The 71,455-nt window shown below is 45.1% G+C and overlaps 4 protein-coding genes across 4 annotated transcripts; all 4 read left to right on the forward strand.

The window, feature by feature from the left end:
* The first annotated feature begins 9,790 nt into the window (after positions 1 to 9,790).
* On the forward strand, positions 9,791 to 10,960 carry LOC146650338 (trace amine-associated receptor 13c-like). The gene is made up of 2 exons (XM_085384566.1): positions 9,791 to 9,994; positions 10,144 to 10,960. Exons 1-2 carry the CDS (start codon positions 9,831 to 9,833, stop codon positions 10,958 to 10,960), a joined length of 981 nt encoding a protein of 326 aa, XP_085240692.1. The 5' UTR covers positions 9,791 to 9,830.
* A 6,859-nt stretch (positions 10,961 to 17,819) lies between these two features.
* On the forward strand, positions 17,820 to 18,990 carry LOC146650339 (trace amine-associated receptor 13c-like). The gene is made up of 2 exons (XM_085384408.1): positions 17,820 to 17,995; positions 18,174 to 18,990. Exons 1-2 carry the CDS (start codon positions 17,820 to 17,822, stop codon positions 18,988 to 18,990), a joined length of 993 nt encoding a protein of 330 aa, XP_085240534.1.
* Positions 18,991 to 36,732: 17,742 nt separating this feature from the next.
* LOC146650340 (trace amine-associated receptor 13c-like) lies at positions 36,733 to 37,884 on the forward strand. The gene is made up of 2 exons (XM_085384340.1): positions 36,733 to 36,902; positions 37,068 to 37,884. The coding sequence occupies exons 1-2, from the start codon at positions 36,739 to 36,741 to the stop codon at positions 37,882 to 37,884; spliced, it is 981 nt and encodes a 326-aa protein (XP_085240466.1). The 5' UTR covers positions 36,733 to 36,738.
* A 13,468-nt stretch (positions 37,885 to 51,352) lies between these two features.
* On the forward strand, positions 51,353 to 52,484 carry LOC146650341 (trace amine-associated receptor 13c-like). Its single transcript, XM_085384622.1, has 2 exons — positions 51,353 to 51,516; positions 51,674 to 52,484. The coding sequence occupies exons 1-2, from the start codon at positions 51,353 to 51,355 to the stop codon at positions 52,482 to 52,484; spliced, it is 975 nt and encodes a 324-aa protein (XP_085240748.1).
* Positions 52,485 to 71,455: the final 18,971 nt, after the last annotated feature.

The following is a 71,455-nucleotide window of genomic DNA, read 5'->3' on the forward strand; positions in this document are numbered from 1 at the left end:
ATATTCTATTTACATACACGGGCCCGTATAGACATAAACACACCGCATGCCAGAACCACTTATCTCGTTTATGTCTCTAGCGGTGTTCCTAAACTTTTGAGTAATTTAAAAGCCTCTAAGCCCAGGGCTGCGCCCTTTCTGATCAATACACGCTTCGGGAACGCCCTCCCGAAGTTCCTAATTCCTAAGCTCTAATTAATTTATAACTGCTTCCCGTCAGGAGACTAGGACCTCCACCTGCGGCGTGAAATATCCCAGATCACGCTTTTGGCTTTACTTAAAGTTCACAAGTCCCCAACGTTGGATGGTCACAGTCGAGTCCCCGACTCTGTCGATCAATCAATGCAGTAGAAGGCAATCCCCCATGGATTACCTAGCCTGTTACCTGGGCGTCCCAAGTCCCCAACGGAAGGCCACTCCGGGCTAAAACCTAACCACGCGTCCGCGATTAGGGGTCAGTGCCACCTGCTGAACAACTGCATTCTTAGGGGCCGCACCCCCGTTCTAATTACGTTTACTTGTTTTAAAAGCCTCACTGTGGGCACCCTGCCCCCCAGTTTAATTACCTGAGGCCCGAGACCGCGTCTCTGCTTATCAATAAAATCAAATACCCTACACTACCTGCTGATCTGGCTGGCACCCAGTCAACTTTCCTTTAAACTCTTTAAACCGTATTAACTTAAACACATAACCTCTTAACTCAAAATTCACCCCCAAAATAAACAGCAATAAATTTAGTCAGGCCACTATTCCCTGCCTTTAACACTAATTACCCCAAAATCACTATGGACAAACACCAGAAGCCTATACTGAGTGAATATTATTTAATAAATTTAGTTTTAACTTCCAATTTAGCGCCTTTTGGATAAACAACAGGTGGCACTCACCTTCTTATTTGCCTGGCATCTGTCACTCAGATAAAGCTGCTGGCCTTCGTCTTTTTGTCACCTCCAAGAAGCAAACCTCTCACGCCGCACGCTCCTCTCCTCCCCAACCGGGTTTTCGGCACCAAGAATTGTTAAGATTCGTTCGATTTGGGTAAGAGAAGAAAGCAGGCCGAGTCCAGGTAGGTGGCAAAAAACAGTGATCTTTTATTACACACTTTGTGCACTAAGTGTGGGAAGAAACTTGCAACAATCATCTCCGCCGGGCGGCGGCTCTCCCATATCTTTTATATTATCCATGATGACATCACACAGACCTTACTGGAAATGATATCAGTTCACCACAATTCCAAAAGTCTTCCTTATATAGACATCGGATGATAACTTTTAGAGAAAAACAAGTGTGTTATGTGTATTATTGGTGTGTATCTTGTGAGGCTGTGTGTCCTTATAGAGAGGATGTCCTGAGACGACCTCCTTTTCTTAATATGTGTGTATGTGACCGTGCGTGGGTTACATGACTCTCTGTGCGTGTTATTAAAGGCCTGAGTACGTGCAGAGCTGAATGTAGACGGCCAAGGTCCAACAGGACCCACCTATTCGAGTGGAGTGAACACACTGATGTGGTGCAACAGCTTAAGCAGAACAACCATAGACTGATTAAAGTAATGGGAATATGTGTACATTAATATTTTACTCAGATTAACATAGATCTAATTAAAAGGTTATTCTGTCAACAAATTCAACAATGATAAATGATTAATCAATGATAGTTATGATTATATAATGTCACCATAAGAATACAAATTAAAATATCTTTTCTCCACAGCTGTAACTTCAACAGCTGCGCCTGCGCTTCCTCAAGCTTCTTTTTCTGCTTGTTCGCCTCGTCCAGCTCTAGCTGGAGCCGATGCACAACGTGTCTCTCCCATTGAGTAGAGTCAGCGACCGCAAAATCTGGATTCTTTTCTAGGTCGGTTCTCACTCATTCTGGTAGACCTACCAACACCGCTGCGCGGAACCATGCCCTATCCTCACCTCCCTGGCCTGGGTGTATACCTGTCTGTGACATCCACTGCTCTTTAGCTCTTTCTAAAAATTCCCTGGGAGTGTGTTTAGGCTCCCAGGTAATTTTTGGTATGGAACCAGCATTTGGGGTCGGGTACTTCTTACGTACTGCGCTAGATAGCACATTTTCCACATCCGAGTATGGGGTGTCATTGGTGTCACTGGTGGTGTTAGTGATTTGCTCCATGTCACCCTAGACCTCCACCCAACATACATTTGGCTCCTATCGCTCAAAAATCTCCTATGGCCAGTTCCTCTCCCTCCGTCAGGGTTCTCAGTTTCCTTAGCCAAGCCGCTCCTCCCTCTGTGATAGGTGGGAGTTGCTTGACTAATGCTTCCAAATCTCTGATCGTGACAATACACTGGTTGACACTCCGGACCCATCATCAACGGCAGACAGAGCTGCTGGTCGTTTCCTGAGTCCAAGACCACCCCTTTATTTTGTGTCCCTGCAGTGCTCAGCAAAGAGGGAAGGCGTCTCAGCTTTTAGTTCTTTCGGAAAACTGACTGTCTTTTCCCTCTGTCATCAGCCAACATCTTCCCCGACCGTAACCTGAGACCTGGTTTTGCACCTACTGTCTTTGTCTTCCCTTTCCCAGGTTCCAGCGCCAGCACCTCTCTTTCCATCTCTTCCTCCAGCAGTCCCTGCTCCACTGCCTTCAACCTATCTCTGACGTGGCGTCTCGGTCCTCATGAGACTTTCCAATGACTTTCCCTACCCATTGGTCTCCCATAGGCTTACTGTCTATCCATATCTCTGGATTCCTCTCCCTCATGGGAGTGGGCAGACCCTGGAACTGCGGTCCGGGGTCATCATCCTCCGATTCCTCGTCAGTCCACTGGGTCTCCTCTTCCTCCTCTTCCTCCTCTATGTGTTGTTTTGCATCCGAGTCTGAGCTCCTAGGGGCCTCAGTTTGAGCTGTTTTCACACCTCTGTCTGGGCTCACTTGTGACCTCCTAGGGGGTACAGGGGAAAGAGGGGGAAATGAAATCGAGCCCTCAGCAATTATGGGGCCTTGTGATGTCTCTGCTGCTCATGAGAACCCAGCCAGCGGGCCCGAGGTGCCCGTCCAGCCTCAAGCCAAGTTAGCTGGAGGTTCTGAGGAGCACGTCCAGCCTCAAGCCACATTAGCTGGGGGTTCAGGAGAACCCAGCTAGCTTCACGCCTCATCAGCTGGGGGGTCCAGGCCTCTAGTTGGGCATCATGGGCATCGAGGTCGGCCTCCTGAACGAGGTCGTCACCGCCGCTGGCCTCGCGGCCGGCCTCCGGACCTGCTCTGTCGCCGCCACTGCCTTCCGCATGGCCGGCCTCCTGATTTGGCTCGTCTGTGTCACTGCCGCCATTGCTGTCCGCACGGTCAGCCACCTGAACTGTGTCCGCGCCGCTACTGCCTTCAGGCAACCGGCCCAGAACTGGGTCTTTGGATTTTTGAGCCGTTGCCTCCCTGAACTTTTGATTTGTGGACTCGTGATGCATCTAGTTTTGTGTTGAACTGTATTTGTGTGTTTTCGGACTGATTTGGAACCATGCTCCAAACAATGTTTGGAAAAGTTTGGAAAAATGAATGCGGTTTCAGCAGGTCAGATAAATATTGGGGAGCTTGACTATGTAGGGCCCTAAAGGTTAGAACTAAAATTTTAAAATGAAACCTAAAACTTACAGGCAACTGTCCTTATTCTTTACGCCTCTTAGCGCCTCTTCTTTCTCAGGAGACTGAAAAGATTCGGCATGAGCCCCCGCATCCTCAGGACCTTCTATCACTGTGCCATTGAGAGCATCCTCACTGGATGCATCACCACCTGGTATGGCAACAGCACCGCCTACAACTGCAAAGCTCTCCAGCGAGTAGTGCGGTGCTCTGAACGGATAATTGGAGGTGAGCTTCCCTCCCTCCAAGACATCTACAGGAAGCGCTGCCTGAGGAAAGCGGGGAGGATCATCAAGGACTCCAGTCACCCCAGCCATAAACTGTTCAGACTGCTTCCATCAGGAAGGAGGTTCTGCAGCATCCGGTCCCGTACCAGCAGACTGAGAGACAGCTTTTTCCATCAGGCCATCAGACTGCTGAACACTTCATAGACACCTCAGCTTCACTACTGGAACTTCAACATTATGCACTCCACACTGTATATAAATGCCACTTGTTTTGCACATATTCAACTCTGTATATTTTATATATTTTATTATTATTATTTTTTTACTATTTAATTTGTAAAAATGTGTATACACACACACACACACACACACACACACACACACACACACACACGTAGGAAAATATTTAGTATACACATCCAGAAATGCATACACTATTATATATTGTACATATATTTATTAGTTTCAGGTTGGCCATTCTTGTATTTTGCTCGTTTGTGTTGTTGTGTTTGCACATCTCTGTTGCTTGTGGGGCTCGCACACAAGAATTTCACTCGCATGTGCTGTGCCAGTGTGCCTGCACATGTGATGTGACAATAAAAGTGATTTGATTTGATTTGATTTGATTTGATACTTGAGGATGAGAACAAACAAACACTGGTCTTGATGAGTTCAGTCAAACAATGATTTTATTGAACACACGCGTGGGGAGATGTATACAGTAGCATCATTAGCATAGATCCTTGCTAGAAAGCACACTTCAAAATGGTTTTGATATGTTAGGGTTCAGCCCCTTGCGTCAGCAAATAATATAACATGCATTAGTTACAGTGAGTGACAGTTAAACATGTTTCCATTATCAGCAACATTTTTACCATACATGGCGTTTTCAACCATCTTACCCTACAGATGTTTCCTGTTGATTTGCACTTCTTATGCTTATCTTTAGCAGATCCTGTACCAACTGTTGCTATGCAGGCACAAATGCAGTTACAAGCAAAAATATATCTCACCTCTGACCTAAAACTCATCTACTGTTATTTGTGTCTGTAAGCGTGTTTGCATTGACCTTTCTGCGCTCTGAGTCACCTTACACCTTATGACCTTAAAAGGACTGAGCGCCAACTCTTAATGAGCACATTTGCAATGTGTGTATAAAAATAACTACAACTACACATTTAATAAAAGTTTTAATAAAATGCCACTAATAAAAGCAATGTTAGCAATTATGTATTTTCTTTTATTTCCACACAACCAGTGAAGGTAGGCCAAAACTGGAGTAATAATAATAATAATAATTGTTACGGCCCTAGCAGGGCCTCCTGAAACTACTCTTGTATGGGTGTGGTGTTCGCTCTCCGCCTTCTCCTGTCTTGCTCTACCCCTCTGTCTCTCTTGCTCTTCTCTCTCCCCAGGACACAGCTGCTATTCATTGGCCTCATTTACCACCTGGGCCCAGTCAGAAATCACCTCTCTGAGGTCATATAAGCTGGGGATGAACTGGATGAGGGAAGGTGATTTCTCTGGTGTTTCTTTATTGTGTTTTAGGTGTTGAAAGAGGTCCTATTGTGTGATTGTCCTGCCTGTGGTGTGGAGTTGTCGGAGCAGTGGGGAGAGTAGCTGGTTCATGTGAGTAGTGTGGGCTTGTGGGTCTCAACAGCAGCAGCAGTGGGACTTGCTGCTGCTATTGACAGGGTGGGCTTGTGTGCCCCTGGAAGTGCCTCCTCGTGGTGTGGAGTTTTTTGTTAGGTTGTTGTGTTCTTTGTTGTTGCAACCTTTTTATTTTTCTAGTGTTATTGGTAAAACAGCGTTGCCGGCTCTTTATGTTAAGATTATCTATAATAAAAAATATTTGCTAAACACCTGTCTGTTTTCCTTTTATTCCGTTCTAGACCCATTTGTTACTGGTCCTCACACTCACACTCCTAGACCTTCTTCGTGGGGACGTAATAATAATAATAATAATACTAATAATAATACATTTTATTTGTAGGCACCTTTAATACCCTTGAAGTCACTTTACAATAGTACAGAACAGTAGCAACAATACAATATAATAAAACATGGCAAAATGAAATTTCAACATAAGGGAAATATGAAACAAAACAAGCATGAAAGTATGAAAGCTGAGCAAGGTAAAAATGGACTAAGACGGAATCAGGTGTATGCAATTCTGAATAGATGGGTTTTGAGACGTGGGCCCTGTTTCAGGAAGCCGGTTTGGAAAACTCAGAGTGAAAAACGACACTCACGGTTGAGTAACCCCGAACTGTCCAACTCGGAATATTCCGTTTCAGAAAGGCTGATAACAATTAGTTCAGTCAACGCGGAGTTGCTTTAACCCCAAGTGAAGCGCGCGGACGAGGATACATAAAGCCCTGATAAGCGGAGCACAGATTAAGCGAGTCACCATGGAGACGGAGGGAAAGAAGGCGCGGTCAATGTATTTCACAGCGCTTGAGGCCGAAATTCTGATGGCAGCATATGCCGATAACATGCAAATTCCGCGGAAAAAAGTAACACAGCCACAGCTGCAAAAGCATGCATGGCAAAACATAGCCGACAGAGTCAATGCGTGAGTGTTAATTTAAACATTGATCGAGGGATTTCCACCCATTTAACACGTTATTTTATCATATGTTATTTTATTTGTTATTTTATACATTTTATTTTGTGATGTGATGTGAGCGCAGGTGCAACCCAACAGGCCCCAAACGTGCCTGGCAGCAAGTAAAAATGAAATATAAAAATATAGTCCAAACAGGTAAGGTGTAATTGTATTATGAGCCATAGTGCTTGGTCTGTTTGTCCGATGTAAATCAATTGCAGTTAGAGGCTACATTAATTTTCTTTCTGTAAGCACTTATTGAAATTATCTGAGCACATTACAAGTACATATTTGCTTACTCTGTATGCTCAAATGTGGCCCGTTATAGCCAACAGAAAAAAAGCGGAGGCCCGAAAAACAGGTGGGGGTCCTCCACCACCACCACTCACAGAGGCTGAGCAGTTGGCCCTCAGCCAAAACAGTGGGCGCCCTGTGGCCGAAGGCATCTCTGCGGGGACATCCTCTGAGGCAATAACCCCGCAAGACACAAGTGCCTACATAAGGGGTAAATTCAAAATAATACATGATGTGCATACATCCTTTCTTCACAGTCACCTTTGCAGTGCGACACATTCATTTGATAAACTCTTTACCATAATGAATTATTTTGTAGTGAAGTTATTTTCCGACTGATTTTGCCTTCCCTCAGCCTTGGTTGTCTTTGAGAGCATAATGACAATGAAGTGTAAGGTGCTTGGTATGTTTGTTAATTGCCATTTGGTCCCTTGTAAGTTATAAGTGACCTGTATAAACCTCATATTCTATCAGTTGATGGTGATGGTGTACTGCATCTGGTGCAGCCTCCTGTTGAGCCAGACCAACATGCAGTTGTGAGTAATACTCCACAGATTATATGAGTTTACAGTAGAACAGCAATGTTGTCTATTTCTTTACTACAGGAAAATAATGAAGAAACATTGACAGCTGTTACAGAGGAGGAAGCAACAGAGACACTTTATGAGGTTTACATCTTTTAATACTTTGTGTACAGGAAATACAGGCGACCAATAAAGCCAGTTGAACAAAAAATCTGTTTATTCTTCTTTCAACATGTTGAGGTGATGGGTCAAAAGAAATGATTGTGACATATGGTGTCTCTGACTGCTCTTCCATCTTGTATGTCCGTGGGAGGGTCAGGATGTTCATGGTTTGGATCACTGCTGATGTTTGGTTCAGAAGGACAGTGTTCTCCTCTAATTGTGGCAATGTTGTGAAGAATCACACATGCCACAATAATGTCACATGCCCTTTCTGGGGTGACCCTGAGTCTTTGCAGGCACTGGAACCGGGCCTTAAGCATTCCGATAGTCATTTCAATTCTGGCTCTTGTCCTGCAATTAGCCAGATTATATCGCTGCTGTGGGCCCAGTTCAGGGTCAGGGTAAGGGGTAAGCAAATAGGGTAAACATGGATACCCCCTATCACCAAGCAAGTAGCCAGTGAACTCTCCTAAGACAGAAGGGTACACTTCAGTTCAAATGTCCCTGAAGCAATTGGTCTTTATATATTTTAAAGTATTCTCAACTCACCATGTCCAAATTTTGTGCTCAGTGTACATTCACGGAATATTTGTGAGTCATGGACAGAGCCTGGCCGCTTGGCTTCCACATTTGTGATAATGTTGGCAGCATCACATATGATCTTCACAGTGCAGAGAACACAAATTAGCATCCATTACTATAATGAAATAATTTGTTAGTTTGACATGCTACAGGGAACTATGTACCTGTACATTAATGCTGTGGAAAGACTTCCTGTTCACATAGTCTCCTTCATTTACTGAAGGAGCAATGATTGGAATGTGAGTGCCATCTGTACAGCCAATCACGCCTGGGAACCCTGAAAATAAATGTGCAATTTAAGTAGTAGTCCAAGTATCACCACATCATACATTAAGTTTTGGTCATCCTGATACCTGCAATTTTGTGGCATCCCTCTTTGATAAATCTTGTGGGTCTGTGACCGGGGAACACCACAGACGAGTACAGGAGACGTTTCAGTGCAACTGTAACATTCCTGACTGCCCGACAGACGGTAGCCTTGGAAACGTGCTCAGCGTCACCAATATTATACAGAAAGCTCCCGTTTGCAAGAAACCGAAGTGCAATACAAATAATATGCAATGAACTGAGAGCATGTCCGCGATGTGTCACATGCGTAATATATGGCCTGAGGATGTTATCCAAATAAATTATAGATTGTGCTGAGAAACGGTAACGTTCGCACAGAAAATCATCAGGAAATGATAAAATGTCCAAACGCGCTCTGATCACTCTCTCCCGGCGGAGAGCTCTGCGGAGAATTTGGGCTTCACGATCTACTGGCTCTTCAAGGAAGTGGCACGCCATGTCCGACACTTCCTACTGTCAGGTTTCCGACAAAGGGGCGGAGACAGTCAGGGTTAGTTGTAGTAAACCTGCTAGGGGGCAGGTTAGCTTCACGGAGTGTGTCGTCATAGTGACTCACTCAGGCTGCAGCTGAACTCGCTTTGTGAAACCGAAAACCCAGAGTTTTCGTTAACTCAGGGTATACTTACTCAGTTTTTCCACTAAACCGGCTTCCTGAAACAGGGCCGTGATTTAATACTTTAGTATTTCATTATTATTGTTGTTATTTTGTTTTCTTAATATACCTGTATGCTTTCTATATGTTCATGTAAAGTGGAGGAACACGAGCCTAAGAATTTCATCACAGGTAAATGTTGCTACATTGTTTATCTGTATATGACAATAAAACTCAAAACCTGAACCAAGGGAAGGTACTGAAGAACCTTGGCAAACAGTTGAAAAACACTGGATGCTCACCCGGACCATGACACTTCCATATTTAAAGAAATTATTGTCCATTAGCTTTTTCACTTAAAAGTAGACTGCAAAATTACCAGTGTTAAACTACACTAGAAAAGCGTCTATGTGTGTCCACTCTTTTGAGTATTAAATTAACTCATTCACTGCCATTGACGTCTATAGACGTCAATTGCAGTGGGGAGTTACCTGATTTGAAAATGGCTGGCAGTGAATGAGTTAATACTAAGCAGTGTCAAAAATACTAGGTAACTTTAAAAAACAGCTACTGGGTGCTTTTTAAAAACGTTTAAACAGTTTACAGCGATTTAAACTTTAACTCCCTAAAGGTTTAACATAAAACTAGGTTACTATTAAAAAAACACATCAAAATGATTAATTTAACATTTAAAAGAAGTTCACTTGTATTGAATTGGTTTTCTTGTACTTTATATTATTAACATCACATTTTGACTTATTCGCAGAGGGAAAAAATATCAGAGAATGAGTTACGTCAGAAGGCAATTGTGGGAGGAAGGGTGGTGATACAAAAAAGGGGCTCAGTCACAAAGCTGTTTGTGCTGAACAGCCACTGCTGTCTTTCTCTAACAATGGAAGAAACTGAACTCTGCTTTCCACAACTATTCAACTCCTCTTGTGTGCGGCAAAAGCATTCACAAATTGAGGCTGTGTTTATTTACACTCCACTGTCTTCCATCTCTGTGCTTACTACAATTCTGAACCTGCTTGTGATCATCTCCATCGCTCACTTCAAGTACTGACATATTTGAATACTTAACAAATTATAGAAAAATTATGTTTTTTGTGAATTTAATTAGAAAATGTGTTGCTTTGTTCTATATGTTACAGTGGAGTTGCAATTACTGCTGTAGAACAACCTTTGATGCTCCTATTTTAATCCAGGCAGCTGCACACCCCAACCAACCTCCTCCTCCTCTCTCTGGCCGTCTCAGATTTCTTCGTGGGCCTCATCATGGCTTGTCAGATTAGCCTCCTAGATGGCTGCTGGTTTCTTGGTGACCACATGTGTGCTCTGTATAGCAGTTTAGATTACATTGCTACTTCTGCTTCAGTAGGAACTATGGTACTCATATCAGCTGACCGCTATGTAGCCATTTGTGACCCTCTGCATTATCCCACCAAAATCACTATAAAAAGAGTCTCAGTCTCTATTTGTACTTGCTGGGCTTGTTCAATTCTGTATAACAGTCTTATCATGAAGGATAATTTGAAGCAGCCAGGGAGGTATAATTCTTGTTCTGGTGATTGTGTAGTTGTCATTGATTACTTTGTGGGAATTTTTGACTTTGTTTTGACCTTTGTCGGCCCTGTGATTGTCATCATAGTTCTGTATCTAAGAGTATTTGCGGTGGCTGTGTCTCAGGCTCGGGCAATGCGCTCTCATATCACTGCTCTCAGACTCCAGGGGTCAGAGACGGTGCATGCTAAGAAATCTGAGCTGAAAGCTGCCAGGACTCTCGGTGTACTTGTTATTGCCTTTCTGATATGTCTTTTCCCATTTTTCTGTTCCTCAATGGTAGGCCAGAATAGTTTCTTTGATATTAGATCTGTACCTTTTGAGCGCTTGCTGTTCTATTTTAACTCTTGTCTGAACCCATTAATCTACACTTTTTGCTACCCCTGGTTTCTGAAATCTATCAAGCTCATTGTGACATTTAAGATATTTAGGCATGGCTCCAGTGAGGCCAGTATACTATAGGGAAAAGTGATTTTAGTAATGAGCAAGCCATACAGTCTTTGACACTGAAAAACTGATAAATTATTATTTATTTCAAGTGTAATGAAACAAATATCTGCTAGAGGTTGCTTTACATTTCGATTTTCAGGGCTAGTATTCTAATCCTCTGTTACACCATGACAAAATCAGGTGTTCGTTTCTCTAATTTAAATGAATGTGAATCCATCACAAATTCTGAAAACCATCACTAACTAAACTAAACTAAATGAAGATGTGTAATATGCTAGTTTTACATGGGAGCCTAATTTACATCTACAGCCTACAGCTGTAAAAAATGCTTGTCTTATAAGATAATGTATAGATGTGTTAATAAATTAACAACCATTCTTACTGAAACACTGAAATTTACACAGAATAGAATAGAATACATCTTTATTGTCACTGTTACAACAACAATGAAATGCAGTTTGGCATTTCTCTGTTAGCAGCATGTAGATTTTTACATTAAAATAATTTTAGAATAACAAGAAAAAAGAAAAAAGAGCGAGTTAAAGAGGTACCTGCACAGGGAATATATATAATAACGTAAGTATCTACATATTTAATTGTTTAAATTAATATCTCCACAACATAAGAACAGAATAAAAACACAAACATTCCCCACCGGTGGACAATGTCACTCCACTCCTTACAGTGTTTCCCAGAGAATTAGAGTCTATCTCTTCTAGTTTGTTGTTGAGGAAGTTACCAAATCATTGATGATGTTACAGACTGGCCTGAACAGTGGAATAGGAATAAGCTCTTTCTTTATTCTAATGCACAAAATGATCTGATCACAGTCAGAAAGTGCTTTCTGCAGTGTGCTTTACTGAACCTTTAACTAAAATGAGTTTTAATCTTAATCTTAATAGATTGCATGTCATTTTAAATCTTTTTTCAAGCTGACTTAAAACAGGTTTGTGCTTCATATTTAATCGATGTCTAATATTTCATATACAGAAATTTGTTAGTAAACATCCTATATTAAAAATAAATGATTCAATTTTTCTAATGAACAAAGTGAACTGGTTTCAGTCACAAAGAGTTTTACTTAGGTGCTTTTCGCTTTATTTTTAACATATTGCTTGACATTTGAAAACCCTTATTTCAACTAATTTAAACATTAAATACACACAGAGAAACACAGGGAGATTACACACAGGTGGTGGACACAGCTGGGAGCAATTAACGAGACGAGACAAGAGGTAAAATTGAACACATTCACAAGAGACGCAGACCTTCGCAATAAAACAGGAAACAAGACCTCACTACACAAAGACGCAGACTTGACACTGAGAGACAGACTGAATATAACACATGGAACCTAAATGCTAAACATGAGACAAAAATCCTGAAACACACATAAACAGAAACATGGAACTCTAATAATAATCTATCATCATCATAATCATCACCACCACCACCAGTATACAGGAATAATCCATTATTCAAAGCCAAAACATAACAACTCCAAAATGCTGAGTCGAACCGACCCAGAACCGTGACAGCTACTAATACTAACAGATGGGAAGCACTAATTAAACCAGGAGTATAGGCTAAATAAAATAGATGTCAGGCCACGGGTAAGAGAGAGAGACAATTCATAAATATAAAATAATATCTACAAAAATCAGCAATAATGCAGTAAAAAGTCAAAATGTAGTAAGAAGGTTCAAATGTAAAAAGGTTCAAATAGATGAAATAAGGGCACTAGTTAGTGGGATATTAAAGAAATTAAATAAGTATGTTTTCAACCGTGTTATGAAAGATTGAATAGAGTCCGAGGCACGAATAGTAACAGGAAGACTATTCCAGAGGTTCAGTGCAGCTGAGACAACAGCACAATCCCCCTTGGTCTTCAGGTGGGACCTAGGTTGGACCAAAAGTAATTGACCAGATGATCTTAACCCTCTGGGGTCCAGGGTATAATTGGCCGTTTTTCACTACTTTTGATTTTGCCTCTATATTACACCTTTAAAAACCGCTTATCTTGCCTTGTTTGGTATCATTATTTTCAGCATAACCTCAAATATCTGAAATTTGAGTTATTTTTTCATTTTGGCATACTATATTAGCACAATTGATCTAAATCGAGACAAAAAATTCAAAAAAACATGTTTAACGAATCATTTTCATAACTTGAAATGCAAATAGAAATTGTACATTTCTAAAAATTATACACAAGTTTTGCGAACAACAAAGTTATATGGTACTATTTACCTAAAAATACAGCCAAGCCCTCAGGCGTTTTTTATATAACAATTTAAAACTATTTACTGAACAATCAGGTGTGCTGCATCAAATAAGAAGGCACAAAAATTATTTGTGCCAGTCCAAAAAAATAGTTTGTGTCCAATATAATACAGAGGAGAACAGCACAGTCCTAAACCCTGCAGGTCTGACAACAAGAGGTGTGTCAGTCCAGTTTTCCATGTGGGGACAGCGTTTACACTGGAATTTGCCTTTGATGGCTTTTTTGGAGCAATTCAGCAGTATAACTGACTGTGGTGGGGCGTGGTCTGCGGTGCCGTGCAGGGAGGGCGGACGTACCTGCACAGCATCCTTAATCACGCCCGCCTAGTTAAAAACACGGGGACTCAGGGGTTTGTGGGTGTTGTGGTGAGATGTCAATAAAGATGGCCTGTAAATGGCCTGTATTTATATAGCGCTTTACTAGTCCCTAAGGACCCCAAAGCGCTTTACATATCCAGTCATCCACCCATTCACACACACATTCACACACTGGTGATGGCAGCTACATTGTAGCCACAGCCACCCTGGGGCGCACTGACAGAGGTGAGGCTGCTGAACACTGGCGCCACCGGGCCCTCTGACCACCACCAGTAGGCAACGGGTGAAGTGTCTTGCCCAAGGACACAACAACCGAGACTGTCCAAGCCGGGGCTCGAACCGGCAACCTTCCGATTACAAGGCGAACTCCCAACTCTTGAGCCACGATCGCCCACAAAGATGGCTCTGAATGATACTCCGTGGTCCCGCCGTGCCTTATTCTCACCACATTGGCCCCTCTGTCACCTCGCACAGCTGCTCCACCACCGCCTCCGCCACTCCCGTTTGGAGCTGCTCCCCGCGCTGCGCCTCCGCCTCCAGCAGGTACAGCCCCCTCTTGGTGATTAAGGATGCCGTGCAGGGAGGGCAGACGCACCTGCACAGCATCCGCAGACCACGCCCCACCAAATACCCCCATCGCCCGATTGAGGCCGGGGAGCCATCCGGCCAAACCTACTCCCCCACCGCCAGTGGGAGAGGGAATCAGCCCGGACAGCGGGCGCCCCCAGGCCCCGTCCAAGCGACGGGGAGGTGCGAGTTCAGGTGGCCGCCCGTGAATCCAGCGGCGCAGGCCAAGCTGGTTCGGAAGTCGGACGCGTGGCAGGTGCACCCAGCGCGGCCGGCACAGTCATGAGCCCCAGCTCACAGGTGGCTGGGCAGAGGTGTGGCGTGTACTGGCCTCTGGTGGTGATGAGGCCGGTCTGGTGAGCACGGCGATCTCAAGCGTGGCGCACGCCTCGCTCGCCAGTTCCACTCGAGCAGGCTCCCCCGGCACGGGGACCTCCAGCTCCTTGCGCGGCCCCTCCGTCACCGCCATCGCTCCCTGCCGGAGCAGCCCATCGCGCGACTCCTCCGTCACTACTACTCCCTCCGCCGCCCCTCCTGGCTCGAGCAGCCCCTCACGCAGCTCCTCTTCCTCCAGCCGGCGCAGACCCTCGCGCGCCTCATCCGCCGCCTCCGGTTGGAGCGGCTCATCCACCACTCCTGGCAGGAGCAGCCCTTCACCCGGCTGTTCCCCCTCCTCCGGCAGGAGCAGATCCCCGCGCGCCTCGTCTGCCACCTCCGGTTGCTGAGGTGCCTCACGCGGCTCCTTCACTGTCCTCGGGACACCCCTGTGGGGGTGGCGCCCAGAGCACCGCCACCAGCTCCCCAATCCTTTCCAGGTGACACTCGGACTGGTCCTGCAGCTCTTCCTGCTGGCGACGCACCTCCGCCGCCTGCTCCCGCTGGGCGGCCACCATTTCGGCCACCCTCTGGGCCAGCTCCTCCATTCCCTGGCTCCGATACGGACCCGCCGTGCTGCCTCCTGGGTTTCGGACCAATGTGGTGAGAATAAGGCACGGCGGGACCACAGAGTATCATTCAGAGCCATCTTTATTGACATCTCACCACAACACCCACAAACCCCTGAGTCCCCGTGTTTTTAACTAGGCGGGCGTGATTAAGGATGGCGTGCAGGTGCGTCCGCCCTCCCTGCACGGCACCGCAGACCACGCCCCACCACACTGACACACAATACAAAACAATAACTACACAACACACTAACTCTAGCCTCAAAACACGCTAAACATCACTAATGTCTCACATATGAAAACTCTCTCTCTGTCTTTCTTTCGCTTGCCCGCTTTCCGTCGCAGGTGTCGCTCCTAAAACTGCCCCTTCTCCCTAAACAACCAAGTGCCACATGTTGCCATATCAGTTTTTGATTGGCTGACAAGGTAAACTTTAACACCAATAGGGAAGGGGTGTTTGTTTTCTTTTTCTTTTTTCACTCGCAAGCGGAGAGTGCTTGCTAGCGCTGTCTGTAGAAAACGCCTTTTTTACCGTGCTTCCCGCTGTAAACACAACTGTTTTGTTCAGAATAAAACATTGCGTGTATCTTTTTTCTCATAACTCTGATATTACGTGGCCCATCAACACAATTCAAAAACTGGTATATAGTTTGAATTCCGCACTTTTGATCCAGGTTGAAATGGAGACTCTGAGTCGCTGCATTTTGTAGCTGTGTCGTCTTAAATTGGTCTTGTGATTTTGACGCGCCAGCGCGTCCGTTGACCCCAGAGGGTTAAAGCTCGACGAGGAGCATACAAGCTAAGAAGGTTAGCAAGATAGCTAGGCGCAATGTTATTTATAATTTTAAAAGTAAACAACAAGATTTTAAAATCAATACAATATTTGATGGGTAGCCAAAGTCAACAAGAACTGGAGTAATGGAAGCAAATTTTCCAGTTCCAGTTAGGAGACGAGCTGCAGCATTTTGAGCAAGCTAAAGTCTATGGAGATGGACAGATTGGCCAAAGTAAAGGGAATTGCAGTATTCTAATCTGGAAGTCACAAAAGCATGAATACGTTTTTCAAGGTCATTGTGCTGTGTAAAATGTTTGGCTTTAGAGATTGTGCAATTGAAAAAGCCAGATTTGACTACTGAGGACACTTGTTTAACAAGCTTAAATGAACTGTCCAGGAAAACACCTAGATTGCTTACAGTGTCAGAGAAGAAGCTAGCAAGGGGGCCAAATAGAATGGCTAACTAGTCCCGAGGGATATGCCTATCAAACACTACAATCCCAGTTTTGGATGGGGTGAGTAACATCCCATTGTGATAGAAAAAGATCCGAGAGATAGGATTTAAACCCGTTAAGGGCAGAACCCTTAATGCCTACAGCATGACACACAACAAAACACAATTTTCTCTAGTGCTTTAGATAAGAACGGGAGTTTGGAGATTGGTCTATAGTTTGCAGGATCATTCTGGTCAAGGCTGCTTTTCTTTAGAACAGGCTGCACTGTTGCGTGTTTAAAGGCAGTCGGGACACAGCCCACCATTAATGATAGGTTCATCAAAGGTAGAATATAAGGCCAATTACATCAAAACCATCCTTAATAATGGGAGAAATGTCACGTCCAGAATTCGAACTTCTCACCTGTCCAATAATCTCTTGAGGGTGGAGAATGAACTACTTCCTACTTCCTACCTCTTCCTACTTTAGCACGGAGAGGATTCACCACAGAGGGGTGTAAAAATGAAGGCTTAAGAGATAGAATTCTTCTTGTAAAATGATTTAAAAATTGCTCACAGAGAGCTGAGGAAGCCAAATCTGACCTACCAGGACAAGGATTGATCACGGAGTAAAAGACTTAGTGTCCGTGCTATCAGGATCAAAAAAGGCACAGTCTCAGAATTAAATATACATACAGGGCGACGAGGGCCCGCAGAAGTCAGTTCTATTGCATTTTACTCAGCATCGACCATAAACACAAAATGGACAGAGATGCCAACATTATCATTGCTCTTAATACAGATATCCTGAGCATATGAAATGACCAAGTCCAACGAGTGGCCCTTTAAATGTGTCGCTTCACTTACCCACTGTGTAAGAATGCTGCGAATCCAAGTTTCCTTCAGGAACAAAGAATCCAACCACAAGGTGAGAAAAAGATCGTTTAGGGAGTCCCAATCCATGTCCGAGCAGGCAAACAAACCACTGGGCGAGCTGGGTAAGATTGTCGTCCTACTGGACAAATCCAACGGTGGCTAATCAGTCTGAAGGACAACTGGTCCTGAATGGAGAAAGGAGGTTGCAAAATATCCAAAGTGGAATAGGAGTTAGCCGCAGCATGTGCCTTACCTTAAAGCGAACATGGAACCCACTCAGTTTGCCCCGCTTCCTATAGCGCCTCTTAGGCAGGGAAGGTAGAGGCAGAGGATGTGCACCAGTGGAAGGGTAAATAAATGACAAAGTAGCATCTCCTAAGTTCCAGCAAGGGTACGGCTGATAGCAATGGGTCGAAGACTTCGGGGTTTTGAGGTCGAAGAACAGGGTTGGCCGATTGTAGGTAATGCATGCAATCTATCAAGTACATGAACTTCACTGGAAAAAGTTTAAAAACCTCAATACACAATGAAACTATGCAGGATTTGACATAGTTGTAAACATACTGAAAGAAAACTGCCACCAGTGGGAAAGAGGGAGGAGCAATGTGAGCAAAGAAAATAAATCAGGTACAGAACAAAGAGCTTCAGGCAGAAAGCTGGAACCTCCTTTTTCTAATGATGAAAACCTTTGAAGAAACTGAACTCTGCTTTCCACAACTCCTCAACTCCTCCTGCAGGAAGACCATGCGTCCTTATACATTTTCTATCCTTATTTATATTACCCTGTCCTCCATTTCTTTGCTCACTGTGACTCTTAATCTGCTGGTCATCATCTCCATCTCACATTTCAAGTAATAATTTTGTTAGACATATGCAGACAGTAAGATTTTATGGCTAAAAGATGAAAATGATATGATATCCTATCTGAGTGAGTCTGAGCTAAATGCTTTTTCCTTTTATCTGTATAAAATTGCACTTGTTGCTACAAATAATAATAATAATAACTGTGTCGCTGTCTTTTGTCTTCAGGAAGCTGCACACCCCCACCAATCTCCTCCTCCTATCTTTGGCTGTCTCTGATTGCCTGGTGGGTCTCCTGATTTTATTTCAAATTATGATTATAGATGGTTGCTGGTTTCTTGGTGAATTCATGTGTAGTATGTATTTTCTCTTGGACTACATTATTACCTCTGCGTCAATAGGAACCATGGTTCTCATATCAATTGACCGTTATGTGGCTATTTGTTACCCTCTCCATTACTCTACCAAAGTCACCCCAAAAAGAACAAAAGCATGTGTTTATCTGTGTTGGATTTGTTCTTCAGTCTTTCAATGTCTCCTGCTAAAAGACAACCTGGTGCAACCTGGCAGGTATAATTCCTGCTATGGGGAGTGTGTGGTTGTTGTTGGCCATGCTTTTGGAGTTGCAGATCTATTGCTGTCCTTTATTGGTCCTGTCATTGTGATTGTAGTTCTTTATCTAAACGTATTTGTTGTGGCTATGACTCAAGCTCGTGCCCTGCGGTCACATATTGCAGCTCTGACACACGAGGGGTCAGTAAGTACAAATGTTAAGAAATCTGAAATGAAAGCAGTAAGGACCATCAGTGTTCTTATCATTGTGTTTCTAATATGTCTCTGCCCATACTTTGGTGTCACACTCTCAGGTCAAGATGCCATCCTCAGTGCTTCATCTGTTGCATTTGTAATGTGTTTGTTCTATTTAAACTCCTGTCTAAACCCTCTAATCTATGCTTTATTTTACCCCTGGTTCAGAAAATCTGTTAAACAAATTGTTACACTTAAAATATTGAAGTCTGGCTCTTGTGACACCAATATCATGTAAACAGAATGAAAGACTGAGAATGAAAGCCCCATTGTTTTTTTGTTGTTGTTTTATGTTTTCTATTACAAAAAAGTTACTAACAGAGAAGTAACACCCATAAGTAAAGAACAGAAACCCGTGTGGTTTAGAGATGGGGAAGAAAAGACTGTAATAACTCTACTGACGGACTTCATTTCTGAAATATTTTGACTGATACAAATATTATTCATGTCATTGGCAACCAACATTAGTATATGTATTAGACTGCTAGTAGCATGATAGGAACTATATTTTAGTTTCAGAGTTTCTCCTTTATCTTCAGTATGTTACTCAATTTCATACAAAGGAGACATGTCAATGGAAACAGCACTCTTGTCACGCATGTACATAAATAGACAGCGTGTACACATTGCTCCTCCCCATCCTTGTCTGTTGTGTTCTTTCATGTGTCTCCGCAGAGAGCAGGGATGTTCATACTGATGATATTCAGTATGAATATAGCTTTATAGCTGGAAATAAAGACAAAAAAGTAATGTGCCTACATTAAAAAAACTCTAATGTGATAAGATAATCAGTTTATACAAAAGTCTGCAGCAAAAGAAGTGAAGAGGAGGAGGAGGAAAATTATAATTACCAGTTAATAATATAAACCTGACGTTCCTAAACACCCAGATGACTCATGCCTTAATGAAGACAGACATAAAATCTTTCTTTTAACTTTTAACATATGAACACAAAACCAGCAAGATGAAGCAAAGATGAAAACCAGCCTAGAGAAGCTGCAAAGCGATCACCACAATGGTTCTACTCTAAAAAACAGAAGCTTGAAGAAGCCTCAAGCTTGACTGCACATCACTGTCTTTGTTACCTGTTCAGGGTCTGGCTGCTGGGCAGGGGTCTGCATTGACTCACTGCACTGACTGTTTTTTGGCTAGATTTGCATTAGTATACTGTCTCTGTAGATGGTTCAAGGTTCAAGGTCCTTTATTTGTCACATGCATAGTTATACAAGTGAAGTTCTATCAGCAGGATAATGTAGTTGTTTCTGTCCTATACAGAGTTTGCATCATGCACTTGTTTTTTTTTTTTTGTTCATTAAAAGCAAAAGTAAGGTCCATATTGGCACTCATCAGCAGTTATAGACAAGTGCACTATTTTACTCGACACACACACACACTGAAATCAGTGGATTGGAGCACAACTGCGCCGAAATACAACGGCATGTTTGTTTGATTTCTTTTTCTTTTTATTAGGCCAGTGTACAGACAACTAAAGAACCTTTGGAATGTGAGTAATGACATAATTGTCATTTTAATGGAATTACGCACAGTAATGTGTTACATTACTACATTACTAAAAAATGCAATGTGATTACATTAACAATACTTTGTAACATGTTACACCCAACACTGGTTATGGCTAAGATCTTTAGCATTAGTTAATGTAAATTGTGTTATTATTCAGTATAGTCCAAGGAGCTTGCAAAGAAAAGCATCTGGACTTCTTTAAGTTACTTGAAGACGTTTCACCTCTCATCCGAGAAGCTTCTTCAGTTCTAGGGTCAAACAGGAAGTACACAGAGCAGTAGTGGTTTTTGATATAGGCGACACGGGCAGTTGCCCAGGGTGGCATCGTGGTAGGGGGCGGCATCACGGGCATCAGCAAAAAAAAGTTGCTCGTACTCATGCTGCCTCGACATCACACCAGTGCATTTTGGGGATGGCATAGGCACCGATTGGTGTTCTTATAGCCTTTTGCGAGGTGCAACTTCTGCTTGTGGCACAGGGAGGAAAGGATGGGGTGGCAGGGGATTCTCTGGCTGGCCGGAGCGGCATCTGATAGCCAACTCGCAAAATAAAACAAAATAAAAACATAATAAAAACAAACCAATAAACATGAAAACACCAGATATTATGATAAAGAATTTATCACCATTGTTTTTTCGAAATTCTATAGGCAAAAAGTGAGCGCGTGCTCGCTGCTGTGCTGAAGTCAAAGTAAACTTTATCATCTCCGCTATATACAGTACAGTATATAGAGAGACAAGACGACAAGACTCCATTTACAGCAGTGCAAGTAAACAAACAATAAATATATGAAGAGTAAGAAAATAAATATACAGTGGGGCAAAAAAGTATTTAGTCAGCCACCGATTGTGCAAGTTCCCCCACCTAAAATGATGACAGAGGTCAGTAATTTGCACCAGAGGTACACGTCAACTGTGAGAGACAGAATGTGAAAAAAAAATCCATGAATTCACATGGTAGGATTTGTAAAGAATTTATTCGTAAATCAGGGTGGTAAATAAGTATTTGGTCAATAACAAAAATACAACTCAATACTTTGTAACATAACCTTTGTTGGCAATAACAGAGGTCAAACGTTTACTATAGGTCTTTACCAGGTTTGCACACACAGTAGCTGGTATTTTGGCCCATTCCTCCATGCAGATCTTCTCGAGAGCAGTGATGTTTTGGGGCTGTCGCCGAGCAACACGGACTTTCAACTCCCGCCACAGATTTTCTATGGGGTTGAGGTCTGGAGACTGGCTAGGCCACTCCAGGACTTTCAAATGCTTCTTACGGAGCCACTCCTTTGTTGCCCGGGCGGTGTGTTTTGGATCATTGTCATGTTGGAAGACCCAGCCGCGTTTCATCTTCAAAGTTCTCACTGATGGAAGGAGGTTTTGGCTCAAAATCTCACGATACATGGCCCCATTCATTCTGTCCTTAACACGGATCAGTCGTCCTGTCCCCTTGGCAGAAAAACAGCCCCATAGCATGATGTTTCCACCCCCATGCTTCACAGTAGGTATGGTGTTCTTGGGATGCAACTCAGTATTCTTCGTCCTCCAAACACGACGAGTTGAGTTTATACCAAAAAGTTCTACTTTGGTTTCATCTGACCACATGACATTCTCCCAATCCTCTGCTGTATCATCCATGTGCTGTCTGGCAAACTTCAGACGGGCCTGGACATGCACTGGCTTCAGCAGCGGAACACGTCTGGCACTGCGGGATTTGATTCCCTGCCGTTTTAGTGTGTTACTGATGGTGACCTTTGTTACTTTGGTCCCAGCTCTCTGCAGGTCATTCACCAGGTCCCCCCGTGTGGTTCTGGGATCTTTGCTCACCGTTCTCATGATCATTTTGACCCCACGGGATGAGATCTTGCGTGGAGCCCCAGATCGTGGGAGATTATCAGTGGTCTTGTATGTCTTCCATTTTCTGATGATTGCTCCCACAGTTGATTTGTTCACACCAAGCTGCTTGCCTATTGTAGATTCACTCTTCCCAGTCTGGTGCAGGTCTACAATCCTGTTCCTGGTGTCCTTCGAGAGCTCTTTGGTCTTGGCCATGGCGGAGTTTGGAGTCTGTTTGAGGCTGTGGACAGGTGTCTTTTATACAGATGATGAGTTCAAACAGGTGCCATTCATACAGGTAACGAGTGGGGGACAGAAAAGCGTCTTACAGAAGACGTTACAGGTCTGTGAGAGCCAGAGATTTTCCGTGTTTGAGGTGACCAAATACTTATTTGCCACCCTGATTTACGGATAAATTCTTTACAAATCCTACCATGTGAATTCATGGATTTTTTTCTTCACATTCTGTCTCTCACAGTTGAAGTGTACCTCTGGTGCAAATTACTGACCTCTGTCATCATTTTGGGGGGGGGGAACTTGCACAATCTGTGGCTGACTAAATACTTTTTTGCCCCACTGTACATTTTAGGACTAGGGGTAAAGGGATCAATAACAATTTAAAATTTATAATTACAGTTTGATGATTTAAAGTCTCACACAACCTGTCGAAAAGGGAGGAGGGGGGGGCTGCTTCCAAATATAGCACTGTGACAAAGTGGGTGAAAGGACCATTTGTCTATATTCTTAGTTAACATTCTTGTTTTGATTTAACCATATTTCACATGTAATCTGCAATAGGCAAACATCTACTATCCCGGGTTTGTTTATGTTTTGCACTTTTACAGATTATATAATATAACATCTTGGTTCAAATCAATTCCTACAAGTTTGTTAAGTTAACATGTTCTTTATTTCAACTGTTAATTTGTATTGTTTAGAACTTACCTTACCTACCTGTCTTGCAGAAACAAAAGGAGGAAATGTAGTTTTACTTCCTGCTTTATACCTTCTGGGTTCATCTGAGGTCACAGGAAGAGACCAAGTGCAGAAGGGGAAGAACTCTTATAATTTAATAAAGTTGATTTTAGAGGGTTTATAAAGAAATAGATTTATTGTTGTGATATGTATTGATTACACCACAGAGTTTGTTGCCAGTAAAGAGGAGTAGTAGAGGTTTGACTATAATCATGTTCATCTTACCTACCTACTGAATGGAATAGTCCAGAGGAGAAATTGTTTGATTAAGTGGACTATTTAAGCAGAAGAACTCAGGTGTTTCAAGAGAAAGGTTCAGGTCAGTGTAGCTGTGTGCAGTTTGACCTTAATTTCTGTTGATTTAAGTTCAGTTATGTTTATTTGAACTGAGTTAATTATAGAGTTGAGTTTCTTATTTGTTTCTTTGTAAATATTATTTGGGTCACAAAATGGTGAATAAATCACTTGCTACACTGGACAGCATCAGTCTCCTGCACTTCTTTGACCGCTTAAGTCAAGTCCTACCACAAGCACATTTAATTTCTAATGTTGTAAATCCAATTCCATTATGTATTCATGATTTGAATTCTGGGTTGTGTGAAATCCCAGAAATAAACCCTAGACAAAGCATATCTGTGAACTAAGGTGTAGAATCAGAATACTTTATTAATCCCTAAGGAAATTATGTGGGTCACAGTTGCTCCAAGAAGAAATGGTAAAAATAGTAACAGTAACAGACTAAACACCAAACAATACATTATGTTACAGATTTTACACATTTAAGAAATAGCACTAATATATACAGATCACTCAATTATAAATATCAAGGATGAACAGAAAGGATTTTAAATAAATGTCAAGAAAATTGACAAGAATATTACTGAGTAGAAAAGAGTGTGTGCAAAAAGGGTGTAACTATTGCAGTTTTTACAGTGTATTAGATCGAGGAGTTGTACAGGGAGATGACCACGGGCAGGAATGATTTCCTGCGTTGTTCAGTAGCGCTTTTTGGTAATCTCAGTCTCTCACTGAACGTGCTTCTGTGACGCCAGAGAGAGAGAGTTCGCTCAGGGCGCCAAACAGGCTAGGACCGCCACTGGCAAAGATACACAGACCAGAGGAAAAGAGAGAACACGTGGAGAGCACAGACATAACGGGCTGGGGAAAATATGAAATAAAACACAAGGAGGAAAAAGGAGGCATGGGAACTCACAGATACACGGAGGGGGACACAGGGTGTAAAGACACGATGGGAAATCTAAAAAACTAAACTGAACTACCTAGGGACCATGGGATAAATAATGAACAAAATTAAAAAAAAAAAAAAAAAACTAAGAACGCTGGTTCAAAATGACTGGTTCAGGTATACAAAAACATTTTCCTTTAATATTTAGTATATTTCCGTCATTCCATCATATTTTTTTGATGCTCGGTAATCCAGGTAATTAAACTCCAGAAGGCTGACTTTATTTCGAAGCAGCAATTTAACCCTTTAAAGCCGGTTGGAGTGGGCACGCTCTGTTTTGTGTAACTATTTTTAAATCCCGGTAGCACTGCAACCACATAAGCTAGCACAATAATTTTTTTTGCATATGAAACCGGAGTTGTACTTACATCTTATGCCATCAGCTTGTCCTCGGTCACAGTTTCCTTCCACATACAGCTTTGCAAAAACTGAATAAAAAGCACTTGCAGCAACAAAAACATAATATTCTAGAAACACGCTTTGCCGATCCGATCAGCTGTTTGTAACACTTCCTACGTCCATCAGCGTGAACTATCGCATGTCCGCCATGTCCTGCCTGAAACCGGAAGTGACGCCATTTTGCAGAAATGTAGTTTTTTACCATCAGGGCCTTATGAGCCTATAGTGGTGTTTTTAAAAGTTATGTTTGACTTTATGACTTTCTGTGTCGTTTCTGGGATGCTTAGGACTCATATTGCACTGCTGGAAATAGTTTATTTTGATGCATATGCTGGTTTTTTTGCAAATTTACATTATAATATTTATTTTCGTTTTTCCTGCAGTATATAAAAATTGGTGTATCTCAAAAATAAAACTATGAAGACACTCAAAATAAATTTCCTGTGGTGGGAAACTATTTTGTGCAACTATTTTGTAGTTACAGTTTTGAGGGATAAGCCTCTTAAATTTCTCTAACTAGAAATATATGTTAAAAAAACAAAAAGTATTTTAATTTTTTTTGCAATTTATGTAATTACTATGCACCTAATGCAGACATATTATTAAAATTTGGGCTATAATGGTTGTTGATGTATATCAACTTGAAATGCTCCCAAAAATGGCTCCACAGCATGTAAAAATATAATATAAGCTCTGGTGGACTTGGTTCTATGGTAGGTCCTAAAGGGTTAACAAAACTGTTCTACTACCTTTGTCTGCTGGAAGGTAAGGATGTTGTCCTTAACATGTGTATAACACGTGCCTTTGTACCTAGGGCCATGGAGTCAGCTACTAAGTGAATCGGTGAGAAAACCTTATTTTATTATTAATATGTTCCAATCCAAAGAGGAGCAGACCTGAACACATCACGTCTCATACCAAAATCTCAAAATACCATAATACCCATATTTTAACAAATTTTGTCATATTTAGATTTGATTTATGCAGTGCTTGCTGTGTTGGTTGTTTTTTTTTATTATCATTTTTTGAGCTCCTTCTTTAATAAATATAACCATTTTGTTCTTTGATATTGTATTAATTTTTTTACTCAATGTTTTTTTTTTTATCATTTGCTTTTTTTGTGATAAAAAAACTGAAGAGAGTGGTAACATCGTACAAGACAATTGTTTTATCTGCCTTTGTAATGACATCTCTCTGTTATGGTCCTGGGTCATTTTGAACCAGCGTTCTTTTTTGCACATGTCGAGGAGCGTGTCAGGTTACATTTCACTGTGTGTTATACTTGTATAACTATGCATGTGACAAATAAAGAACCTTGAACTTTGAACCATCTACAGAGACAGTATACTAATGCAAATCTAGCCAAAAATCAGTCAGTGCAGTGAGTCAATGCAGACCCCTGCCCAGCAGCCAGACCCTGAACAGGTAACAAAGACAGTGATGTGCAGTCAAGCTTGAGGCTTCTTCAAGCTTCTGTTTTTTAGAGTAGAACCATTGTGGTGATCGCTTTGCAGCTTCTCTAGGCTGGTTTTCATCTTTGCTTCATCTTGCTGGTTTTGTGTTCATATGTTAAAAGTTGGAGGGGTGGAGGGGTTTGTGTGTCCCAGGGATCCCAGGGGCTATGTTGTCTGGGGGCTTTTGCCCCCTGGTAGGGTCTCCCATGGCAAATTGGTCCTGGGTGAGGGACGAGACAAAGAGCGATTTAGAAGATCCTTATGAAAAGAACATCGAGGGAACAGTTTACCCTGCCCGGGATAGGGTTACCGGGGCCCCGCCCTGGAGCCAGGCCCGGGGAGGGTGCCCGAGGGCGAGCGTCTGGTGGCCGGGCCTTAGTCCATGGGGCCCGGCCGGGCACAGCCCGAAGAGGAGACATGGGCCCATCCTCCCGCAGGCCCACCACCCGCAGGAGGCGCCATAGGGGTCGGGTGCATTGTGTGCCGGGTGGCGGCCAGGAGCGGAGACCCTGGCGGACTGACCCCCGGCTGCCAAGACTGGCAATAGGGACATGGAATGTCACCTCTCTGGTGGGGAAGGAGCCTGACTTAGTGAGTGAGGTTGAGAGGTACCGGCTAGATATAGTCGGGCTCACCTCTACGCATGGCTTGGGCTCTGGAACCAGTCTCCTGGAGAGGGGCTGGACTCTGTCTCAGTCTGGAGTTGCCCCTGGTGAGAGGCAGCGGGCTGGGGTGGGTATTCTAATAACCCCTCAGCTTGCTGCCGGTACGTTGGGGTTTTTCCCGGTGGATGAGAGGGTTTGTTCCCTGCGCCTTAGGGTCGGGGAACTGGTCCTGACTGTCATCTGCGCTTGTGCGCTGAGTGGCAGTTCGGAGTACACAGCCTTCTTAGAGTCCCTGGGCTAGGGGGTGCTGGAAGGTGCTCCACCTGGAGACTCTGTTGTCCTGCTGGGAGACTTCAGTGCTTATGTGGGTAATGACAGCGAGGCCTGGAGGGGCATGATTGGGAGGAACGGCCTCCCTGATCTGAACCTGAGCGGTGCTTTGTTATTGGACTTCTGTGCTAATCACAGTTTGGCCATAACGAACACCCTGTTCGAACATAAGAGTGTCCATAAGTGCACGTGGCACCAGGACGCTCTAGGCCGTAGGTCAATGATCGATTTTGTAATCGTATTACCAGACCTGCGACCATATGTTCTGGACACTCAGGTAAAGAGAGGGGCTGAGCTGTCAACTGATCACCACCTGGTGGTGAGTTGGATCAGGTGGCGGGGGAGGATGCTGGACAGACCTGGTGCACCTAAACGCGTAGTGAGGGTGTGCTGGGAACATCTAGCAGAGGCCCCAGTCCGCGAGATCTTCAACGCACACCTCCGGCAGAGCTTCAACAGCATTCCGAGGGAGACTGGGGACATTGAGTCCGAATGGACCATGTTCAGCGTCTCCATTGCCGAAGCTGCTGCATTGAGCTGCGGCCGTAAGGTGGTTGGTGCCTGCCGTGGTGGTAATCCCCGAACTAAATGGTGGACACCAGAGGTGAAGGGAGCCACCAGGCTGAAGAAGGAGTCCTATCGGGCTTGGTTAGCCTGTGGGACTTCGGAGGCAGCCGACAGGTATCGACAGGCCAAGCGGAATGCGGCTCGGGCAGTGGCTGAAGCAAAAACTCGGGTGTGGGAGGAGTTCGGAGAGGCCATGGAAAAAGACTTTCGGACTGCCTCGAAGAGATTCTGGCAAACCGTCAGGCGTCTCAGGAGGGGAAAGCAGTGCTCTACCTGCACTGTGTATAGTGCTGGCGGAGCGCTGCTGACGTTGACTGAGAAAATTGTCAGGCGGTGGAAGGAATACTTCGAGGACCTCCTTAATCCCACTGACACGTCTTCCGAGGAGGAAGCAGAGTCTGGGGATGAGGGGAATGACCCGCCAATTTCCGGGGGCGAGGTCACTGAGGTAGTTAAACAACTCCTTGGTGGCAGAGCCCCTGGTGTTGATGAGGTCCGCCCCGAGTTCCTGAAGGCACTGGACATTGTAGGGCTGTCCTGGTTGACACGCCTCTGCAATGTTGCATGGAGATCAGGGGCAGTACCCGTGGACTGGCAGACCGGGGTGGTGGTCCCCATCTTTAAGAAGGGGGACCGGAGGGTGTGTTCCAACTACAGGGGGATCACACTCCTCAGCCTCCCTGGGAAAGTCTATGCCAGGGTGCTGGAAAGGAGAGTTCGTCCGCTAGTCGAACCTCGGATACAGGAGGAACAATGCGGTTTTCGTCCTGGTCGCGGAACACTGGACCAGCTCTTTATCCTCTCGAGGATACTTGAGGGTGCATGGGAGTTTGCCCAACCAGTCTACATGTGTTTTGTGGACGTGGAGAAGGCATTCGACCGTGTCCCTCGGGGTGTCCTGTGGGAGGTGTTGCGGGAGTATGGGGTGTCTGGCCCATTGCTACGGGCCATTCGATCCCTATACAACCGTTGCAAGAGCTTGGCTCGCATTGCCGGCAATAAGTCGGACTCGTTTCCAGTGGGTGATGGGCTCCGCCAGGGCTGCCCTTTGTCTCCGGTTCTGTTCATAATTTTTATGGACAGGATTTCTAGGCGCAGCCAAGTGGCGGAGGGCTTTCGCTTTGGTGGCCTCAGAATCTCATCTCTGATTTTTGCGGATGATGTGGTTCTGTTGGCTCCATCGGGTGAGGGCCTCCAGCTCGCACTGGAGAGGTTCGCAGCCGAGTGTGAAGCAGCGGGAATGAGGATCAGCACCTCCAAATCTGAGGCCATGGTTCTCAGCCGGAAAAGGGTGGAGTGCCCACTCCGGGTCGGGGATGAGTTCCTGCCCCAAGTGTGTCTGTGTGTCCACCGTGTCTCACCCGTGTGTTCTCCCTGCTGTCCATCGTCATTCTCCTCTGCTCGTTCTCATTCTCGTTCAGGTTCGTGCTCTGTAGTTTAGTTGTGTCCAGTATAGTTTAGTTTATCTTCGTTTGCCATTTTTTCCCTGTGATGTGTATTAAATAAACCACCGTCACACCTTTACAAGTGCCTGCAAATGGATCCTCCTTTATCATCTCCACAGTAGTAGTGTTTGCTTTTTGTACTTTGTTAATGTTTTATAACAATGTCTTGTTGGATTATTGTGAAACACTTGGGTATGCCTTTGGTTTTAAATGTGCCATATAAATAAAATTGTATTGTATAAAAGTAACTTTTATGTTAACAACAAAAAAGCATCTGATGTCCCAGGACCAAAGCTCAGTAAAAAAATTGGACCAGAATTAAATTCAAAATCCTGCTCCTCACATACAAGGTCTTAAATAATCAGGCCCCATCTTATTTTAATGACCTTGTAGTACCATATCACCCTATTAGAGCACTTCGTGTCACGGCTGCCGGGGCGAGCCGTGTGGAGTTGGACACATAGTCCAAAAAGGCCCAGACGGACAAGTTCAGGGGGCCGACCCGGAGGCCGACAGCACCGGAGGGCAAAACAGTTCAGTTCCGGGGGCCGACCGTGTAAAAGGCAGCGGCAGTGGGGCAGGTCCGGGGGCCGGCCACGCAGTAGGCAGTGGCGTGGAAACAGTTCTGGGGGCCGACCGTGCGGACGGCAACAGCGGCGTGGAAACAGTTCTGGGGGCCGACCGTGCGGACCGCAACAGCGGCATGAAAGCAGTTCTGGGGGCCGACCGTGCGGACGGCAACAGCGGCGTGAAAGCAGTTCTGGGGGCCGACCGTGCGGACGGCAACAGCGGCGTGAAAGCAGTTCTCGGGGCCGACCGTGCGGACGGCAACAGCGGCGTGAAAGCAGTTCTCGGGGCCGACCGTGCTCATGACAGCGGTGGCGACAATGCAAGTCCGGAGGCCGGCCACGGTGGCGAAGATGCCCAACATGCGGCCTGGCAGATGACCGACGATGTTGAGGCAGCAGCTGGGGACCAGAAGGCTGCGTGGCCCCCGCAGTACCAGGTGAGAAGGAGGCTGGACCAGGCGAGGCAGAAGCAGAGGCTGGACCAGGCGAGGCAGACGCAGAGGCTGGACCAGGCGACGTTGAAGCTGAAGCTGGACCAGGCAAGGGTGAAGCTGAAGCTGGACCAGGCGAGGGTGAAGCTGAAGCTGGACCAGGTGAAGCTGATGAAGCTGATGAGGAGGCTGGACCAGGCGAAGCTGATGAAGCTGATGAGGGGGCTGCTGCGGGCGAGGATGATGAGACTGCAGCTGGCGAGGATGATGAGACTGCAGCTGGCGAGGATGATTAGTCTTGGGGCTGGACGGGCTCCTCGGGCCCTCCAGCTGACGAGGCAAGAAGCTGGCTAGGTTCTCCTGAACCTCCAGCTGACGAGTCTTGGGGCTGGACGGGCTCCTCGGGCCCACCAGCTGACGAGGCAGGAAGCTGGCTAGGTTCTCCTGAACCTCCAGCTGACGAGTCTTGGGGCTGGACGGGCCCCTCGGGCCCTCCAGCTGACGAGGCAGGAAGCTGGCTAGGTTCTCCTGAACCTCCAGCTGACGAGTCTTGAGGCTGGATGGGCCCCTCGGGCCCTCCAGCTGACGAGGCAGGAAGCTGGCTAGGTTCTCCTGAACCTCCAGCTGACGAGTCTTGAGGCTGGACGGGCTCCTCGGGCCCTCCAGCTGACGAGACAGGAAGCTGGGCGGGCTCCTCGGGCCCTCCAGCTGACGAGGCAGGAAGCTGGACGGGCTCCTCGGGCCCCCCAGCGAAGACAGTCTCAGAACCAGCAGGTGCGGGGACCTCTGGCAGAGACAGAACAGAACCAGCAGGTGCGAAGACCTCTGGCAGAGACGGAACAGAACCAGCAGGCGCGGGGACCTCTGGCAGAGACGGAACAGAACCAGCAGGCGCGGGGACCTCTGGCAGGGGCAGAACAGGACCAGCAGGTGCGGAGACCTCTGGCAGGGACAGAACAGAACCAACAGGCACACGGGCCTCTGGCAGTGACAGAACAGAGCCAGCAGGCACAGTGGCCCCTGGCAAACACATAGCAGACTTAAGCTGCCCTGAGCATTGACTCTGCTCAGGCAGTGACAGCCGGGTGCAGTCCTCAGCTGGGTTCCTAGCCTCCAGGGGTCCAGAGTGGGCTGAGGGCTGAAACTAAATAATCAGGCCCCATCTTATCTTAATGACCTTGTAGTACCATATCACCCTATTAGAGCGCTCCGCTCTCGCTCTGCAGGCCTACTTGTTGTTCCTAGAGTATTTAAAAGTAGAATGGGAGGGAGAGCCTTCAGTTTTCAGGCCCCTCTTCTGTGGAACCAGCTTCCAGTTTGGATTCGGGAGACAGACACTATCTCTACTTTTAAGATTAGGCTTAAAACTTTCCTTTTTTCTAAAGCATATAGTTAGGGCTGGACCAGGTGACCCTGAATCCTCCCTTTGTTATGCTGCAATAGATGTAGGCTGCCGGGGGATTCCCATGATGCATTGAGTTTTTCCTTTCCAGTCACCTTTCTCACTCACTATGTATTAATAGACCTCTCTGCATTGAATCATATCTGTTATTAACCTCTGTCTCTCTTCCACAGCATGTCTTTATCCTGTCTTCCTTCTCTCACCCCAACCGGTCGCAGCAGATGGCCGCCCCTCCCTGAGCCTGGTTCTGCCGGAGGTTTCTTCCTGTTAAAAGGGAGTTTTTCCTTCCCACTGTCGCCAAAGTGCTTGCTCATAGGGGGTCATATGATTGTTGGGTTTTTCTCTGTATCTATGAAGCGCCTTGAGGCGACTTTTGTTGTGATTTGGCGCTATATAAATAAAATTGAATTGAATTGAATTGAACTCAGCCTCTGGGGAGGCCCTGGAGCGCGTCACAGTCTCTGAACTGGCCAGCTTTTTAGGAATGATTACATTATCATTAGGTTTGTCTCTCTGCTTAGAACAAACTGATGAAACACAGTTCCTTTTAGATTGATTTGACTGAGCTTGTTGTACCGGAGTAGCAAGTGACACAGGATGCAGGGCTAGTGGCTGCTGAACAGGAGGCTGAACTGAGGGTGACTGAAACAATGGTTGGGATGACGACGGTGGTGGAATTGGAGACTGAGCTGGAGGCCGGGCGGCTACCTGAGCTTGAGGCCGGGCGGCTACCTGAGCTTCAGGTTGCAGTTCAAAAGAATAAACAGTCCTGGTATTATCAGAGCTGGTGTTAATTGTCTCTGGGATATATGCCACAGTTTTAGCAGACCCTGGGTTAGCTGACATGGGTTTAACAGGTTCAGAAGAAACAGAAGAACAACAGCCCTTTGCTTTCACTGAAGTCTTAAAAATGCCAACCTGGGAGAGATCGGTTACCACGAAGGTAGGTAAGCTTTGCGAATTAGCTCCCACTGACACACCCCGAACAACCCCAGAAGAAAAAGTCTCAAAGTTCAAATTGGAGCTGTTATCCTTTTTACTCACCACAGTCGGCCGCTCTGATATCCTGGGGTCCGACTGTGGCGAGGGGCGTCGACGGCGTGAGTGCCGTCTCCCATTTGAAGGCTGGACCGACGGGCCGGGCAGGACACTCTCCGTCAGGTCAGGGAGTGAAGCATGAATTGCAGGGTGGGTGGTAGCAAGGGGGAGAAGATGAAGCTCGTTCAGAACAAAATTCTGTGTGAGCGGGTGAAGTGAGCTGAGCCTTGGCGGAATTCTCTCCCCTCATAAGAATTCTCTCCCCTCATAAGTTAATTAATTTGTCTACCGAGTAAACAATATCCTCCCGGAGCTTCTCGGGCGGGTTGACTGCTGCTGGGTCCATAGTGGCCGGTTCGTACTGTCACGGCTGCCGGGGCGAGCCGTGTGGAGTTGGAAGAAGGACCCAAGATGCAGGCAGTGGATGAAATGCTGGTGAGGTTTATTAACAAAGGTGTAGTGGCAAACAAGCAGTGGGGCATGACAAATAACTGAAGACACCTAAACTGGGAGAACTAAAAATAACAGACCTGGGAGCATACGACAAAGGGGATGAGAAGCAGAGAGACGCAGACGAGGAACAGGACACTGTGGAACACAGGGTAACGCAGACTGACACGAAGTAACACAGACGAACCGGCAACAGACAGGAGAACACACAAAGCTTAAATACACACACCAGTAATCAGGGGAATGGGCCACAGGAGGGAGACACAGCTGGGAGCAATTAGGCTAACGAGACAGGGGAGAGGTAAAACTGAACACACTGACATGAGACATGAACTTCCAGAATAAAACAGGAAACTAACAGACACAGAGAACCAGACAGGACACTGAACTTGACAGGCAGACTGATGAGCAGACACAATAACACCATGGACAGACAGAGGGAACACAGAGAAGTGGGAGCAGGCAGGCAAAGAACAGAAACCTAACAAATGGCAAAATCACAAAAGAATACACACTCGGAATGAACAAAAGCATAAGGAAACACAAAACACTGAGTCCTCAGACTCAGGACCATGACACTTCGCTCTCACACTGCAGGCCTACTTGTTGTTCCTAGAGTATTTAAAAGTAGAATGGGAGGCAGAGCCTTCAGTTTTCAGGCCCCTCTTCTGTGGAACCAGCTTCCAGCTTGGATTCAGGAGACAGACACTATCTCTACTTTTAAGATTAGGCTTCAAACTTTCCGTTTTGGTAAAGCATATAGTTAGGGCTGGACCAGGTGACCCTGAATCCTCCCTTAGTTGTGCTGCAATAGGTGTAGACTGCTGGGGGATTCCCATGATGCATTGAGTATTTCTTCTTTACTCACTTTGTGTTAGGGCAGGGATAGCTCAGTAGGTAGAGTGGTTGCCCCATGATCGGAAGGTCGGGGGTTCGATTCCCCTTAACAGCTACCCTGAGGTACCCCTGAGCAAGGTACCGTCCCTACACACTGCTCCCCGGGCGCCCAATGGCTGCCCACTGCTTCACTGAGTGAATGGGTTAAATGCAGAGAGCAATTTCCCCACGGGGCTCAATAAAGTACACACTTTCTTCTTCTTTCTTCTTAATAGACCTCTCTGCACTGAATCACACTTATCATTAATCTCTGTCTCTCTTCCACAGCATGTCTTTATCCTGTTTTCCTTCTCTCACCCCAACCGGTCACAGCAGATGGCCCCGCCCCTCCCTGAGCCTGGTTCTGCCAGAGGTTTCTTCCTGTTAAAAGGGAGTTTTTCCTTCCCACTGTCACCAAAGTGCTTGCTCATAGGGGGTCATATGATCATTGGGTTTTTCTCTCTATGTATGATTGTAGGGTCTACCTTAAAATATAAAGCACCTTAAGGTGATTGCTGCTGTGAGTTTGCAATATACAAATAAAATTAAATTGAACTGACTCAAGTGCAGGAACCCAGAGCAGTGACAGCGAAATGTTTTACATTGTTTATTTTTTAAACTCAAAACTTCAAAGTGTGACAGGGACAAAGGCAACAAAACACAGAACATGACGTTGCAGGCCTAGTTTACAGGCTAGGTAGACATGGATTTAAAAGGGGGAATTGGGCCAGAGATGCAGACTGGACCGTGGCAGTTAAGCAGTCACACTGAGGAGAGAGGACAGTGGAGTTAGCTACGTAGTGAATAGAACAGAACAGAATAGAATAGCTTTTATTGTCAGTGTTACAAGAACAATGAAAGCCTATTTGGCATTTCTCCATGTGTGTGAAGTACACAATAGCTTAAGTATTTACACAATAACAAACAAATTTACATTTACTGAAGAAATATATGTACAAGTTATACATACACCTGCAAATCCTGGGTCTTTTGACCCAGCGTTTTAAGTTTGAGTTTATTTTGTTCATTAGGTTATCTAAGTTCATTTGTTTATTAGATTCCCCTTGTGTTTCCAACCCCTGTTAAGTCTCCCTTGTCTTTCATGTGCTTCATGTCTGTGTTTCTTATGTTGTCATATTTGCGTTTCATTATGTTTCCCATTTTATTTTGAAAGAGGTCCTGTGTTCCTGCATTTTGTTTTACTCTTCCCCTGTGGCATTGTTATGTTCATGTTGTGTCTACTGTGCCTTTCTGCCCCATGTTTCAGGTCCCTATGTTCTGTCTCCCCAGTCTGTTAAGTTTACATGTCTTGAGTCCCGTCAGTGTGTTTCCTGTTTTACTTTCACAGTCTGTCCTATGTTAATGTTTCTAGTTTTGCTTCCCTTGTCTCGTCCTGCCTGATTACTCCCAGCTGTGCTCTCCTCCTGTGGCTCATTCCCCCTCGTTATCCCTCAGTGTATTTAAGCCCCATGTTTCTCTTTGTCAGTGTTGCGTCCTCCCTCATAGCTGTGTGATTTTTCCCTGTGGCTCCTTGTGCTTTAGTTTTCGCAGTTTAGTTTAGTTTTGTATTGTTTTTCGTGTCCCACTCCACGCCAGCAATAAAGCTGTGTTTTTTGAGTTTACTTTTCGTCTCTGTGAGTTTGCATTTGGGTCCTACTCTTGCCTGCACACAGCCGTATTGTGACATCCACATAAACACTTACATATACACATACACATACATGCCATCTGAGGAGCAGGTGCATTGAGAGGTGCAGTGTGATCAGTGATATTGCACATTGAGTGTCTGGGGGGAATGATATTGCACATTGGGTGGGGGGAGGGGGGCTGTTGCAACTATACTAAATAAGGTTATAATAAATACAGTTTAAAGAGGTAGGGATGTTGGTTGCATTGAAGTATAAATAGAAATACGATTTATAAATAAGGTGTAATGTCCATGAGTGTTGGCAGTGCAGTTATCCTCCAATCAGGGTGGAGGTAGGGCATGTTTGACAGCCTGTGGGTAAAAACTGCTGTTGAGTCTGTTTGTCTTCAACCTGATGGAGCGTTTACCAGAGGGAAGGGGGGGGGAAGTGAGTGTCCAGGGTGCGAGGGGTCTTTGATGATGATACTGGCTTTCTGCTGAAGTCTGCCAGTATAGATGTCTCTGAGGGGGGTTGGTGAAGTGCAGATTGCCCGCTCCGCTGCCCTCACCACCCACTGCAGTTTCCTCTCATCCTCCACTGCGCACTTAGGAGCCTGATAGAAAATTCCAGCCGCACACCCTGACTAATTATCATGAAGGTCCTCCAAAGTAGCTGTGATCTGACATTCAGTGACATGTGACCATTGGGATTCATGTGGTGTCTAGCACCAGGATATTGATAGCAGATCTATCCTGTTCTATTTGCTGAAGTGTGGTGCTTTTCTGAGGAATGTTCCAGCGTAAGACCTTGGGCTCTTTTTGTGTTTCTCAAGGTTTTCCTGGACAGGTAAGGCTTATGAATCGATTAAAATGCCATTTTTGATCCAGTTTAAAACTAAGCAGTTCCATGTTATGCAATCACGACATCCAAAAATGAATGAGGTCAGATGGGAAAAATAGGAGGACGGACATTAGTGTGATGCACAGGAGAAAAAAGGGGCTCGGTCACGAAGCTGTTTGTGCTCAAGAGCCTCACTTGTCTTGGTTTTCTTGTACTTTATATTATTAACATCACATTTTGACTTATTCGCAGAGGGAAAAAATATCAGCGAATGAGTTGCGTCAGAAGGCAAATGTGGGAGGAAGGGTGGTGATACAAAAAAGGGGCTCAGTCACAAAGCTGTTTGTGCTGAACAGCTGTCTTTCTCTAACAATGGAAGAAACTGAACTCTGCTTTCCACAACTCCTCAACTCCTCTTGTGTGCGGCAAAAGCGCCCACAAATTGAGGCTGTGTGTATTTACACCCTGCTATCATCTATCTCTCTGCTTACTGCAGTACTGAACCTACTTGTCATCATCTCCATCGCCCACTTCAAGTACTGACCTATTTAAATTAGTGACTTTTTTTTAGTGATAAAAAAATCATTTTTGCTTGTGAAGTTTCTTTTTATATGATGCTTTTGTCTTTTCCTCATAGTTCTAATGTTTTAACTGTTATACTAGACATGCTATTACCAATGTAATGCTTTATTTTAATCCAGGCAGCTGCACACCCCAACCAACCTCCTCCTCCTCTCTCTGGCCGTCTCAGATTTCTTCGTGGGCCTCATCATGGCTTTTGAGATTAGCCTCCTAGATGGCTGCTGGTTTCTTGGTGACCACATGTGTGCTCTGTATAGCAGTTTAGATTACATTGCTACTTCTGCTTCAGTAGGAACTATGGTACTCATATCAGCTGACCGCTATGTAGCCATTTGTGACCCTCTGCATTATCCCACCAAAATCACTATAAAAAGAGTCTCAGTCTCTATTTGTACTTGCTGGGCTTGTTCAATTCTGTATAACAGTCTTATCATGAAGGATAATTTGAAGCAGCCAGGGAGGTATAATTCTTGTTCTGGTGATTGTGTAGTTGTCATTGACTACTTCGTGGGAATTGTTGACTTTGTTTTGACCTTTGTTGGCCCTGTGATTGTCATCATAGTTCTGTATCTAAGAGTATTTGCGGTGGCTGTCTCTCAGGCTCGGGCAATGCGCTCTCATATCACTGCTCTTAGACTCCAGGGATCAGAGACGGTGCATGCTAAGAAATCTGAGCTGAAAGCTGCCAGGACTCTCGGTGTACTTGTTATTGCCTTTCTGATATGTCTTTTCCCATTTTTCTGTTCCTCAATGGTAGGCCAGAATAGTTTCTTTGATATTAGATCTGTACCTTTTGAGCTCTTGCTGTTCTATTTTAACTCTTGTCTGAACCCATTAATCTACACTTTTTGCTACCCCTGGTTTCTGAAATCTATCAAGCTCATTGTGACATTTAAGATATTTAGGCATGGCTCCAGTGAGGCCAGTATACTATAGGAAAAATTGATGTTATCACTGACACGGTGAAAAAAGATCAATTGTGATTAATTTACACTAAGTACAATTCCAGAAGTCTGATAAAATGAATTTGTTTACATTGTTTCCATTATTAATGTACTAGTCCTCTGGTCCACAATGACAAAATTCTGTGTTTTGTCCATAATTTAAATGATTGTAAATCCATCAAAATTAAATTGGAATGCACAAACAATTTCTGAGAATTGTACATGGTACTCTAATTTATCTGCAGCCTACAGATGAGACAAAAAATGTTGGTCTTAGTAAATAAATACATATATGAATAGTCATTCTTATTCTACCAGTGAAATTCACACATGCGAATTGTTGACCTTAATATCAGTTTCCATAACATAAGAACATAAAAAACAAACATTCCCTGGAGCTCAACAGCATCCCTCCATCTCTCACTGTGTTTCCTCGGGGAAATTAAGTCACTTTGTAGTATTTTAAGGTTAAAATGTGGCTTCTACATCAGTCTGTGCTCACTATCAATTTTACACACATATGAACTTGAGTGACAGCTTTTTCTTAATCCATAAGGTTAAATATGTTGTTGGTCCAGGTATATAAACTTCACCGCTATGGGAAGGCTTTCCACAAGGTTTAGGAGTGTGTATATGGGAGTTTTTGACTATTATTACACATCAAACCTTGTCTTTATCAGACTTACCTTTTGTATTGATGCCCATGTTGGTGAGACACAGCAACAATCTAAATGACTGTGGCTAATATGATGTGATGATATGATGCTGGCTATGGATAATAAACAGATACTGACCACTTACTAGACATGCAACTGCAGCATCCTCTAAAATGTGTTAACATCTGTTTTAGCTCTGTTGCCTCAAGGACTGTTTTTTTAATCTTTATAATCTCATACCACAAAACCTACATTCAGTCTGGATTTATTGAGCTTCTGTATTGTAATTTTTAGCTTTCAAAGCTATTTATGTGATACTATTAATATCTTATCTTGTAAAGACATGATTATACCCCGTAAGCTTATTAAAGTGTACCCTAACAATAAGCCGTGGGTCATCAAAAGCGTCAAATCCTGTTTACGGAAAAAGAGAAAGGCTTTTAAAGAGGGGGCTGTTACTGACTTTCAGACAGCCACCAAAGCCCTGAAAGTCGAGATCTTGAAAGCAAAACAGAGCTACAAAAACTGTAATATATGTTTGCACTGATTGCCGATCATGCTTCAACTGAGTCGTCCTTGGTCAGAAGGAATGGTACTCCACAGTGATGTAGTTCAAATAACTTTAATAAGGAGGTGGCAGATGACATCAACAGGATGTACAGCGTTGGTAGGGAGGCGATTGCATTACAGTATTCACATGCAGGTAAAGGGAGTGTGAGTGTGTATATGGGTGTGTGTGGTCATCTGTAAACAGAAAGAACAAACATTTGTATTAACCACTATGGATAGCAGTGTACCCCTTATACAGTACTGTGGGTTTCCGGCGTAATGTTATACTATCTGCCATGACCTCATGGCCACTAGATGGCACCCTAAGACCACAAATGAATTTCTGGCTCGTATTTACATTGGCAAACCAGATTTCTGCAGATTACAACGATTCAGAGAATAAACATAGTAAATAGTTACATCCACCTACAACCACGATGCTTGACAGTAAGTCGTATATGAAATGAAATATGGGCTGAACACAAGGCTGCCTGTAGTAGGCCAAAAAAACGCATCTTAGCGATAGCAACGGGACTAGCTTCTCACGTAGCAAATTACACAGATAAAGTCAAACGAGCATCACTCTCATCTTACAATACTCACATGGTAAGCACGCACACAGTATTAACTCACACAGGAATGCAAGTAAATACAGTGGGGCAAAAAAAGTATTTAGTCAGCCACCGATTGTGCAAGTTCCCCCACTTAAAATGATGACAGAGGTCAGTAATTTGCACCAGAGGTACACGTCAACTGTGAGGGACAGAATGTGAAGAAAAAATCCATGAATTCACATGGTAGGATTTGTAAAGAATTTATTCGTAAATCAGGGTGGCAAATAAGTATTTGGTCAATAACAAAAATACAACTCAATACTTTGTACTTTGTTCACAGCCGAGTGTGAAGCAGCGGGAATGAGGATCAGCACCTCCAAATCTGAGGCCATGGTTCTCAGCCGGAAAAGGGTGGAGTGCCCACTCCGGGTCGGGGATGAGTTCCTGCCCCAAGTGGAGGAGTTCAAGTATCTCGGAGTCTTGTTCGCGAGTGATGGGAGAAGGGAGCCGGAGATCGACAGACGGATTGGGGCTGCGGCTGCAGTAATGCGGACGCTGCACCGGTCCGTCGTGGTGATGAGGGAGCTGAGTGTAAAAGCGAAGCTCTCAATTTACCGGTCGATCTACGTCCCTACCCTCACCTATGGCCACGAGCTGTGGGCAGTGACCGAAAGAACGAGATCGCGGATACAAGCGGCGGAAATGAGCTTCCTCCGAAGGGTAGCTGGCCTCTCCCTTAGAGATAGGGTGAGAAGTTCGGCCATCCGGGAGGGGCTCAGAGTAGAGCAGCTGCTGCTCCACATCGAAAGGAGCCAGCTGAGGTGGTTCGGGCATCTGACAAGGATGCCCCCTGGGCGCCTCCTGGGTGAGGTGTTCCAGGCATGTCCGACCGGGAGGAGGCCCCGGGGCAGACCCAGGACACGCTGGAGAGATTATATCTCTCGGCTGGCCTGGGAACGCCTTGGTGTTCCCCCGGATGAGCTGGAGGAGGTGGCTGGGGAGAGGGAGGTCTGGGCTTCTTTGCTTAGGCTGCTGCCCCCGCGACCCGGCTCCGGATAAAGCGGATGAAGATGGATGGATGGAATTGTTAATGTCAGTCAAAGCAAGGTGGAATATCAAAGGATGATGCAACTCTTGCTAAGTTGTCCAATGAAGTTAAGATTATTTAAGTTTTTTGTTTGTTTGTTTGTTTGTTTGTTTGTTTGTTTGTTTGTTTGTTTGTTTGTTTGTTTGTTTGTTTGTTTGTTTGTTTGTTTGGGTGTTTTTGTGTCTGTGACCCAGCATTTGTGTTGGAATTTTTCAAATTTTGTTAATTCTTGACTGTTTTGGTTTTTTGAGAAATGGTTAATTAGTTCCCTTGAGTGTTGCCTTCCTGTTGCCCAAGTTTTTTCTCTGGTTTTCCTAGTGTCTTCTATGTTCTCTAAGTCACATCTTTATGTGTGTTTAGTTTTCTTTATTTGTAAAGTTCATCTGTTTGAGTCCTTTTTTTTGGTGTCCCCTTTGGAATCCTGACCGATTCTCAGGCTGATGGGTGGCCATAACGATATCCTCTGCCCTTGATGTGGATGATGCAACCATGAGTAATAACTCCCCGAAGCGGCATTAAGGAAAAACAGTGGTAATGTCTCGTTTATCCTCCAGGGGAAGCAGTGTGGAGGAGCATTCATTTACACGCTTGCTACACTATATATTTATACCTTTTAAATTTGTTCAGGAATTGTATAATTATGATACAATCAGCATTTCTATTAAATATTGATATAGATACAGTGGGGCAAAAAAGTATTTAGTCAGCCACCGATTGTGCAAGTTCCCCCACCTAAAATGATGACAGAGGTCAGTAATTTGCACCAGAGGTACACTTCAACTGTGAGAGACATAGGATTTGTAAAGAATTTATTCGTAAATCAGGGTGGCAAATAAGTATTTGGTCAATAACAAAAATACAACTCAATACTTTGCAACATAACCTTTGTTGGCAATAACAGAGGTCAAACGTTTACTATAGGTCTTTACCAGGTTTGCACACACAGTAGCTGGTATTTTGGCCCATTCCTCCATGCAGATCTTCTCGAGAGCAGTGATGTTTTGGGGCTGTCGCCGAGCAACACGGACTTTCAACTCCCGCCACAGATTTTCTATGGGGTTGAGGTCTGGAGACTGGCTAGGCCACTCCAGGACTTTCAAATGCTTCTTACGGAGCCACTCCTTTGTTGCCCGGGCGGTGTGTTTTGGATCATTGTCATGTTGGAAGACCCAGCCGCGTTTCATCTTCAAAGTTCTCACTGATGGAAGGAGGTTTTGGCTCAAAATCTCACGATACATGGCCCCATTCATTCTGTCCTTAACACGGATCAGTCGTCCTGTCCCCTTGGCAGAAAAACAGCCCCACAGCATGATGTTTCCACCCCCATGCTTCACAGTAGGTATGGTGTTCTTGGGATGCAACTCAGTATTCTTCGTCCTCCAAACACGACGAGTTGAGTTTATACCAAAAAGTTCTACTTTGGTTTCATCTGACCACATGACATTCTCCCAATCCTCTGCTGTATCATCCATGTGCTGTCTGGCAAACTTCAGACGGGCCTGGACATGCACTGGCTTCAGCAGCGGAACACGTCTGGCACTGCGGGATTTGATTCCCTGCCGTTTTAGTGTGTTACTGATGGTGACCTTTGTTACTTTGGTCCCAGCTCTCTGCAGGTCATTCACCAGGTCCCCCCGTGTGGTTCTGGGATCTTTGCTCACCGTTCTCATGATCATTTTGACCCCACGGGATGAGATCTTGCGTGGAGCCCCAGATCGTGGGAGATTATCAGTGGTCTTGTATGTCTTCCATTTTCTGATGATTGCTCCCACAGTTGATTTGTTCACACCAAGGATTTTTTTTCTTCACATTCTGTCTCTCACAGTTGAAGTGTACCTCTGGTGCAAATTACTGACCTCTGTCATCATTTTAAGTGGGGGAACTTGCACAATCGGTGGCTGACTAAATACTTTTTTGCCCCACTGTACGTTACTCCTCCGACACACCTCATCTGTGCAGAACTGCTCTGAACACGTTCCCAACCGGAAGTACAGATACCAAGGTGCATCATGGGTAACGTAGTCTAAAACAGTTACAGTAAACACGTGGACTTTTAACAAAAACCTTCTAGAAAGCAAATTTGCTGCAAAAAATTTGGGGTCTGCCTGGACTTGTATGAAAACCACAGCAGGGTTTCAAAATCCCCAGAGCAGCAGTCAGATCATTTTAGATGGCTTTAATTCAGACACAGATTTTGCACTTTGAATATGTTTTATAGTCATTTTAGTTCCTCTGATTTTAGCAAGGATATTTTGGAACTGAAACAGAAACTGAGAGATACTCAGCACTTTATCATTGAACTCATGTCCTTTCATATATTTAATGTGAACAAAAGCCAGGGTCCTGATTACATTAGTGGCTGCCTAATTAAATCTTGTGCTAAAGAACTCAGTCCTATATTTCAGGTTATTTTTTATAAATCCTTGCAAACACAACATGTGCCCTCTCTTTGGAAAGAAGCAGTTGTGGTTCCTGTCCCTAAATCTAGTCGTCCAAAAGTTCTAAGTGACTTCAGGCCTGTTGCCCTCACCTCAGTTGTGATGAAAGTCTTCAGAAAATCACCAGAAGTTTGATTATGGAAGAGATTGAACATCAGCTAGATCCAATGCAATTTGCATATAGACCCAATAGAGGAGTGGAGGAGGCGCTTTTGACTCTACTAAATTTGATTTAATAACGCTCTATATTAACAGTTACACACTATATAAAACAACTTTATAGAATTATATTTGTTTGCAGATGTTGGCAGCTATCAGCGAATAGTTATCAGCTATTTTGAAACAAAAAAATACTTTTTTTGTCTCAGTGGAGACGTTGCCGCTTTGTCTCTGGCTCTCGCCCAGCGGACCCCGTTGACCGACTCTCCGCCCCCACCAGCCTCTCCGGCAGACGAACCCATCCCGGGCGCGAGCGCGTCTCAGCCCGCAAGTGCGGCCCAAACTACGCCTGTGGTCGTCGGGCATCAGCCTCCCTCTCCAGAACTATTTCATGGTGAGTTGGAAAAGTGTGCAGGATTTCTCACACAACTTGTACCCTGGTGATGGAGATAAGATTTCATTCTTTGTGCAACTGTTACGTGATCGCGCACTACAGTGGCCCCAGGCAGTGCTGCGATACCACCCCGAAATCTCCTACCCCGATTTTCTGTCTAAGTTTAAGAGCGTTTTTGACAAAGGATCCGAGGCTGCTGCCGCCGCTCAACGCCTGTTAATTCTCAAACAAGGTAGACGTAGGATGTCGGATTATTCTGTCGATTTCTGGGTTTTGGCTGAGCAAGCGGGGTGGGGGCAGGAAGTGCTGAAGAGTGCCTTGCTGAATAACATCTGTGACGAATTGAAAGGCGAACTGATAATGCATGACCTGCCTGCCTCTCTTGACTCTCTAATGACTCTGTGCATTAAATTAGACGACCGCCTTCGGGCTCGCAGAGACCTCCGGGGGCGGGCCTTTCAGGAGCCGTGGGCGCTCATGGACCCACCAGCGGGGGAGTGGAGGGCTAAACCCAGTGCTGCCCACAGTGGCGAGCTAAGCGAAGAAGGCGAGCAGCCCATGCAGCTGGGTCGCTCACGGCTAACACCCGCGGAACGTCAGCGTCGCATGGTGTCTGGTGAGTGCCTGTATTGCGGCCGTAAAGGCCACTTCATTGCCACCTGTCCATCTCGACCAAAAGGGGGCGCCCACCCGTAGTTAAGGGAGTACTGGTGGGCGACCTGTCTAGTAAAAGCTCCCTTCCGCGCTTAATGTTACCAGCCAAGTTAACAGTCCGCACAAAGACCCATTCTGTGATGGCGTTAATTGACTCTGGCGCGGAACAGAACTTTATCGATTCAGCCCTCGCGGAAGAATTAGGTGTGGGTTCTGACCATCTACCTCATTGTTTACATGTCACCGCCTTATCTGGACAGCGGCTGCCTGATATAACCCATGTCTCAGAGCCCGTGTCACTCACGCTCTCCGGCAACCACACCGAGGTTCTAAGCCTATTCGTGTTTAAAGCTCCTCAAACACCGCTTGTTTTAGGTCATCCCTGGTTGCGACAGCATAACCCTCATATCGACTGGACATCTGAATGCGTGGTGGGCTGGGGAGTGGATTGTCACATGAATTGCCTCCGGGCTGCTACTCCGCCCTCCGCGTCTCCTCCAAATAACCTGTCTGAGCCTCCGGATCTCACCTCTGTTCCACCCGTGTATCACGACTTGGCTGAAGTTTTTCGTAAAGATCGTGCACAATCGTTACCACCTCATCGGCCGTATGACTGCGCCATTGATCTTCTTCCAGGCGCCACACTTCCCACCTGTCGCCTTTATAGTCTCTCCCAACCTGAGAGAGCATCTATGGAGAAATACATCACGGACTCACTGGCAGCAGGCGTAATCCGGCCGTCCTCTTCCCCTGTGGCAACCGGCTTCTTCTTTGTAGAAAAGAAGGACAAGTCCCTCCGGCCTTGCATTGATTACCGCGGCCTTAATAACATTACGGTTAAGAACAAATACCCCCTACCGCTCCTTTCCTCGGCTTTTGAACTTCTGCACCAGACAACGATCTTCAGTAAATTAGACCTCCGCAATGCCTACCATCTAGTTCGGATCAGAGAAGGCGACGAGTGGAAAACAGCTTTCAACACCCATCTGGGGCAGTTTGAGTACCTGGTGATGCCCTTTGGGCTGACTAACGCCCCAGCAGTTTTCCAGGCCCTCGTAAACGACGTCCTCCGGGACTTTATCAATCGGTGCGCGTTTGTCTACTTGGATGATATCCTTATCTTCTCTAAAACAGTGGCGGAGCACGAGACATACGTCAGGCAGATCCTACAGCGTTTACTAGAAAACAGACTGTTTGTGAAAAGCGAAAAATGTGACTTTCATGTGGACTCCGTGGCCTTCCTCGGATACATAATAGAGCGGGGTGATCTAAAACCAGACCCAGCGAAAGTCCAAACAGTGCTTACCTGGCCCGAACCCCCAAACCGTCGAAAGCTCCAGCGCTTTTTAGGCTTTGCCAACTTCTACCGCCGCTTCATTCGAGATTTCAGTAAACTTGCTCTGCCTTTAACCAGACTCACTTCTCCTAAAGTGTCTTTTCAGTGGGACCAATCTGCGCAGGAGGCCTTCCTACATCTCAAAGAACGGTTTGCTACAGCACCTATCCTCTGCCAACCCGACCTCGACCAACAGTTCGTCGTTGAGGTGGACGCGTCAGCTTCCGGGGTCGGCGCGGTGTTGTCCCAACGGAAGGAGGGTAAGCTCCACCCGTGCGCCTTTTTCTCTCACCGTCTCTCCCCAGCAGAGCGTAATTATGATGTTGGAGACCGGGAACTTCTGGCTATCAAGTTAGCACTGGAGGAATGGAGACATTGGCTAGAGGGAGCCACTCAACCATTCATCGTGTGGACAGACCACAGAAACCTGGAGTATCTCCGAGCCGCAAAGCGACTCAATCCTGGTGTGTGGTATCCACAAATCAAACGACCTGGAGTGAACATCTGCCATGGATCGAGTACGCCCACAATTGCCTGACTTCCTCGGCCACTGGAGTTTCACCTTTCGAGGCGTCATTAGGATTCCAGCCTCCGCTCTTTCCAGCCATTGAGGGTGACCTCTCTGTGCCATCCGTCCAACACCACCTGCGTAGATGTCGCCGGGTGTGGAGAGCCACCCGAGCTGCCCTCCTCCGGACAAAGGCACGTAACAAACAGCTCGCGGACCGCCATCGGACACCGGCTCCTGAGTATGCGGTCGGACAAAAGGTATGGCTGTCCACCCGCTATGTGCCTCTCCGGGCGGAGTCTAAGAAACTGTCTCCGGCTTTTATTGGGCCATTCGAAATCGATGCGCTTGTGAACCCTGTGTCTGTTCAGTTGAACCTTCCACGCAACATGCGTGTCCACGACGTTTTCCATGTCTCCCAGATTAAGCCCGTGCTCTCCAGTCCTTTGTGCCCTCCTTCCGGGCCCCCGCCTCCCGCCCGGATCGTTGATGGGCTGCCGGTGTTTGGCGTCTCCCGCCTTATGGACTCCCGGCGCCGGGGGCGGGGGGTCCAGTATTTGGTCGATTGGGAGGGCTACGGGCCGGAGGAGCACTCCTGGGTGCCTCGCTCGGCTGTTTTGTGTGGGCTCCTGCTCCGTGACTTCCATCGCCGGCACCCTGGTAAGCCCGGTGGGTCGCCGGGAGGCTCCCATTGAGGGGGGGGGGGGGTACTGTCAGGGTCCCTGTGCCTACCCGGTCGGCTCAGTATGGCTGTGTGTGTGTGTGTGTGACTATCGGCGTCTTTACCGTTCGTGTGTGGACCCCCGGAGCCCGGCTTTCCCCTCACTTTTGTAAATAATCACCTGGTGTATCGTAATAAAGACTCTTGTGCTTTCAAGACCTAGAGCCTGCGCGTGAGTCCGTTCAGTCGCGGTGTGACATTTTGCAAGACTTCTTTTCATCAATTTTTCTTCTGCTTTTAATGCAATACAGCCCCATATTTTAATTAAAATACTTTTAGAACAGTTTGAAATCAAGAAAAACCTGGTGGGCTGGATTCTAGATTAAATGGGGTTCTGTCTGACCCAGTGTTCTCCTCCACAGGTTCTCCTCAAGGGTGTGTCTTATTACCCTTATTATTCATTCTTTATCCAGTCTTTAAGTGATGACGTGATAAATCCTGCTTCCGGGCCCAAAGTAGTCAGCATAGGCTGTTGTATGTGTTTTTAACATGTTTTAATGCTTTGTATCTTGTTCTATTTAATTTCAACAAGCCCCTAAAAACAGTCAGTGATCACTGTCGGCTTCTCTTGGTTTTCATTACCTCTAATCATTTTAAAGCTCAGTTTTTAAACCCCTACAGCCCATTCAGCAGTATATTAATGACTAACCTCATATGGTGGATGGATTTTCTCGGTTGTTCTCCTGACTGACGTTTGGTCCATTTACAGCATCCTGCCATGAGATTCCATTTGCCCCTATCCATTGAAAACTCTCACATTAACTTTTATTGAGTGGAAAAAAGTCCTCCACCAGCCTGTCCAAAAATTCACATCCCAGGGCTTTTTTCTGGCATCCCAGACGTTCAGGCTGTCGACAGACTTCGGTGTGTCCTGCCTCTCCTCAGTGAGCGGTGATATTTTTGGATCCGGCTCGAAGGACCAAATTGATGTTAGGTCTAAACTCACAGACCTTGCTGTCTCAGAGACCTGTCACTGTGAACCAAGCAAGACACTCAGAGCTCGATCAGTTTTACTTGCCGGCAACGGAAGTTGGGCCGGGGTCTCAAAGTTGTAAGGCCTTGATGAAATGCAGTCATACATTCAGTTAACCACGTGACAGTTAAGGCGAGCATACCTGAGCAAGCAAGAGTGTGTGTGTGATTTCCTGACACCATTTATGGCGTGATCCTTCAACAACATCTCAAGTCACTCCATTTTAGGGCATGACCTTTTAACAAACCAACATGTACAAAAGCAGAAGTGAGCAGTCCTGCTAAACTTATTAAAACAGGAACTTGTGGTTTCTTGTGTGCAATGGAAAAATTACAGCAACGAGACTGCTCATTACATGCAAAGGCTACATCCTAATATGAAAAATTATTTTTATCAGCGCACATACAAGCAATAGCCATGTGACTTTGCACAAATTACAGTTTTCAAAGAATCAACTCTGACAGAAACATCAGGACTCTTCGTAGTGTGACAGGTGAGACCTGAGTCTGGGAACCGGCCCTGGTATATAGGGCTGGGTTTTCCCCTTTCATATGCACAGGTGCAGGTAATTAGTTGATCTTTTGTGTGAATCTGGAGCTGTGTGAATGCCTGGTCTAAGCCGTACGATTTGGCCTTTTAACTTTTCTAACACAGCTTAATGTGGATGGCATAGCCTTCTATTGGAGATGTAGGTCACAGAAAACGTTCTGCTCAAGTTTTGGTAAAGTTTTCTTTGCAAGCTCCCTTGACGTCAATGTTTAAAGTTATTTTTACCCCTTTAGGAAAAAAGACTGTTTCATGCCTGTAGGGAAACTTGTAGTGGACTCTGCCCACTCTTGCCAATACTTATTAAAATGTGACCCTAACCTAGAGACAGATGGCCAAGCTGCTACTTTGCTGGGGTGGATTTCTGACTGCTGGGCTGAGGTCCTTATACGCCTATGGCCATTGTACCGTATTTTCACAACCATAAGACGCACCGTACTAAAAGGCGCAGTCTCAGTTATGTGTGCCATTACTGTATTTGACACACACATAAGGCGCACCTGATTATAGGGCGCATACAAGTATGCGTGTTTAAAACTAAAGCGGGAGCAAAACTGAGTTTGGTACTCACATTTTTATTACCGGTAATCGTCATCATCATCAGCATACAAGTGTGCGTATTTAAAAATGAAGCGGGAGCAAAACTGAGTTAGGTACTCACATTTTTATGCAGACGTGTTAGCCCAAGCATCTACAATCCATTCGCAAATTGTGGCGTAACTCGCCCGGCGCTGCCTTCCACTCTTAGTGAAACTGTGGTCTCCATCGGTCATCCATCGCTCCCACGCCGCTCGCAGCCTTACTTTGAACGGCCGGTTCACACCGATGTCCTTTGTCAGGCCTCCCGGAATGACAGTAAGCTCACAGTTCATTTGTTTCACTTGTTTTTTCACATCGGCTGTGAGATGGGCACGCATAGAGTCACAGATCAACAGCGATGGTGATGCGTGGAAAAAACCACCTGGTCTCCTTACATACACCTCCCTCAGCCAGTCTTTCATCATTTCCTCATCCATCCAGCCCTTTTCATTTGCCTTAATGATGATTCCTGCTGGAAACTTCTCTTTAGGCAAAGTCTTTCTCTTAAAAATCACCATAGGCGGCAGTTTCTGTCCATTAGCATGGCAGCCAAGCACAACAGTAAAAGAAGACTTTTCGTGCCCCGTTGTGCGTATCGGTACCGTGCTGGTCCCCTTCTTCTCCACAGTGTGACTCACCGGGATGTCGAAAGTGAGCGGCACCTCGTCCATGTTAGTGATGTGGCTGGGCTGGATGTGTTTGTTGGCGATGTGTTTGCTGCAGTAGGAGCGGAAGATGGCCAGCTTTTCATTATAATCCGCTGGAAGTTGCTGCGCTACCGTAGTCCTGGTCCGGATGGAAAAATGGCAGCGTTTCATGAAACGAAAGCACCAAGACGGGCCTCCTCAGAAATGTTCAATTTTCATTTCTTCTGCTAGCGAAACTGCTTTTAGTCGAATGGTGACCGTCGAAACGCTTCTCCCACTCGTTCTTTGCTCGATGATCCACTGCTCGAGTCTTTCCTCCAACTCAGGCCACCTCGCCTTATGTCCGCGGAAACTCATCTGTGTCTTCTTGACCTGTCGGAGCTTGTTTTCCAGCTTCCTCCACTTGCGAACCATCGATTCATTAATCTTAAATTCTCTCGCGGCTGCTCGAATTCCATGTTCCTCCGCGTAGCTGATGGCCTTCAGTTTAAACTGTGCTTCGTAAGCGTGTCTCTTTGCCATTTTCAGGGTTGTTAAAACAACGATGTTCCGCATAATGCACATACCTGTCCTTTTATACAGGTATGTGCGATTGTCCCAGTATATACGATCAACGCCCACACTTCACCCTTTAGCGTTCTCATGGTGTTCTCTACTACGTCCTCCTTACAACACACAGGGCGCACTGCACTACAGGGCGCGCCGCACTTTTTAAAGAAAATCTAAGGCTTTTATGTGCGCCTTATAGTTGCGAAAATACGGTAATTTGTTTTAAAACTGGTTTAACTTGACAGCAAAGAGCTGAGGACTATTCTTATTTTTGTGGTTGCTTATTTTGTTTATTTATTGCTATTTTATTGTATTAGAAAGCACCAATTAATGCATTGATCGTGTTTTAGAGTGATTTAATCACTTCTTATCATTGCAGACAGTGAACGCGCTGCATGGAAATTTAGATTTTTCTCATTGCTTTTTGCATGTACCGTGGTGAGCTTGAGTGGTGATGGGCATTGAACGCACAGTGATCTACACTTGAATCTAAACGAGCAAAAATATACACAAGAAAATTGTCCAATTTGACACATGGTGTTGGGCATTAATATAGTCCCTGCAGTGCTTATCCTGTCTTCTTCATACTATCATAAAATTTTCTAGTTTTTAATGTATCTAATAAAGTAGATCTTTGTTTATTGTTTATTAAATTGTAAATTGTTTGATTGGTGCTACTGTATAGAAAGATTTTGTATTAGCATTAAGCCTTGTGAACTGACTGTATGACTGGCTCAGTTCCTATTACAACAGCACCTCCCACAGGTCACACTAGAGTATAACAGTTTTAGTCAGGGAGGGGACCAGAGTAATGTCTCGGAACTAAAGAAATACCAAGTGGAAATGGACACAGGCAAAAGGAGAGCATGCAAACTCTCTCAGAGGACCTGTATTTAAGTGTCATTGAAGAGATACGAACCAGGAACACTGTTGCTGTGAAGCAGCGTGCCAGGGTTCCTGGGTGTTCACCCACTGTTTTCAGTTGTTTCATGTTCCTCAAAAGAGGAGGGACTTTAATCATCAAGTAAGAAAGAATCTTAGAAGAGGGACAAAGTTATAACATTTGAGTTTGTTAGAAAGGTGTCAGGGGCTCATAAGCACTTCTAACTGATGATGGCAGAAACTGAACTCTGCTTTCCAAATCTCAACTCCTCCTGCAGTAGAGTAAAGCGTTCTCCCTCAGACTCAGTGCTTATTTATGTAATTCTAACCATCATTTCTCTTCTTACTGTGGCTCTAAACCTGCTGGTCATCATCTCCATCTCCCACTTCAAGTAGATACTTAATACATTTATAAGTCTAGCAGTTGTACAGGAGAAAATGACTGACATAAAATAAGTTAAACAGAACAACTTTTTGACAATGTTTTGATGTGGATGATCGGCTGGAATAATTGATGCTACAAATCTCTTCTATCTCTTATCTCTCCAGGCAGCTCCACACTCCTACAAACCACCTCCTCCTCTCCCTGGCAGTCTCTGATTTCTTTGTGGGTCTCAATATGTGCTTTCAAAGTATGCTCATAGATGGTTGTTGGTATCTTGGTGACCTCATGTGTGTCTTGTATTATGTTTTCGACATAGTTGTTACTTCTGCCTCAGTAGGAACCATGGTGCTCATTTCAGTTGACCGTTATGTGGCCATTTGTGATCCTCTTCATTATCCCACCAAAGTCACTCCAAAAAGAGTTCAGACCTGTGTCTTAATGTGTTGGATTTGCTCGCTCCTAGTAGTCGGTGTGCTCTTGAAGGATAACCTGGATAAACCAGGTAGATTTAATTCCTGCTTTGGAGAGTGTGTTATTTATGTTGACTTTGCAATACAAGTTACCGATCTTATTTTGACAATCCTCCTTCCCATTACTGTCATCGTAATTTTGTATGTAAGAGTATTTGCCGTGGCCGTGTTTCAGATTCGGGCCATGCAACCTCATGTTGCAGCTGTCACACAGAGGGGGAAAGTAAATCCAAAAAAATCTGAACTGAAAGCAGCTAGGACTCTTGGCATTGTTATTGTTGCATTTCTGATATGCCTATTCCCATATTACAGTGTAATACTCTCAGGCCAGGACACACTGCTTGATATTTCATCCGTTACCTTTTTTTTATGTTTGTTTTATTTTAATTCCTGTCTCAACCCTATCATCTATGCCTTTTTCTACCCATGGTTTAGAAAATCTGTTAAACTTATTGTTACATTTCAAATAGTCAAGTCTGGCTCCAGTGATGCCAGCATGCTGTGACTGAAATAAGCCCTTCAAGTCAAGCCAAATAAATAAAATAATATTTCCATATTTCAAATTGCAAATATATATTATATTATATATAAACTGCAAAAGAAAAGAAGAAGATTACTTTTCTATTGTTGGCAGCCAGTTAGCCTGTGGCCTCAAATACATCAAAATATTTGTTTTGGTTCCTTATAGCCTCTAAAATCTTAAAATTGCAAAATAAGTTAAAAGCAAAAGCAAGTGCCCCAGATCCAATTATAGATAGATAGATAGATAGATAGATAGATAGATAGATAGATAGATAGATAGATAGATAGATAGATAGATAGATAAAATCTACAGAAAAATAATTACATCAATTATATATTGCATATACTTATTGGAGGTACTTGAGCAGCTTGACAACATTTTAAAATTTTACGCGGCGCAGTACTTTTTTGTTGCAGGTACTATTGTATAATATCAGAATGCCATGATGTCAGTTTCTGCTGTATATCCAGCCTCTCTCAGTATTTAATCTCTTATAATCTTTGATTAATCATCCCGGGTCCTGTGGGAGCCATACGATGTTTCTTTCTGTACTATATTCTTGATATCAATATTTGTGAATCCATTGTAATGCACTTGCAATTATTTGTGACATGCTCTGAAAGTCTTCTCTAAATAAATAAAATTGCTGCATTGTTCTTGAAAGAAAAAAAATAGCATAGGTTTATAAGGAAACACAACGGGCTACCGCGATATCTTTATTTACATAATAATTGTGATAGTGAGCAATAGAATGCATACTGTCATCAAGTGTTGACATATTCAACTAATTTATTTGTTTGTATGATATGGATTTGACTATTTAGAGATAAAAATGATTGGTTATTATAAATATATTATGCTTATGTAAGGCTCTAGACTAACTTTTTGCCACGGTTACACTGGTGCGCCTTTTTTTTTTAGGCGCACCAGCACAAAATTTAGGCGCACCCAAATTTTCAACCACAACGCTCAACACCGCAGTTTTACATGTGCACTTTTTGGGGGGGAAATTGCGGTCTATATAGACAATATTCATTTGTAAACAATTAATTAACAAACTTGTCAACAACGTTATTTATTTGGAGCACATTTCTACAAAAAAGATAAGTTACTGTAAAAGTGCTTGTGCTTAAAGTGCTTTGGCACTCTTTGGCAACATTGTAGACAATGTTAAACTTAATCATCACATTGGCCTCCTTCGCTGAAAGGCAGTGGCGAGAGGGTACTCTTGGGCAGTGGATTTATCACAGCATATAATGTGTTTTCTGGATACACTGTGATTTTTCAGTGTTCAGAGACTGATGGCTCCGTGTCAGAGCACTGTCTACGGATCAGGCCTTAACAAAAATTGTATCAATAGTTCTTTTGATCTTTTCTTTTTACCCACAGCTGCATCCACTCTGTCGGGCCTAGCTGCTCACTAGGGCTGGGTATCATCACTGATTTCTATAATCCATTCGATTCCAATTCACAAGGTTCCAATTCGATTCAATTTTGCCTGAGATAGTCAGAAATGTATATTTCTGATCATTTATCAGTACTGATACTATGAGACTTTATCATAGGTGTAACATCACAACAGATGCCTTTGTGTCAAAGTAACTGAGAATAAAACACAGAAAAACATGAAGGCGCTTTTCCTGGCCTGGCTTTTTAAAGCAGATAACCTTAAAAATATTCTGCAATTTTGCATAATCTTAAAAAGTTTACATTTCTTCAGTATTGAACAGCAGAAATTAGGCTTTCTTGTCCAAGGACATTTAAGTAAGAAAAAAAACCACAGTGGCCGACAGCGCTGTAAACAACGGTAGACTGGTGGGTAATAATGAGTGAATGAATAATGCAGAAAACAGAGATTTGAGATGGGAAACTGTTCTTGAAGTACACACAGTGAGCTGTGCATGAAGTTTGATTTTTATCGTGGTGGAAGCAAAACAGCAAACGTCAGAGGGAATTAATGACCGCGGTCAAGTGAGCCGTCATTTGTGAGCCGTCATTTGTGAGCCATGGTCAAGCAAGCCGCTTCTTATCCACCGCATGAATTTTCTTGCGCTTCTACACCAATATTTACGGTAGCGCCTTTTCTCGTTATTTCCCGATCGAAAGCCTAGACCCACGCACACATGCGCGCATGCGAACAGTCACACACGCACACGCCCACACAAATTGCAATGGGATAGCCCAATACAGCCATCGGGACAGTCTGGTTGCATATTGAAAAATTCATTAAAAATCATTCTTGATAGTTGATGTCCAGATTTCAACACAATCCTCCTCTGGAACACCTACTGTACCTCTGGGCCAGGTTTCATCCAGATCTACTGTAATATTCTTCAAAAATTAAAGAACATTTATAATTAATTCAATACAGTATAATTATGTCATTTTCAAAATTTCATTTAAAATCATCCTTAATAGTTGAGGCCCAACTTTCAACACATTCCCCCTCTGGAACACCTACTGTACCTCTGGGCCACGTTTCATGCAGATCTACTGTAATATTCCTCAGAAATTAAAGGGCATTTATATTCAATGCAATACAGTCAATACACTTTAATTATGTCAATTTAAAAACAAACATTAAAAATCTTCCTTAATAGTTGAGGTCCATCTTCCAAAAGAGACTTACTCTTGGACACCTACTGTACCTCTGTGCCAAGTTTCATCCAGATTTACTGTAATATTCCTCAGAAATTAAAGGACATTTATATTCAATGCAATACAGTCAATACACTTTTATTGTATTTTTTGTATTTTCAAAAAAATCATTAAAAATCATTAAAAATCTTCCTTAATAGTTGACACCTACTGTACCTCTGGACCAGGTTTCATCCAGATCTACTGTAATATTTCTCAGAAATTAAAGGAAACATGTATTCAATGCAATACAGTCAACACAATAGAATTGTGTCAATTTCAAAAATTCATTAAAAATCTTCCTCAATAGTTGATGTCCAACTTTCAACACATTCTTCCTCTGGGACTCCTACTGTACCTCTGGACTAAGTTTCATCCAGATCTACTGTAATATTCCTCAGAAATTAAAGGAAACTTGTATTTAATGGCATATTTAATTAATGTATTTTATCGCGCCTGGCCCTCCTATATGTACTATGAGTCTTACCCAGTAGATAATGTACAGTTCAGATGGAGCTGACGGGACTTGCTCAGTCCTACATACCTCAAAACTTTCCAGGTGTCTTCCCTGCTAACACTGATAAAATAAGCAAACCTGAGAAGCACTGCAGGTCAAATCCTATCAGTCCCACGTGTTAACAGTAGCTCCCCTATTGAACTCTCTAATCCTAAGTGAAAACAAAACACAAATTATTGTTTTTGATAGTCACATTCCCCTGAACCAGCTAACTGATACACTGGGGTCCTATGTAGGCCATCTCTCTTATACCGTTAGAAATCTTGGAGTGGTCCTGGATAGCTCCCTCAAGCAAGTCTCCACAGTTGTGAAAATGAGTTTTTACCAGCTATGCCAAATTTCCAAGGCAAAGCCCTATATTCCACATAAAGACCTTAAAAAGCTTATCCTCACTTTCATTACTACTAATAATAATGGATTGCATTTATATAGCGCTTTACAAGTCACATTCACACACTGGTGGAGGCAGCTACAGTTGTAGCCACAGCTGCCCTGGGGCAGACTGACAGAAGCGACGCTGCCATATTGCGCCATCACTGTAGTAGGGTAGTAGGGTAGGGTAAAGTGTCTTGCCCAAGGACACAATTAGTTCAAATTGCCGCAGCACGTCTCTTAACTGGCTCCAGAAGGCATAATCACTTCACCCCTGCCCTAGCCAATCTACACTGGCTCCCCATCAAATACTGTATCATTTTTAAAATCCTTTTGTATACTTTTAAAATTTTAAATAACTTGGTGCTATTAAATCCCATTCTTTGTATTCTTCAACGGCCAAGAGAGACACGGCTCAAAGTGGTCTAACTCAAAAGATCTTTAATTTTACATTCCGGAAAATGGAGACTTAGCTCACCCAGTGTAAATTCACTCAGTAGAAAAAAAGGCGGCTAGCGTCCGTCCCAGTGCGTTAAAGCAAGAGACTTTTGCTAAGAACTCAGGTTGATGTTTAGCGTCCCGTAAGAACATCTCAGTGCGTTAAAGCAGGAGACGTTTGTTACGGATTAATAGAATCGGTGTTTCATCCGCGGCGGTGTGTGATCCGTCTTAGTTATTAGGAAAAAAGTGGCGGTGTTGTGAACCGTGCCCGTGCGTTAAAGCAGGAAACGTGTGTTACTATTAGTTAGAAAACGGGGTTTAAGGCCTTGTCGCCAGCTGAGGGCCGTGGGTGTGTTGAGAGTTTGGCAACTCAACCCATCTTCGGACGCGTCGTTGGGACCTGTGGGACAGGAGCCAGGTTGGTAACCTGGGCACCGGGGGCGCCCTAAATAACTAAAGCTAGGTGTTGGATCGTAGTCGTGGTTGGTAACCTGCATGAGAGTGGGGGCAAGTTGCTTCGTAGAGTACGACTGCTTGGCTCGTCCCACTGACTGCAGTGTGTGTAGATTGCGTGTGTGTGTGAAAGCGCCGTTAGAGTCTGTGTCTCGTCTGAAGTACGGGAGTCAATTAAAGTAACAAAAAGAATTTGTGTCTAAAAGTGTGTGTTTGTGGTGTGTAGAAATCGCGGCAGGAGGCCGTGTCACGAGTTGTTGCAAACTGTGAAGTCAATTGGGGGGTTGAATTTGGTTTTATATTTTTTAGGGGAAGAGAAACCGCGGTATCGAGTCCGTGGCACAGTTTGAATAATTTGTGAGGTGCACAAGAGCGGACGGCACCTGCTCTGTGTGCCGCTTAGGGAGTTGTCCGGAATAAGCAGAGGAGGAAGTGTCCTGCAGTGAGTTGCGAACTGGACTGCGAGAAGTAGGTGTGTGAGTGCCAGCCTTAAGGGGTGGGCTCATAGGTGAAACGAAGGAGGAGTAATAAGGAGGAGCTCGGAGGGTCCCGACGAAAACAAACGACGACATCTGGTGGTAAGTAACGGAATTTCAGGTGGGTTAAAAATAATGGCTGAACAAGAGGAGATTATTAGAGAAGGAGTGAGGAGTCCAACAGAGGGAGAAATGCAATGGAAAACTGTTGATAAGCAAAAAGCGAAATTAGGGGAAGCATTGAAGATCACCATGACCGGACATCTGACAGGTAAGAATGATAAAATACTGGAAATGGGGAAGGAAATAATGAGTGTATGTGATCAAGCTGGAATAAAAGGTGATATGCAATGTTCTCTCGCAAAGGTTTTATTGGAAGCGGCCAAGGCATCCGAGGAGAAGGAGGAGAAACTCAGGAGAGAGTTGGATGGAGCACATACTTTGGAGAAGAGGGGAGTTAGGAAACAAATAAAAGAGGAGGAGGAGAAACGAGCCAGGCTGGCTGTATGGGGAATCAGCTACCAAGGACTGGAGCACTGGATGAGGGAACCTGTGGAAGAGGAAGGTAAGTTGAGACCTGGTGGTCTTTCACACCCTCACCCCACAGCCCCTCCTTTTTCAGCACGTCCTCCACCATATTGTGGTAATTATCCAACATTGAGTATTGAGGATGGCAGGATGGAGAATGAAGAGGGAACGGTGCTGCGCCTAACTGGAGGGCAGGCGGAGTGTGACTATGAGGACCAGCACCGCCCTAAGCCGCAGCAACAAAACATAGCAATAGGACCTACAAAGACAGCGCTACCTGCTGGTCATACTCAGACCAACTTGGAACAAAAAGATGGTGAGGACGAGGAAGGAGAGGAAGAACAGTCTGGTGCAGCCGGAGCAACAGCTAGGACTCCTCTGGAATTATTACCCGAAGAGGTAGAGAAACTGGTGGACATGGTGAGTAAACGGTTCGATGAAGAACAATTTTGGGAAAAATTTAAGAAGCAAAAGGTAAAAGCTAAAGGGAGTGGAGTCTTAGGTCCAGATGTGAGGAAGAAGGTGCATCTTAAGGTGCAAATACCTAAGGTAAGAGGTGTTGACTCCTGGGATGGTTGGATACAGGGCACTCTGGAAGAGGATATAGATGAGTGTAGTGTGATTCAGAGTGCAGGAGGGGATGAAGATGACTCAAGAGGATGGCCCGCATTTGGATCTCGAAGACAGAAAGAGGAGATGGAGGAGCAATGGCTTCGCAGTGGAGGAGAGCTTGGAGGTCATCCGATGTGGAGAAGAAGTCAAATGAAAGCGGCAGAAAAACCCCAGGGGGAAGTCCTGCGACACCCCAGTTCTGCATTAGGAATGCCCCTAGTGGTTGCAGCAGGAGGTGAGAGAATAGATCAATCAATCAATCAATCAATCAATCAATCAATCAATCAATCAATCAATCAATCAATCAAAGCTTTATCTGTCACAAGCAGGTTGCCCTGCAGTGAAATGGGACACCCCCCCCCCCCCCCCCCCCCGACCTTACACACATAACACAGACATCACATGGGGTTACAAGTCGGAGATCGGTAGCGTTACAGAAAAACACTGAAATGTACACAACAACGGGAAGGTACAAGAGGAAAAAAAGAGACCTCCACTCATGCTGTGCTTCCATGGTAGGACAGCACGAGAACAGGAAACAAAAAAAAAAAAAAAAAACTCCTCTGCACAAAAAAGCAAATGAATGTCCACAGCACAACATTGTGAAAGACATGACAAGCCACAGGGTTGGGAAGGGGATGAGGAGTAATCCCAGGCAACACAGCAGCCATCCTGCAACGGCGCCATCTCCAGCGCGGGCCCGGACCCGCCTCGTGTTCCCAGTGGGCAACAAGCATCGAAGCCGTTGGAAAGGGAGGGGGGATGAGTGAGTGCTTATCAGTGTAAGTGTATGTGTGTGCGTGTCCAGAGTTCAGCTGAGACAGTGTCCTTCGCCCTATCAGGCTAAGTAAACAGTCCTCCAGCCAACCCAGGTGGGCTTGCATGGGATGGGAAGAATAGTCATCACACAGTCGTTATCAAATTCTCTTTTAGGTTTTAGAGAACGATGGTGAGAGACTGTTCCAGGGAAAGTAATGCACATGAGACAAGACAAGGACACAGAGGCTAAGCAGGGAAGATAAGGGAAAGGAGGAGAGGAGAAAAAGTGCGACCGCCTTCGCTGAGAGCCAAACGAGAAAAAAAAAAAAAGCTGGCCGGTGTATGACAGTTACTGCACTGGAGCAGCTGTCACCACTAGACCAGACTCTACACCCTTTTTTAGAGTGCGGGAGCAGATTGGGAATGCTGTGCGCCAACAATATCCAACCCCGAATGTGTCTGCCATTATTAAGTTAGAGTGGAACCTTGATCAAAATTCTAGAGATTATGTAGAACAGATGAAAGAGAAGTGGTTGCAGAACACGGGTTATAACCCTTCCACACGTGGCCTTCATCAGGTTTGGTTTAGACAGGCAGTGCTAGAGGGAGTACCAGAACAGGTAAGAGAAAAATTTTTAGATGACCCTGATTTAGAAGGGGCAGACGCACATCGCTGGGAGAGACACTTGGTGCATCATTTGGATAAATATAAGCAAATCAAGGATAAAAAGAAAGGGGAGTTGGAGGAGCTTCAAGAATAATTGCTTAAACTTAACTTGGGAGAAGCGAAACACAAGGTAAGTGAAAAGAAAAAAGAGAATAAATTAACACCCAAGGTGATGGTAGCTCAAGACTGCCCTCCTGAGCCAAAAATACTTGAATTTAACCCAAATATTTATCCAATGAATCCCTGGACACATTATGATGGTTTGCAGAGCGCACCCATGGCCAGTTGGGGAGGTAATGTGTGGGCCGGTAGAGGAAGGGCAAGAGGTCGTGGTGGCTCGGTGGGTGTGAGAGGCACCCTGGGGTATGGAAGGGGTGCGCCTGGAGCAGGTCATGGGCCTAGAGGTGTATGCTCCACCCATTGACCCATACCACGTGACACTCTTTTATGATCGCGAAAATACTGAGTGGTATGAAGACCTGTTCCATGAATTCCTGGAGGGGAAAGCATGGCAGGTCTCTACCAGGGATATTTATGTTGGACCGCAGGGGGTAGCAGCCCTGGTCCACTTGGCGGAGGAACAAAAGAGCTGGTTAAAGGTGGGGGGTTTGGAGCCTTCCACGTCTCAATGGAACACGCCCATTTTGCCAGTGGAAAAGCATGGCACAGGTAAATACCGTACGGCTCATGATTTGCGGGCTATTAGTGCAATTTTGAAAACTAAAATTGTGCTGGTTCCTAATCCATTTACTGCGTTGACTAATCTCTCCCCAGAGCAGCGTTGGTTTACATGCATTGACCTGGCAAATGCCTTCTTTTGTTTACCTTCGCACCACTCTCTGTGTGATGTGTTTTCTTTCTCTTACAGGGGTCAACAGTTAAGGTATACTCGGTTGCCACAGGGATTTGCTCTGTCACTGGGGATTTTTAACCAAGTGTTGAAGCAGATGTTGGAACCGTGTGTGATGCCGGCTAGCTGCACTCTGGTTCAAATATGGACAACCTCCTGATTGCCGCTCCCACGGCAGACGCTTGCTTTCAGGCCACCATGACCGTGCTCAGGAGACTGGCGGAGGCGGGCTTTAAAGTGAGTAAAGAAAAATTACAGTTGGTGAGACCACAGGTGACTTTTTTAGGGAGAGAGGTGAAACAGCATATGGTGGGGATGGTGGCTGCTCATAGAAGTGCCATTCTCCCCGGAGACTGTGACAGTACATTCCAGACTATGTGGGCCGCACTAAGCCTTTGCGTGATTTGGTGAAGCAGCATGGAATGAGAGACCTGACTGCTAAGTCTAACTGGACTACTGACGCTGAACAATGCTTCATTTCTTTGAAACAGGACCTTTCTCATGCAGTAGATTTAGCTGTGCCAGATTACAACAGGGACTTCTTGGATGTTTCTGAAACAAAAGGGGTGGTGAATGGCGTTTTGTTTCCGAAAAAAGGGGGAGGCAGACAGGTTTTAATGTACATCAGTGTATGTTTAGACAACATGGAGAAAAGGCACCCTACATGCACTCAGCATGTAGCTGGAGTGGCAAAGGCCATCCAGAAAGTAGCACATATAGTCAGAGGACACTCACTGAGAGTTTTAACAACACACAGTGTGGTGGCTTATGTTAACACTCAGGCCTTCACCATGACCCCACTTAGACAACAGAGGCTCAGCAAAGTGCTGGAGGCTCCAAATTTGACTTTCACACATGAAGGGATAAACATGGCAGACCAAATGGGGTCAGGGGAACCGCACGACTGTGCCCAGGCGGTCTGGAGAGAAGAGAAAACAAGACCAGATCTCAAAGCGGAAGCCATGGAAGGAGCAGAGGATCTCTTCACAGATGGCTGCTGCTTTAGGGATGAGAAGGAGGGGCTCAAGGCAGGCTATGCAGTGGTAAGTAAGAGAGGGGAGCAGCTGGAGGTGATCAAAGCAGTAAAGTTGGAAGGGCAGCAGTCAGCGCAGAGAGCAGAGGTGGTTGCACTGATTGAAGCTCTCAAGGAAAAAAGATAAACATTTACACTGATTCAGCCTATGCCTTTGGAGCTGCACATGTGGAGCTGAGTCAGTGGAAGAGAGCTGGATTTCTCACTACCAATCAACAACCAATCAAACATGAGAAGGAGATGAAGGCCCTGGAAGAAGCGCTGGAAGGACCCCTGGAGGTAGCAATAATAAAGTGCAAGGGGCACGATGATTCAGCCACTTGGGTTGCTCGAGGTAATCGAGCAACGGATGAAGCAGCCAAAAAGGTGGTTGGCTACACGGGGATCAGACAAATGGTAAGTGTGGGAATGGATTGGGAAGAAAATCCAGGGCTGGAACGCGAAGAGATCATAAAAGAACAAGAGAAGGCCTCTCCAGAAGAAAAGTCACTCTGGAAGGAGAGAGGAGCCATAAAGGTAAGCAACATTTGGAGGGGGCCAGATGGAAGACCAGTGTTGACTGCAGATTTGGCAGAGAAAAAGATCAGAGAAGCTCATGGCCTTGGGCATGTGGGTGTGGCCCAGATGGAGAGGAATCTCTGTCATTGGTGGCACCCATTCCTGAAGGACATGTTGAGGGAATATGTGCGAACCTGCCTTATCTGTGGCCATCACAATCCTAAACCTACAGTGAAACCAGAGATGGTCAGTTTCCCCTGACACAGAGGCCGGGCCAGGAAATAGTGATTGACTACACAGACATGGTGACACCAGTGAGGGGTTTTAGATACCTGCTGGTATGTGTGGATAGTTTGACAGGGTGGCCAGAGGCGTGGCCAGCCCGGAGAGAAGACAGCACCACAGTCATTAAGTGTTTGGTAAATCATTATATTCCCTGGCATGGATTCCCAGAGAGAATTAGATCAGATAATGGGACACATTTTAAGAATAAACATTTGCAGGAAGTGGAATCCATGTTAGGGTTGCAACACAGGTTCGAGACAGTTTATCATCCACAGTCTCAAGGTAAGGTTGAGCGAATGAATCAAAACTAAACTAAAATGGATTGGGTTGATGCGTTACCAATAGCACTCATGAGCATTAGATGCTCAGTAAATCAGTCCACCGGGTTTACTCCTTATGAGTTGTTCACTGGGAGACAATTTCCTGGCCCCACTGCAGGGGTGCCAGCTTTAAGACAAGAAATGCCTACATTTGAACATTTAAAGCAATTTAAAACACTGAAAGCTCTTGTCTTAAGTTTTACATCACAGGTGACTGCAGGCCAAGGACAGGAGCAGACGGTGCCAGAGGCAAAGTGGGTGTGGCTGAAGGTCTACAAACGAAAGTGGAATGAGCCCAGGTGGACAGGTCCATTCGAGGTGGAGACCAGGACCTCACATGCGGTCCGACTGAAAGGGTAACGCGAAACCTGGTACCACTGGAGCCAGTGTGCTGTGGCGGAAGAGCCTAAGAGGTCGGAAAGGCTCTCTGCAAAGGAAAAGAGGGGGAACTCGGCTGAGACCCCCACATGGATCCCAGCCCAGGGACAGAATAAATCCCTGATCCATGCAACGACTGAAGGGTAGTCCACCCCGGAAGTTGAAGAAAGAAGAGCAACAGAGAATCACCTGACTCAGAAGATAAAGTTTTTTTTTTAAAAAACAACAACAACAAACAAAACAAAACAAACAAAGAACAAGTGAAATTACATTGGACAGAAAAGGGATGAGAGAAATAACCAAAATGGGGTTATGGGGAAATTGGAGAGCAATGGTAGTGTTAGGAGTGATAACTGTCGTAATTGTAACTCGAATTTTTCTTGAAAGTGAATTGCCCAGAGACAGATCTGAGTCCACTCCGGGGATACCACCTTCACAGGCCACGGCAGAGCGAACCAAACGCAGCAAAACAGGTAAATCTGATGAGTGTTTGGATTACTATGGCGGTATAGAGCTGGACTACGTTAAAGGGTCCACTACTTCGTATGCATTCGATCTTTGTGCTGTCATTAAATGTAAAGGCTTAAATAGTTCATGGCGGAGATATGATGTTTGGGTAGGTTACAATCCAATGGTAGATATAGAGTGTAATAATCAGAAGCTTGGCTACCCCTAACACACTTATTGGAAGGGCCCTTGTGATTACTGGTCTACCATAGTGGAGTATTCTGGCATGTGGCGCCCCTACAAGGACACCACGTGGCAGAAGCTTGGGTTTCAGCGGGACTTCTCAACTGGGCAGAACCCGTTGACTCTCTCACTGAATCGTTGGTATGACACTGTGTGGCCTGCCCGATCTGTGGTGTATTTATTTATAGGAGCAGATGTCTCAGGGAAGGATCCATATGGTCTGGTTAAAATTAATTTTAAAGATTCTGCACCTGATGTGGCTGAAATAATTGTCTCAACATCTCCCTCACCATTGTCACTTTCTGAATCGGGCCCACAAATACTTGAAGTAGATTATACAAGACTCAAACCTAAACAGCTCATTTCAATGGCCACTGGCTATCATGACAGCAATCTGTGGCTAGACTGGCTCATCCAAAATGCTAGAGAACAAAATGTTTGAGATTGTGTGGGGTGCGCAGCTGCTCGCCCACATCTTTTCACAGAACCAGCTCCCCTATATCCAGAAGACCAGTGGGGATTTGAGTGCATGCTCAGACTCACGAGAGAAGCGGTTTCTGAAGGTAATTGTACTACGTTAGCTAGTTTGTTTCCACCAATAGGTAATGACACTGTACTTGGTGCTTTCACACCAAGAAAAGCCAACTATACGTGTTTTAACTTTACTGTGTCTTTCCCTGACAGACATGAGCATGAGGCCGGGGAGATTAACGCCGATTGGTGCACTGTGACGTACCTGGCCAGAGGAAAGCTATCAAGAGACACTGGCACCGAAATAGGCCTGTGGGCACGTGCTGGTTTGTATTATTATTGTGGTGGGTACAGATTATATGTTAGAATTCCTAGTGGGACTTCTGGTCTCTGTGCTATGGTACGTTTAGGTGCACCTCTCGTTTTAGTAGGTGAAAAGGGGGTGCGGCTGGGTAAGCCCGGCACCGCTCAATTGACAGCCAGACGGAGACGCCATGTGTTGGCCAAGCGGTCACCAGGATCGTTTGACCTTACATTAAGATCACCAACATATATAGATGCCATTGGAGTCCCTAGGGGTGTGCCTAATGAATTTAAGTTAGCTGACCAAATTGCTGGAGGATTTGAAAATCTTCCCATAATTTCTGCATTTTTTCCAGTAACTCCAAATAAGAATGTGGATCGTATTAATTATGTGCACTATAATGTCCTGAGATTGGCGAACCTGACCAGGGACGCGGTTGAAGGGCTTGCTGAGCAGTTGGGTCCAACATCTTTAATGGCAGTACAAAATCGGATGGCATTAGATACAGTGGGGCAAAAAAGTATTTAGTCAGAAATCAGAAATCAGAAAGGGGTTTATTGCCAAATGTTGAGCAGGTTTAAAACATTAGGAAATTGCTGCAGTCATTCAGTCAGCCACCGATTGTGCAAGTTCCCCCACCTAAAATGATGACAGAGGTCAGTAATTTGCACCAGAGGTACACGTCAACTGTGAGAGACAGAATGTGAAAAAAAAATCCATGAATCCACATGGTAGGATTTGTAAAGGATTTATTCGTAAATCACGGTGGAAAATAAGTATTTGGTCAATAACAAAAATACAACTCAATACTTTGTAACATAACCTTTGTTGGCAATAACAGAGGTCAAACGTTTACTATAGGTCTTTACCAGGTTTGCACACACAGTAGCTGGTATTTTGGCCCATTCCTCCATGCAGATCTTCTCGAGAGCAGTGATGTTTTGGGGCTGTCGCCGAGCAACACGGACTTTCAACTCCCGCCACAGATTTTCTATGGGGTTGAGGTCTGGAGACTGGCTAGGCCACTCCAGGACTTTCAAATGCTTCTTACGGAGCCACTCCTTTGTTGCCCGGGCGGTGTGTTTTGGATCATTGTCATGTTGGAAGACCCAGCCTCGTTTCATCTTCAAAGTTCTCACTGATGGAAGGAGGTTTTGGCTCAAAATCTCACGATACATGGCCCCATTCATTCTGTCCTTAACACGGATCAGTCGTCCTGTCCCCTTGGCAGAAAAACAGCCCCATAGCATGATGTTTCCACCCCCATGCTTCACAGTAGGTATGGTGTTCTTGGGATGCAACTCGGTATTCTTCGTCCTCCAAACACGACGAGTTGAGTTTATACCAAAAAGTTCTACTTTGGTTTCATCTGACCACATGACATTCTCCCAATCCTCTGCTGTATCATCCATGTGCTCTCTGGCAAACTTCAGACGGGCCTGGACATGCACTGGCTTCAGCAGCGGAACACGTCTGGCACTGCGGGATTTGATTCCCTGCCATTGTAGTGTGTTACTGATGGTGACCTTTGTTACTTTGGTCCCAGCTCTCTGCAGGTCATTCACCAGATCCCCCCGTGTGGTTCTGGGATCTTTGCTCACCGTTCTCATGATCATTTTGACCCCACGGGATGAGATCTTGCGTGGAGCCCCAGATCGTGGGAGATTATCAGTGGTCTTGTATGTCTTCCATTTTCTGATGATTGCTCCCACAGTTGATTTTTTCACACCAAGCTGCTTGCCAATTGTAGATTCACTCTTCCCAGTCTGGTGCAGGTCTACAATCCTGTTCCTGGTGTCCTTCGAAAGCTCTTTGGTCTTGGCCATGGCGGAGTTTGGAGTCTGACTGTTTGAGGCTGTGGACAGGTGTCTTTTATACAGATGATGAGTTCAAACAGGTGCCATTCATACAGGTAACGAGTGGGGGACAGAAAAGCGTCTTACAGAAGACGTTACAGGTCTGTGAGAGCCAGAGATTTTCCATGTTTGAGGTGACCAAATACTTATTTTCCACCCTAATTTACGAATAAATTCTTTACAAATCCTACCATGTGAATTCATGGATTTTTTTTTCACATTCTGTCTCTCACAGTTGACGTGTACCTCTGGTGCAAATTACTGACCTCTGTCATCATTTTAAGTGGGGGAACTTGCACAATCGGTGGCTGACTAAATACTTTTTTGCCTTACTGTATGTTGTTGGGAGAAAAAGGGGGCGTTTGCACGATGTTTGAGGATATGTTTTGTACTTTTATTCCAAATAATACAGCTCCCGATGGCTCTGTGACCCGAGCGCTGGAAGGTCTGAGAACGTTGTCCATCACAATGTATGAGCATTCGGGATTAGATGACCCGCTGGAAGCGTGGATGACCTCTATCTTTGGGCAATGGAAAGGTTTCATTATGTCAATTATGGTTTCTTTGTCTGTTTTTAGAATAGAATAGAATAGAATAGAATTCAACTTTATTGTCATTGCACATGCACAGGTACAGGGCAACGAAATGCAGTTTGCATCCATCCAGAAGTGCTTTAGTGATATAGATATATTACAATATATATTAGCAATAGTATAGATATGTAAGTATATTACAGAAATGGGTCTATTATGGTATGTTATAATGTACACGGTATGAAGTATGTTGTGAATATTCTATAACTAAGTATGTACAGGCTGTAGTGAGTACAAGCTATGTGCAGGCTATGAACAGGATATAAATATGAAAAACTATACAGAATATGAAATAAATAACTTTACAGAAATCTGAGATATACAGCTATACAGAAATGGGAACTATGCAAGTTGTAAACAGTTGTAGGATTAAAGATTATTGAATGTACAGAATGATTATTTACACAGAGCTATACAGTAGTGCAGTTAAGATAAGTGAGGGTGTAGATAGTTTCTACAGAGGCTATATAAAGTGCTAGTGGTTGTGAGTGGTGGTTCACTCCATGTTATTATTGTGTGTTTGAGGGTACAGTTGTCCATTGTGGGGGTGTGTATGTTCAGTCCATGAGTTTAACGTGGGTCAGATGTCAGGAGGCAGAGTTCAGGAGTCTGACAGCTGTGGGGAAGAAGCTGTTCCGGTACCTGGTGGTCTTAGTCCGGAGGCTCCTGTAGCGCCTCCCAGAGGGCAGGAGGGTGAAGAGTCCATGTGATGGGTGACTGGGGTCTTTGATGATTTTCCCAGCCCTTTTCAGACACCGCTTCCTGTAGATGTCTTTTATGGCAGGAAGTGGTGCTCCGGCGATGCGCTGGGCAGTTTTCACGACCCTCTGCAACGCCTTCCGGTCCGAGGCAGAGCAGTTCCCGTACCAGACTGTTATACAGTTGGTCAGGATGCTCTCGATGGTGCAACGATAGAAGTTCACCAGGATGTCTGAGGACAGGTGGTTCTTCCTCAGAGTCCTCAAGAAGAAGAGGCGCTGGTGAGCCTTCTTGACCAGCTTGGAGCAGTTGGTCGTCCAGGTGAGATCCTCGGAGATGTGGACTCCCAGGAACTTGAAGCTGCTCACACGCTCCACAGCCATCCCCTTAATGTGGATGGGTGGATGTGGGTCAGCATTCCTCCTGTAGTCCACGATGAGCTCCTTGGTCTTCTCGGTGTTAAGCAGCAGGTTGTTTGTGTCGCACCACTCAGCCAGACGATCCACCTCCTCCCTGTAGGCGGCCTCATCGTTGTCACTGATGAGGCCAATCACCGTGGTGTCATCTGCAAACGTAATGATGGTGTTGGAACCATCAGCAGGTCTGCAGTCGTGGGTGAAGAGGGAGTAGAGGAAAGGGCTCATCACACAGCCTTGTGGTACACCGGTGTTCATTGTGATGGTAGATGAGCAGTGGTTATCCAGCCGGACATGTTGGGGGCGGTTGGTCAGGAAGTCCAGTAACCATTTGCAGATGAGGGAACTGATGCCCAGGTCTGTCAGTTTCCTGATGAGTTGTGAGGGGTGGATTGTATTGAACGCTGAACTGAAGTCTATAAACAGCATTCTGGCGTAGGTGTTGTTGTTGTCCAGGTGTGAGAGGACAGAGTGCAGTGCGATGGAGACTGCATCCTCTGTGCTCCTGTTCTGGCGGTATGCGAATTGGTGGGGGTCCAGGGTGGGGGGGAGACAGGATTTGAAGTGTGCTAGGACCAGCTGCTCTAAGCACTTAGTGATGATGGGGGTGAGTGCTACTGGGCGGTAGTCATTGAGGCAAGATGGGTTGGAGTTTTTGGGTATCGGGACGATGGAGGTGGATTTGAAGCAGGCCGGTACCACAGCGTGGGCCAAGGACAGATTGAATATGTCTGTGAGCACTCCTGCAAGCTCCCCAGAACACGCTCTGAGAACACGCCCGGGGATGCCATCGGGACCTGCAGCCTTGTGGACATTGATCCTGCTCAGCACCGCTCCTACATTGGTGGGGGAGAGAGTCAGAGGTTGGTGGTCTGGCGTCATGTCTGCTTTGGTTGTGGTTGTGGGGTTCCCTCGCTCAAAACGAGCATAAAAGTTGTTGAGCTCATTGAGGAAGGAGACATCAGAGGATGCGGGGGAGGGTTTGGTGGTCCTGTAGTCTGTAATGGTCTGGAGTCCTTGCCACATGCGTCGGGGGTTGGAGTTGGAGAAGTGTTCTTCTACCTTCTTTTTGTAATGGTGTTTGGCTTTTTTGATGCCCTTCTTTAGATTAGCCCTGGCTGTGCTGTAGGCGTGTGCATCTCCTGACCTAAAGGCGGTGTTGCGGGCCTTCAGGAGGAGACGAACATCCCGGTTCATCCAAGGCTTCTGGTTGGGGTACATGGTGATCCGTTTCTGGGTGGTGACACTGTCTGTGGTTTCGGAGATGTAATCCAGTACAGATGAGGCGTACTGGTCCAGGTCTGTGTGGGTGAACATATTCCAGTCTGTGTTTTTAAATCTGTCCTGGAGCACTGCCTCTGTCCCCTCTGGCCACACTTTAATTGTCCTCACAGCAGGTTTCACACGTTGGATGAGTGGTGAATACCTAGGTGTGAGGAACAGGGAGAGATGGTCCGATTGTCCAATGTGGGGGAGGGGTGTGGCTTTGTAGGCTCCAGCCAGGTTGGAATACACATGGTCTAAAGTCTTGTCTCCTCTGGTGTGGCAGGAGACATGTTGGTGGAATCTGGGGAGGACTGTCTTTAAGTTGGTGTAGTTGAAGTCGCCAGCAACAATAAAAGCAGCCTCGGGGTGTTTATTCTGGTGTTTGTTAATGGCTGCAGAAAGTTCTTTCATGGCCAACCTAGCATTAGCGTCGGGGGGGATATACACGGCAGTGAGTATGATCGAAGTGAGTTCTCTGGGGAGATAATAAGGTCTGCATTTGACCATTAAAAACTCCGCATTAGGTGAGCAGTGACTCTCAGTAGTAGTGGAGTTCATGCACCAAGCATTGTTAATATAAATGCACAAACCTCCACCTCTGGTCTTGCCGGAGTCATCTGCTAGCCTGTCGGCTTGGTGTGTGTGGCGTCCTGCTAACTCGATAGCATTGTCCGGGCAGCTGTTGTTCAACCATGTTTCGGTGAAAAACATGACATTTGAGTCCATAATCCGTCTGTTGTTAGTGATGGAGAGCCGTATCTCATCCATTTTGTTTGCCAGAGAACGGACATTGGCGAGGAAAATACTGGGTAAAGGCAGCCGGTGTGGTGTTAGCTTTAGCTTAGCCCGTAGCCCTCCGCGCCTACCTCGCCTTTGTTTACGATCTCGGCGCCGTCTGCGTGCACTTCCGCCCGGCCGGGGAGAGTGGGCAGCCTCCGGTGTTCTGGAGATCTCTGGGATGAGTCGGAGATCGGCGATAAAACTGTTGGAGTTGTGAGTCCAGATGTCCAGAAGCTCTTGTCTGCTGTAGGTCAGCAACGCACAGCAATTCTGGACGAATAATCCGGTTAAAAGTAGATAAAAAACCGCTAAATAGCAGATTCTGGAGAGACACTGAGCCTCGCGTTGTTCACGCGCCGCCATCTTGGATGCAGTATTATTGCAGTATTAGTGACATGTGGGTGTTGTTGTGTGCCTTGTATCAGAGCTTTGCTTGTAAGACTCATCAATCGTGCTGTGGGAGAATCTGATACAAAGGCCGACACCATGATGCCACTTTTGGGAAATGGGGAGTCACAGTATGAAAACATTATGGTGAGGGATTTAGTTTAGTTTTATCTGCTTTAGGGCAGATAAAAAAGGGAGACTTGTAGAAATGTTTAGCTGATTTAGAGTTTAGAAATGTGTTAACATAGAATCTAGAATTATTGTAGAGACACTGACACTGCCCTCAATGTAATAAAGGCCTGATTGTGTCATGAACTTAGGAGTAGAGTATAGGAGACCCTCCCCAATTGAACTGTGAAAGTAAAACAGAGAGGAGTTAATGCTGAGTGGAAATTCCCCAGAGAATGTTTGGGTGGGGGTCTCAACATTTGACCTGGATAACTGTGGTCTGGAAGGGAGATGGGTTTTTTATGACCTCTAGGGAGTCACCTACACCCACAGTGTTTTAACTGTCACGCACACACATCCACACGCACACTCACTCATGTGCGCTCTCATAGGCATTCATGTGCTCGTGCACATAGACACAGACAGAGTTTGCAGCACACTGTGGGGGGGTTTTATGATAGGGTCGCCCCTACAAAACTGTGTTTCACAGACAAAGG

Source organism: Rhamphochromis longiceps, linkage group LG16 (genome assembly GCF_057381845.1).
Source record: "Rhamphochromis longiceps isolate RC_006_pf linkage group LG16, R_longiceps_female_GT1.1, whole genome shotgun sequence".
Taxonomy (NCBI): Eukaryota; Metazoa; Chordata; class Actinopteri; order Cichliformes; family Cichlidae; genus Rhamphochromis; species Rhamphochromis longiceps.

Excerpts from the sequence above, each read along its gene's own strand:
- LOC146650338 (XM_085384566.1), top strand. The coding sequence starts at position 9,831 with ATGGAAGAAACTGAACTCTGCTTTCCACAACTATTCAACTCCTCTTGT. Across the intron at positions 9,995-10,143 it reads ATCTCCATCGCTCACTTCAA|GCAGCTGCACACCCCAACCA; the intron begins GTACTGACATAT and ends ATTTTAATCCAG.
- LOC146650339 (XM_085384408.1), top strand. The coding sequence starts at position 17,820 with ATGATGAAAACCTTTGAAGAAACTGAACTCTGCTTTCCACAACTCCTC. Across the intron at positions 17,996-18,173 it reads ATCTCCATCTCACATTTCAA|GAAGCTGCACACCCCCACCA; the intron begins GTAATAATTTTG and ends TTTTGTCTTCAG.
- LOC146650340 (XM_085384340.1), top strand. The coding sequence starts at position 36,739 with ATGGAAGAAACTGAACTCTGCTTTCCACAACTCCTCAACTCCTCTTGT. Across the intron at positions 36,903-37,067 it reads ATCTCCATCGCCCACTTCAA|GCAGCTGCACACCCCAACCA; the intron begins GTACTGACCTAT and ends ATTTTAATCCAG.
- LOC146650341 (XM_085384622.1), top strand. The coding sequence starts at position 51,353 with ATGATGGCAGAAACTGAACTCTGCTTTCCAAATCTCAACTCCTCCTGC. Across the intron at positions 51,517-51,673 it reads ATCTCCATCTCCCACTTCAA|GCAGCTCCACACTCCTACAA; the intron begins GTAGATACTTAA and ends TTATCTCTCCAG.